The 70033-nt window shown below is 48.9% G+C and overlaps 2 protein-coding genes across 3 annotated transcripts; both read left to right on the top strand.

Annotated features, from left to right (window-relative positions):
• Positions 1-41773: 41773 nt before the first annotated feature.
• Positions 41774-64901, top strand: MECP2 (methyl-CpG binding protein 2). Of its 2 annotated transcripts, none has more exons than XM_030306415.1 (3): positions 41774-41874; positions 53480-53830; positions 55002-64901. In XM_030306415.1, the coding sequence occupies exons 1-3, from the start codon at positions 41777-41779 to the stop codon at positions 56083-56085; spliced, it is 1533 nt and encodes a 510-aa protein (XP_030162275.1). In that variant the 5' UTR covers positions 41774-41776; the 3' UTR covers positions 56086-64901. The 2 variants fall into 2 exon arrangements, with proteins under 2 accessions (XP_030162275.1, XP_035920251.1); XM_036064358.1 differs by lacking the exon at positions 41774-41874 and having other exon boundaries at positions 53809-53830; positions 55002-55056; positions 55166-64901.
• Positions 64902-67307: 2406 nt separating this feature from the next.
• Positions 67308-69521, top strand: IRAK1 (interleukin 1 receptor associated kinase 1). Its single transcript, XM_030306049.1, has 8 exons — positions 67308-67475; positions 67559-67726; positions 67848-67979; positions 68098-68201; positions 68420-68608; positions 68848-68912; positions 69104-69218; positions 69489-69521. The coding sequence occupies exons 1-8, from the start codon at positions 67340-67342 to the stop codon at positions 69519-69521; spliced, it is 942 nt and encodes a 313-aa protein (XP_030161909.1). The 5' UTR covers positions 67308-67339.
• The last annotated feature ends 512 nt before the right edge of the window (positions 69522-70033 follow it).

Below are 70033 nucleotides of genomic sequence, written 5' to 3'. Positions count from 1 at the left end.
ACCCGCATAGTTCAAACCTGAGTTATTCAGGGATCAACTGTAGTGTCTGTAGTGTTTTAAGTGCACGGGATTGGACGGGTCGGGGAAACACAGTCCTAGACTGGTGGTGAGTTCCAGGGAGCACAGCAGGACACCTGCTTGTTTTCACCACCCTCTGCTTTGGTGACGTGCGTGCAGACACAACCTGTTTTCTCCCGTAGAGCATTATTGCTGTTCCAACAGAAGGACCTTGTCCTCAATTTTTCTATACCAGCCTTCTCCAGTCAAATTGCCGTTGTCACCACTGTGCCTTTACCTTGTTTCCAGCAGGACAGATGTCTTCTTCCTTGGGCTCACTTACACAAAATTTACGCTCTTATGCCTTTATCTGTTCTCTTCTGCCTTTCTCTTGCAAGGACCTTTTTCCTTTTGAAATCTTGATTCGCATGCCGTTACTAAGTACTTGGCTCTACCATGTTTGATGGTAGGTAATGGTGTTCAGGGGAACTGAATGGGAATTTGGCAGCAGGCAGGGTATCCCCACTCCCATAGCAAAAGAGGGGTGGTCATTCTCATGAATAAAGCCTTGGCCTTTATAATTTCTTCAAGGCACACTTATGTTGGGTCTGCTGGCATATGAAGGTGTCCTCACCGTGGCTGTTTTGCAGTTACTCCAGATGTCTGAACTCTCAGGAGCGAGCCTTAGGAAGGGTTCACTTGTCTTCCTTGCCTAGGAGCTGGGGGCACCATATATGTAGACCTACAAATTACTGCTTTATTGGGTGTTTGTCTACCTGCTTTCATTTGCTGGCTCTTTTTTTCCATGAAATCGTGAGTTAATCAAAGATCTTAAAAATTTCAGAGCTGGAAGGCACCTTAGTCCAGCTCCCTCAGTTTACAAGTAAAAAACAGATTGTGGCTGTGAGAAGTTGTGGCTTTGCCAGGGCCTCCCAGCCAGGGTACCAGTTTGATTTTTATGATATAGCTGAGTAGTACTGTTACCTTGACTTCTGGATTTCAAAGCATTCTATGACTTGACTATCTAAGGGAATTGTAAGGCCTCACTGCACCTCAACAGATAATTCTAGGTGGTATCCTGGTAGTTATAGACCAGTGGTAAAGACTTAGTTGGTGTTGCCCTTCCTCTGAGTTTAATTACATGAGTAATTGCTTGTGTGAATAGTCTCGAAGTCGTATGCTCTAGGCTTTTTTAGTCTAAAGATAAAAGTGCCGCTCTTGGGCCAGTAAGGGTACCAGAGATTAGCTAATGTGGGGCGGTTTAGGTTTTAACAAGGAAATGATGGTTATATTGATGAAAAAAATGTAATGACAAAAGTCTTTTGAACATGTTCAAAAGCAAAACAGAAACTATCGAATTAATAACTTAGTTTGTTGAACATCATGATTTACTGATCTGAGAGGCTTAACAGTGATCGCTCTGAAGCACACGTGCGTATTTTGGAGGAGGGCTTTGGATCTCCCAGGGCGCTTGGTTTCTGTTGGTGCTGCTTTCTCGCTTTCTCTCTCTCTCTCTCTCTCTCTCTCTCTCTTTCTCAGGGTTAAAGCTCCTTTAAGCGATGTTACAGCAGCTCATTTCAAATTCAGCTGCTTGAAAAAAAAAAAAGGGGACACTTTGCCTCTGGATTTTGCATGTTCTTTTTGGGATGACATTTTGATGTTGCATGTTCTGTTGAACATGTGTTCTCTCCCTGAGTATTTCTGCATGACATAGCGCAAGAAATACTTACCGGGGATCACCACTAACGGTCTGCTGTATAAAAGTGTCGAAATGTCCCTCAGAGGTGACAAGGCTTGTGATAGTGTTGATTTTAACACACACGGATCTTTATTTTAGTAATGTGTGTTATGTTCTAGTAGTCGGTTTATCCTTTGTTTCTAGTAGGTAAGCTGGGAAATAGTATAGTACTTTGTCTATATGTTTATCTTCAGAATGTCCCAAATAGCCCTGGGAAAAAGGTCGTGCAGCACAATGGGGGCTTTCAACTTACGATTTTCTTTGTTTTAGGCTCCATAAAAATACAGACTCACCAGTTCCTGCTTTGATGTGACATGTGACTCCCCAGAATACATCTTGCTTCTGTAGACCAGCTCCAACAGGATTCCATGGTAGCTGGAATGTTAGGGCTCAGGTAAGTAACCTTCCTTTTTTTTTTTTTAGTATATGTCCTGGTTTGGCCATCTGTTTTTAAAAAAAAAAAAAAGGAAAAAAAAAAACAAGATGTACTACTCTTGGACAGTATAAAAGTACCCCAAAGACTAAAGATATAACTGTGCCAAACTGTGCCATATAATAAAAAAAAGTCACTTCCCTGAGCCCTGAAAGGTCAGTTTGGGTAGGGTTACTTGGTAGCCACAGCGTGATCTGGGGGCGGGCGTCAGATTAGAGCCGGAACTGGTGATCTGCAACTTCAGTTCACCTTGAAGCAGGTCAGCTGAGCTGAGAGCCCTTTGACTGAGCTCTTCACCTGCCACTGCTGCTGTTGCCTAGCGGTCTTCAGCGTGGTGCTTTGTGTGCTTTGGTCTTGGGTAAATGACTTCCTGGTCAGTGTTAGTGCTCAGTGGGAAAACATGTTCAGTTATGGGGACTGATGAGTGGTCCCCTAGAAGGACGGCCTCCTGAAAGCTGTCCCAGAGCAGCAGAGCCCATGGCTAATAAGGTGTGCACGGGAACTGAAGAGAGCACCCAGACACGGGTCTGGCTCTTGAGACTCTAGAGCAGAATGAATGTCTTTTGAAAAGCTGAGGATCTAAGCCAGACAATGTCTGACACTCAGGTGCTCTCTCAGCCACACTTTGGGCTACTTTGGTACCATTGTGTGGACTTTAATTTTGTAAAAATTAATGGTTCCTTAATTTCTCAACTGTCAGGCTCAATATCTCCAGCTTTTTTAAAATCAGTGGTCACTCCCCGTTTGATGTTTTGACACCTGGATTTCAAACATTCCATGTGGTAAGGCAGAACATACTAATTGAATTTTTCCGTTCTTTTCCTTAAGAAAAAATGTGAGTTTACACATATGCTGCCATTATGATTCCAGCTGAGACCCCCCCAGTAGCACTTTGTTGTGTCTCTCTGGTAGTTTCGGACGCCTCAGTCTAAAGCTTTATGGACATCCGTGACACAGCCTGTTTGGGGACTATGTAAAGGGCTGGGATTTGGGTGGAGGAGAATAGAAGGTGTGAAGGAGTGAAGAGCCTGGCACTGCCTGCAAGTCCCAAATTTGGTTCCACTTCTGATCCTGTGACTCAGATTGTCATTTCTCCTTGATTGCTGCGGGGTGTACTCTGGGCCCTGCTGACAGGACGTTCTTTGTGCACCACGTATTTATGCTGGTGGGAGTTGTGTGGCTGGCGCTTTGTGCATTGTCTCAGAAATTGCGTGGACTAAATGTCATATGGGCAGTGAATGGGTTTCTTCTGGTAGATGTTAGGCCTGGGGGATGGCTTATGTTTTTAATAGTCTTTTTCTCAGATTATGAATGGATTTTATAAAACAGGCAGTGGTCACTCTATCTAGTTCCTTCTAAGAAATGTAAAAAATATCTCTTAGTACTTATGAGTGGGAAAGACACAGCCACTTAAGCTGCAAGAAACTTTGAAAGGAATTCTCCAAGGATAGAACCTGTGTTTAGTAGATAAGTGTTTGATATCTTGTTATTTTCCTTCTTTTCCTTTTTTAAGAAATTATAAAAATAATGCATGCTTTTATGGAAAACAAACCATTTTAAAGCCTACCGTGTAAAAAGATGAAAGCTCCCTGTTAGCCTCCGTGCTCATTACCCAGAGTAACCACTATGAATGTAGATCCTTCTGAGTCTTCTCAGGCTCTACAAATATGCACTCTTTGTGTTTTTAACAAAATGAGGATAATATCATACATATTCCGCATCTATCCAAATCCATGTGATACGTTTCTTTCTGCCTCACTTCTGTTAAGTAGCAGTGTGATCTGGTGCTGACTTACTGTCCTGCATTGTCCTCCTGTTGGTTTTCCCACTGGTTTGCTATTAAACATACTACAGGATTGAACTTCCTTGTGTGCCACTCTTTTTGAAGAACGGCTACCTAGGCTTGGAATTGCTGATGGGTGCCACCACATTGCCTTCCAAAATGGCTGTCTCAGTTCTCATGACAGTCTGAGAAAGTACCGCTTCCTATACCCTCCCTGAATTGGATGCCCATCTTTTAAATTTGTGCTCCTTGGGTTATTACCGAGGCTGAACCTCAGTAATCATCAGCCATTTGTATTTGGTCTTTGTGAATTGCCTATTCATGTTCTGCGTTTATTCTTCCATCAGGATGTTTCTTTTTACGTTGATTTGTAAGAACTTGTATTAAGGATATTCTTTGTCGTCGTGCAGATGTTTTCCTACTTTGTCATATATCTTTTGATTCTCTGCTTGTCATGTTGCCGTATCCAATTTCTGTTATGATTTCTTCTTTTGATTTTGTACTTAGAACATCCTTTCCCACTTAAAGAACGTGTGAATATTCGTCTATATATTTTTTCTTCCTAAAAAAACGTGATGTACTGTATTGATATATACAAAAGAATCTTCTAGGTAAGTTGTCCTTTGTTTTTCATATGGTTATAAAAATGCCTGGTTTTGTATTGAGCATCGGGTAAGGATGGGATCGAGAGCCCACTTAGCCAGTCGTGTCATAGCTGCGTGGGGATTCAGTCATCTGGTCTTCACCTTTATCATATGTCGACTTCAAGTAAACAAACATCTCTTACTTTTCTCTTTCCGAAGTTTTTCTTTGTGAGACTTGATGGCAAGCCTGTCAGCAGATAATCATTTATTCGTTCACCCAACAAATATTCCAGGCAGGGGCAGCGTTGGGCCCTGCAAGTGCTGCCTTCTCCTTGACTTGGGGCAGGGCTCTAGAGGCTGCAGTGCCAGTGGCTGCGGCCGCAGCGCTCATTCCAGAAGACTCAAGAAAATAGTGGATCTTCACAAAGTAGGTTTTGGATCAACGAGGAGGAATCCAGAGGGTGTGTGCATGTGTGTGTGTTTAAAATTCTGACACAGAAGTTAGAGCTTAGGGTAGACTGAAACATAAGCATAGTTTGTTTTCTGTCTCATGTAATTGCGGGCTGATTTTTGTCTTGAATTATGATGAGGGCTTTTTGCTGTTGAAACAGTTCTATATTCGGCTATCTCGGTTGTGATGGAATAAAAGTTGTGTACTGATAAAAATGGTAATTTTCTTCTATGATTTTGAAGCATTTCTGTAATAGCTGATAAAAATAAAGTCAGGCTTTTGGTGAATATATTCTTAGGGGAAAAAGTGTAATTTTTTGCAGCTTGCATCATTTAAATCTAATAAATAACCTTAAAACTGAAGTGGAATCCTGGTTTGGAATGAGAAGTATTTTTTTACTTAGAGAAGGGATATGAACAACTTATGATTAAGGAAAAAGCTTCCTGTATGAGGCTGCTTTTTTCATGAATTTTAAAAATAAGTATATGATACAGAATGAGAAAGGTTGTATAAAAGGTTATATGGTTAAAGAGCTCCTTGCCACCCTGTCCCCAGATATCCATTTCTCTCCCTGGAGGCAGCCATCATTACCAGTTGTTTTTTTGTTAATCTCTGTGTGTGTGCATGTATGTGTGTGTGTGTGTGTGCAGTTTTTAAATTGTGCTAAAATATACGTAACAAGATTTACCATTTTAGCCATTTTTAAGTGGACACTTCTGTGACACGGAGTACATTCTTGTGCAGCCATCCCCATTATGCATCTCCAGGATCCTTTTCATCTTGCAAAACCAAAACCATCTCCATTAAACTGTAATTCCCTATTCCCCCTTCCCCAGCCCCTGGCAGCTACCCTTCTCCTTTTTGTTTCTATGAAATTGATTATTCTAGGTACCTCATATTATATTATATTTTATAATCGTGTTTATATATTTTGTGGGCATATGCACACAAACAAGGGTGTGTGTGTGTGTGTGTGTGTGTGTGTATGTTTGTGTGTGTTTACACAAACAATGAAATGCCATGCACATTTCCAAAATTTGCTCTTTTTAGTGAATGTATCTTGGAGATTGGTATCAGTTTCTATAGAGCTGTATCATTCTTTTTAAGGGTTGCTTTACTAGTATAGAAGAAATTCCTAGAGATGGGGCTTGCTTGGTCAAGGGGTATGTGCATTTTAAACTTGGAGAGATATTGCCAAGTCAAGGGTGACCTTTTAATTGCATAGTTTTAAAGAAAAGACTACATATGAGGAGATGAGCACACGAATTTATGTCTGCAGTGCTATTTGTAGAGACTAGAGAGCTGTTAATTAGGCTAGGAAGAAATAATTTTTAGCAGTTAGCACTAGAAAGCAAAACTTCGGAAGCTTCCATTTCATCAGATGTGACCTCATGTGAGCAGAGCCTGTGAGGCAGGACCCTTTACTTGACAAGGGGAACTTCAGCCAGTTCTCGTTTGTGAATATTGAAGAAAATGGAGCATTTTTATTTTGCTACTAAGTTGCAGTGGCTCCTTGGGACTCAGAGTTACAGGGTCTCCTGAAGCTGCTGGACCTTCTGTCTCATTTGTATTGTAATATGCATAAGGAATATACTGGAAGTATTCAGGACCAGAATGCTGTTGCGTCATTCTCTTTGATACTTTATAGAGCAATACTTCATTAATTTACCCTATACCAATTGAGTGTCTATTCTGTCATTTACTGTACTAGACGGTACAGACTTCCACTATCCTCAGTGATCTTCTGATCTAAAAGAAGATACAGATCGGCAAACAGACGTTATTTACAAGGGGCCAAATGCTACGATGGAGGAGTACTGACCACTGAGGGAACACATCAACGTTAGAGAGGTCCCACCTAGACTTGAAAGTGAGATTGGGGAGGAGACGTCTTTGAAAAGTGACCTCCACAACCTGAACCATAAGGCAACATTAGCTAGTCCAGGAGAAGGTGGAACATAGGAGTGGGGGAGAGACCAGCATGCACAGAGGCTCAGACAAGAGAGAACTGTTGGGCTGGGCCTGAGGAGTTTGGAGGATGGAGATGAGACAGGTGCGGCAAGCCAGGCCTAAGGGCTAGGAGCAGTTTGCAGAGTGTGCTGGTAGGAAATCAGACACACCACACCAGCTGTGCTAAGCAGGCTCTGCTTTCCTTCTAAGTCACACCCCATTCTGAGATGTTCCCACGCCCCAGAAGGCAGTGTAAGGAGCTCTGGCCATCCATCCTGTCCCCTTGCCATCCCCATGGCTCTGGAGGCCATCTGCCCTGAGCTGGCTTCCCACCCACCCATCAGGGCCCCGGGGCTCCCCCTCCAGGTCTCTTTATGGAACCTTCCTTCCCTCCACTTCTGCCCCAGGAGACCCATGAGGAGAGGGCTTCCCATTCTCCAGCACACTTCCTTCTGTGATACTCCATGCCGAGAGGAGGGCGGGAGCTTGTGTGGCATGACCGTCCACTCTGGTGCCAAACTCACTGCTTAGTTCTTCTGATTTTTATTTATTATTATTATTTTTTTTTACCAAGACTTTCATGGTGAAGAAAGCAGTGCATAATCAAGCTCACTCTGTCTTGTCAAGGGCCAGGTCCACCCTGATGAGCCACCACGGATGGCACTGCTGCGATTCCCACAAGCCTGGGCTCAGGAGGTTGGATCAGAGCCCTCTTTACCTCTTCTCTGTGTGGCTACTCCTTGGCCCTCCCTTAGGCCATCCTGACCCTCCCGTCTTTGAGGTCTTGCCTTCCTACAGTCCTCCTGGCCCTCTTCCTCCCCAGCCTCTGCACTCTGCTCAAGCGTTAGCTACTCCGGTGCTTTCCACTTGGACCTCAGAAACGTTAGCAGTTTGCCCTGTTCACATCAGCCTCCTTTATGGCGCTCCATGTGACGGCTCCCGTGAAGTCCCGGGCACGGTTGCACTTGCTTGCCCTGCCTCCCTGAGGTGGCCTGTCCTCCGCAGGTGATGGGGATGCTCTCCATGCAGGCTTTATGCTGCGTTACACGTGAGAATGTATAACGTTCAAAACTGTTTTTACAGGCTTGCGGGAGGGTGTCCTACTGGATGTAACATTCTGCAACTCGCTCTTTTCACTCGGTACTTGGCTTTTGAGTTTGGTCCGTGTTGCTCTGTACAGACCTTCATTCAACATGTCTCCTTGTGCTGTAGAAACATCTTTACAACAGAAGCCCCACCAGAGCCCAGAGGGAGAATGGAATTTAGAGAAACGGGGATTGACATCTGGTTTATGTTTACATCCTTTGGTCCTATTAACCAAGAAGATATTTTTATTTCTTTGTTTGTGAAAGCTTTCCACACAAAAAAAGGCATCCATTTTCTAGATTTATTAATAGGGCAGTCCAAAGGTTTTATTTTTAGATTTGAAAGAAAGCAAAGCAGGCTTCTGAGATACGCACGTTTCCCTTTGTTCCCATCTTTGCAGCATTCCACACTGCTGCTAAAACACAGACGTGAGCACTTTAAAGCATGAGCTGACCTCTACATGTGGATTCTTCTTGAAAATATTAAAGTATTTTGACTTCTTTGGGGCCTCTAGTGGTACTCAAGTTTTGATAGTACTTTGATAAGTTATATTTTAATTTTGTCTATACATATTCAATAATACAGTTTTAAAGTATAAATTTGTGTGTTTCTGGTTTTTGTGTTTTTGTAAACAGCAGAAGGTATCGGTCCATATTAGTGCTAATTTGCTCTAATATTTTCAGCTGTTTTTGGAATTGCACTTGGCAAAAAAACACAAACGTCTGCAGTTGTGACAGTTTGTCTTTTTGTTCCACTTAACTCCAGAATAAATAATTCTAGTGATTTTTTTTTTTCTAGGCTCGTAAGAACATAGGAATGATTAAAGTCGTCGTAATACTTAAGGAGTTAGGGAAAGTTGAAAAGTCTTTAAGTGGTCACCCTATAAAAAATGTTAATGTAGCTTGTATGCAGCTGTCTAAAATTGCTTAGCCATTCTTCTCAGTTGTTTAAGACAAAAATGTAGTATTTATTAAGCTCTTTATTTTTTAATTCCACAAGTAATTTTATCATTGTGGAAAACACATATGGAAATGACTGTGGAAATTCCACCACGCGGAGAAAACTGCCGTTACTGTTTGGTCTGTATGTTCTTAGACCAACGGTTCTGACTCATGGTTGAAAATCCACGGGTTCCATAACCTTGGATGGGAAAAATACTTCATCTTGATTTTCACTAACCTCTCACTGAAAATTCAGTTTTCCTTCAATGACAAATGTAGGCCACAGACCATGGTAGTGTTAGGAGTACCTGTGACTTTGTCACCAGTAGAGATGAAAGATGCTTTCTTACCACATTACAGTTACAGATATTTTAGAAACATCATTTGTCCTTATCATACTTCAAACTTAGGGTAGTTATTAGACCTAGGTGTTTAATGGTTTCCCAAAGAAGCACATAATACTCCAGCACCATCTCGATGTGCATAATTCATCAGTTTCTATGTATTTAATTTTATGCATTTCAAAACATTCTTCTGAGAAGGGTTGCGGAGAGTCAGAAGGGCCCGCGGCAGAAGAAGGTTAAGAACACCCAGTGTGTATGTTACGCCGTGCGACTGCAGACATCGGAACTGCCAGCCCTTGAGTAGTCAGTATGTGGGGAAAAGAGTAAAGAAAGCCCTAGAGCACAAGTGCCAGAAAGGGAGACAAAATGGCATTTAAAGCTTACTTCAAACTATTCTGTCAAATATTTTTATGAACCCATTTAGTGTTTTTGCAAAATCCGTGCAAAGTGTAATGCAACTAAAACTGTTTAAGAATGCTTAATACCACATAAATTTCTTGATAAATAATAGTCTTAAAGTTACCTTTGCTGTTGGCATTTTAAACATTTTTCTTGGGGCCCCTGCATGGCTCAGTCGGTTAAGCGTCTGACTTCGGCACTCAGGTCACGATCTCACGGTTTGTGAGTTCAAGCCCCACATCAGGCTCTGTGCTGATAGCTCAGAGCCTGGCGCCTGCTTCGGACTCTGTGTCTCCCTCTCTCTCTCTGCCCCTCCCCCACTTGCACTCTGTCTCTCCCTCAAAAATAACCATTAAAAATTAAAATTCTTCTAGAGTCTTCCTTATGCACCCTGTGCATACGTACATTCTGTTTTAAATAAATGGGATGATATTATAAATGTACTGTTGTAACTTGCCTTTTTTCCTCAGTGATGGGTTGTAGATATCTGTGTCAGTAAAAGTAGATTGATAACACCACCTTTCTCTAAGATGAAAATAACGTGATTGTATTTACTAACTATAAAAATAATATCTGTTCAATGGAAATTTTTTTTAGAAAATAAAGAGGAAAAGAAAGAATTGCCCATAAATCTGGCATCTACAGATAACATCTGGGTAATGTCTTCACGCCGTCATTTTTGATGATCACATGACATTTCATTGATGACTATGCCTCGATTTAATTTGGGGCATATCCATTGTTTATGTGTTTCCATTGCTTTGCTGGGTTCAGCTGTGTGCTGATGATTCCACTCTGTGCCTGCATATCTAGCCTCCCTCTTGAACCCCACATTGGACGGCCTCTTCAGTATTTCCACTTGAGTTCCTCATAGACATTTCAAACTTAACAAGTCCCAAACAGTTCCCTTGCTTTTTTTTCTCCCCTCAAATCTGCTTTTTCTCCTGTCTTTTCTAATTTTTTTTAATGTTTATTTTTGAGAGAGAGAGAGACAGAGCATGAGCAGGGGAGGGGCAGAGAGAGAGAGAGGGAGACCCAGAATCCGGAGCAGGATCCAGGCTCTGAGCTGTCAGCATGGAGCCCGACTTGGGGCTCAAACCCATGGACTATGAGATCATGACCTGACCCGAAGTCGGACACTTAACCCACGGAGCCACTCAGGCGCCCCTCCTCCTGTCTTTTCTATCCCAGTAAATAGCATCAGTATCCATCCAGTTACCAATGCAGAATTCCAAGAGTTGTCCTTTGCCTTCTGTTCTTTCCCTTACCAGCGACTCATGTGGGGATCCGTGTTCAAAATGGACCTCACAGCCAGCCGTGTCTCACCACCTCTAACGCTAAGGCCTCAGTCTAAGCCCCAGGTCACCTCTCAATGGATGCAGCGGGACCTTGGGTGACATTGAACAGCTTCCTCACTGACACTCATGAAACACCACACATTTCATAGGACTCTTTGTTATACTGACACTCAATTCTGAGTGACAGGACTGTTCCATATTTAGTAACTTTTTCATGTGGCTGATACAGTTCAGTTTAAATACTGGATTCCTTGCTGCTCCATGCCGAAGGATGTGCAGTTCATCAGGCTGTCCCCCAGCCATTCATCCCACGACGGAGTTAGGTGTCTCCAGTACCTCAGGCACTGTAGTAGGCAGGTGGAGACTGCTTGGTACCTTTCCTCGTGGAGCTTAAGTTTGGCAAGAGAAACAGACTTAAATAATTCACAAGTAATTATGTAATTACAGCAGGTTAAGTGCTCTGAAGGCCAAGTGGCGGTGGTGGGGGGAGGGGTGGTTACTCACCATGCTCATGAGTAATGGGGGAACAGTGAAGCCTTGGGAGGGATAAGGAAACCAGTGCTAAGGAGGCAGTGCTGAAGCCAAGACTTGAGGGGTGAACAGAAGTGGGCAGGACACAGAGTGGAGGAGGGCTTTCCCAACTGGAAAGGGCATGTGTGAAGGCCGCGAGCCTGGCAGGAGCTTAGCCCTCTAAGGCACTTACAAAGCCCTGTGTGGCTGGAGCAGAGTTGGGGCGGGGCAGGTGGCGGTGATGCAGGCAGAGAGAGGTTGACAGGCTAGGTGCAGGATTTTTTATGTTAATCTCAGAGCAATAGAAAACTACTGGAGGGTTAGGTTGTTTGGCGTTTGAGTTTTTATCAAAATACTACGGCCACTCAATAACAATATAACTCCTCAAAAGAGGTTATAGTGAAAACAACAGCCTACCCTTTCCCCTTCCTGTTCCACAATCCAGATAGGACAGCTTTTAACTGTTTCTACTTTCAGTTTCTTTAATGGTTACCTTCAAAATTAAATCATCTGCTTATCCATCTCTCTTGGTTTACCAACTTTGCAGAATTAACTCCCTGAAATGGAAGAGGATGGCTTAGCTTCCATCACCTCCCATGTTGAGACTCACACTCACATTTTCTCTCTGACTCCGGACGGTGCTTCCTCTTCTGTCAGCTTGCGGCCGTGTGGCACTTCCCCTCTGTTAAGATGAGGATACTAGCGACCCTGCTCTTCCTCCCACCTTGACCTAAAAGCTATACTTGACCTGGGCACCTGGCTGGCTCAGTCGGTGGAGCATGCAACTCTCAATCTCGGGGTTGTGAGTTTGAGCCCCATATTGGTGTAGAGATTATGTAAAAATAAAATATTTTAAAAAATAAAATAAAAAATAAAAGCTATACTTGATCATATTCATTCTTACAATTACTAACATTTGTGCTCTGCCCTCCAACTACATCCACGTGGTTGTAGGTTAATTCTAAAGTTGAATGAACACCTGTCAACACCCTTGACACCGTTACACGTACGTAAATATTGTTACCCTGAGGCCAAGTCACAAGTGCTAGGATTACATTCCCTTCTTTATAGGTCTGGAGTCACAGTCGCTAGACCACTCAAAGGAGAATGACCAAGCAAGGTAAAATGGATTCTCCTTTCTTACACTCCCATCACCTGCTTACAGTCTTTGCCAGAATTTAACGTGCTTCATGTTTGGACCTTGGCTTTCTTGTACAGATCTTTGTTTTCCCCACTGTTTCTGATGGCCATTTGCTCTTCCTTAATAGTATTTCCTGGTTTTGTAAAATCTTTCCAGCCGTGCTGTTTCTTTCCTGTAGTTCTGCATCGTCCTCTCTCCTGCCCCCCTCCCAGAGGGGGACAGAGCTCTCTGTCCCCCTCCTGCAATCTGGATGAGTACTTGCTCTCTGAGGTGGTACACAGCTGCCACCCGGGTCTTCCCTTCGCTGAGATCTTGGGTTGGAGCCACTGTTTCTCAGAAGCCATGACTTTTACATGGTTTATTCCTCATTTCCTGGATACTGGGATAGGGTGTGTGGGTAGTAAACTGTAATGGACATGGTTGTTCCTCACCACATCCATTCCCTCTTTCCCCGTTCCTAACAGGGCCCTGGTGTCATCTACCTTTCTACCTTGCTGCCGCCACCAGCAGGGATCCTTAAGACATTCCACACATTGCATTCCCTTGGCAACTGATACTGTGTTTTAATTTTTTTAGAGAGAGAGTGAGTGTGAGCCGCGGAGAGGGGTGGAAGGAGGGAGGGAGAGAGAGAGAATCAAGCAGGCCCCGTGCTCAGCATGGAGCCCAGCACGGGGCCCAATGCAGGGCTCGATCCCACGATCCCTAGAATCATGACTCAAGCCAAAACCAAGAATCGGACACTCAACCAAGTGGGCCACCTACGTGCCCCTTGGCAACTGTTACTGATCCAGGTTAGACCTGTGTTCTCAGTCCACTCAGAATGAAGGGAAGGGCTTTGATGGCATGTTCAGGGTAAACCGACCCTCACTGGGTATAAATAAGGAAGATGCTGTTGGCGGCTTTGGTGTAACCTCAGACTGAGGTGTCAAGCCTGAGGACAGCACTTCCTCACCAAGGATCTGGGGGCAGATGGACAGGAGGAGCCTGGGGCCTGCCCCCGCTCTGGGCTTCCAGTTGTAGGAGAGAATACATTTTCTTACTGTGTAAGCCAGTTGGAGTTGGCTTTTCTGTTACTTGCAGCCAAAAGCATTGTAACAGACATGTCTTCCGAGTCACTGCATGTCTGAAATGTCCTTCTTCTGCTCTTCTACTCAATTGACTGAGCATAGAATTTCAAGTTGAAAATCATTTTCCCTCCTAATTTTGAAGGCATTGCTTCCATTGTCTTCTAGCATTCAAAGTCACCAATGGAAGAAACACCTGATGTCAGTCTGATTGGGGTTCTTTTGTAGGTGTCTTTCTTTTCTTTTCTTCCCTGGAAAATTTTTAGGATTTTTTTTTCTTTTTCTTTAGTGTCTTGGAATTTCATGAGAATGTGTCTGGAGTTGTGTCTTTTTCATTCATTGTGCTGGGGTCATTCAGTCAGAATACTTTTGTCTATTGTCAACTCTTTTCTAAAAAATGTTTCATTTTTCCATTTTCTCTTTTTTATGGAGATTCCTCTTAGCTTAATTTTGGACTTCTTATATTGGTCCTCTGTCTCAATCTTCTCTCATATTTTCCTTTTGTTTTCTTTCACTCTGAATTTTGGAATGTCTCCTAGACTCTATTTCCATCCCTTCTGTTAAATTCTTTATTTCAGCCAAATCTTTTTTTCTACTTACTGTGAAGCCTGTGTGCCTACTGCCTAGATTCAACAATTGTTAACATTTTGACATATTTGCTTGGTCTGTTTAGATGTGTGCATTTTTAGGGGCACCTGGGTGGCTCAGTTGGGTAAGTGTCTGACTCTTGATTTCAGCCCAGGTCATGATCTCACGGTTCATGGGATCGAGCCCTGTGTTGGGCTCTGCGCTGGCAGTGCGGAGCCTGCTTGGGATTTTCTCCCCCTCTCTCTGCCCTTCGCCTGCTCGTGTGTAGGTGTGCTCTCATAATAAATAAACTTAAAAAAAATGTGCATTGTTATATCTTTATGCTGACCATATGAAAGGAATTCGCAGACATCATGACATTTCCTCCCTAAGTACTTCAGCATACATCTCCTAAAATTAAGGATATTTTCCAATACAACACAATGCCCTGAGCATACCTAAAAACATTAACAGTTCTCTACTGTTATCATCAGACAGCCATTCTAAATTCTGATTTCTCCCAAATGTCTCTTACAGCTGTTTGGGAAGAGGGGAGCTAGAGAGCAATTAAGATTTATTCGTTATATTTGAGTATGTTTCCTTTTTCTCTTTTGACAAGAACAGCCTCCCCACCTCCAGTCCACCTGTGACATTGGCTTTATGAAGCAACTAGCCCACTTGCTTTACAGAAGACCCACATTCTAGATGTGTCTCTTTCCCTGTTTATCTTTTATATTAATTGTAAATGAGAGGTTAGATTTTAGGGCTTACTTAGGCAAACATTTTGGGCAAGAGTATTTTGTATTAGTATCAAATCAGGAGGCACGTTCTGGTTAGTTCTCTTGTGGCTCCTGATGCTGTGTTTTACCACTTGGTTGAAGAAGCGGATGACTACCAGATCTCTCCATTGCAGATGTACAGTTTTCCTGCTGTAATTGATAAGTAATATGTGGTATGCTTTGGCACCATACAAAGATCCTGTTGCCCAGCAGTTCACCTAATGATTTAGCATTCATCGATGATCCTTGCCTCAATCGATTACTTCATTGGCAGTTACAAAATGATGGATTTTCTAGTTCTGTCCTCTCTTCTACATGTAGTATTGGCATTCTTCTGTAAAGAACTTTCCCTTACTAAGTAAGGAGGAACTATATTTCCTCCTAAAAAGATAGCATAAGCGCTAAATCTTTGCCTTTAATTACTAAATTAATTACTAGATTCCAGAGCAAGGAGTTGGTGTAATAGTCACCTCCAGGTGGTGGCAAACCCTTTGCTGTTGTGTTTTCTCTTCTCTTTTATGTCAATATGAACTCATGGATTTTTATTTATTGAATGTTTTGCAATTCAGCTACAGTCACTATCTTTTTAATAAAATTATTCCAAATTTGATCAGTGGGAGTCCCTTCATGCTGGCACCTGTGTCCTCTTGGCATACTCTCATTAATTAGTCTTTGAGTGATTCTTTGCTTTCTGGCACAAGACATTCCATGTGTGCTTTTCCTGACCCAGAACTGGTTCCAAGAGCTCTGATTCCTTTTAGTGGAAAATGGTATTTAGGAGCCAAGCTTTGGGTGCTAGATGTGCTCATTCTTACTGGGGTGACATTCTCTCTAGGTTCTCTCAATGGACAAAGCTAAAAACGCTGAAAAGATAATTTTTAGACTCATGAATACATAATGATGTCTTTGGTGGAAATTTAACATTTGAGGGTTTGTCTTTAACTTTTATTTTATCCTTATATATCAACTGAAAATGTTGACTCCTAATTAGCCTACTTACTTGCTTTATCTAGTAATATATAAAGTAGTTACAAAATTATAATACCAATATTACTACTAACCTGCAGTCTCAAGGGCTGAAGAATCACAGGACAGAGAGTTCACAGCAACCACAGCAGCTGAAAACCAAGAGCAGAAATCCCGGAAAGCAGATAGCCACAGGCAGGGGGCCCAAATTCTTCATATAACTCTGCTAAATTCCAGCGAAGGCAAAAGAAATGAACAGAGATTTCAGATGCTGCCCACCATAGGGAACACAGTTTGGAGTTTGAATTCTACTGAGTTGACTTCCTGTTAAATCCGTGTCTTTATTGCAGTATAACCGAATCCAAAGTCTGACAGTGTATCATTCACAATGTCTAGGCGTTTGAAAAAATAGGAAAATGTGACCCTTACTCAGGAGCAGGGGTAAGCAAATTATTTTCTGTACATAGTAACTATTTTAGTCTTTGCCAGCCATATAGTCTCTGTTACAGCTACACAATTCTGCTGTTGTAGTGTGAAAGCAGCCATAGACAGTATATAAATGAATAGGCCTGACTACATTCCAATAAAATTGTATTTCCAAAGATAGGCAGTGAGTCATATTGGGCCTGCAGGTCATAGTTTGCCCACCCCTGTTCAAGAGAGAGGCAATCAGGGGCACCTGGGTGGCTCAGTCAGTTAAACATCGACTTCGGTTCAGGTCATGATCTCGTGGTTTGCAAGTGCGAGCCCTGCGTCTGGCTCTGTGCTGACAGCTCAGAGCCTGGAGCCTGCTTCAGATTCTGTGTCTCCCCTGTCTCTGCCCTTCCCATGCTCATGCTCTGTCTCTCAATAATAAATAAACGTTAAAAAAGTTAAAAAAAAAAAAAGGCAATCAATGGCAACCTACCCCAAGATGACCCAAATGTTGGAATTAACAGGATTTTATTTTATTTATTTTTGAGAGAGAGAGTGAGTGCATGTGATGTGGGGAAGGACAGAGAGAGAGGGAGAGAGAGAATCCCAAGCAGGCTCCTCATTGTCAGTGCAGAGCCTGATGCAAGGCTCTATCTCAACAACCCTTGAGATCAAGATCTGAGCCAAAACCAAGAATTGGATGCTTAACCAACTGAGCACCCCCCGCCCAGGTACCCCTAGCAGAGAAGGATCTTAAAGCAACTGTTGTAAACTGTGTTCAAGAATGTAAAAGAAAATATACTTGTAATGAAAGGACAAATCAGTAACCCTAAATCCACTCATATCAATAATTACATTAAATGAAAAGTGGATTAGACATTTTAGTTAAATGGCAGAAACTGTAGGCTGGATTAAAAAGCAAGGCCCTTGGGGCGCCTGGGTGGCGCAGTCGGTTAAGCGTCCGACTTCAGCCAGGTCACGATCTCGCGGTCCGTGAGTTCGAGCCCCGCGTCGGGCTCTGGGCTGATGGCTCAGAGCCTGGAGCCTGTTTCCGATTCTGTGTCTCCCTCTCTCTCTGCCCCTCCCCCGTTCATGCTCTGTCTCTCTCTGTCCCAAAAATAAATAAACGTTAAAAAAAAAAATTAAAAAAAAAAAAAAAAAAAGCAAGGCCCAACTTTTGTTGTCTATAAGAGAAGCAGTTTTTTAAAGTTTATTTATTTATTTTGAGAGAGAGCGTGTGTGCACGTGCACATGGGAGGGGGGGAGAGAGAAAGAGAATGAATATTCTAAGCAGTCTCTGAGCTGTCAGCACAGAGCCCAATGAGGGGCTTGATCCCATGAACCATGAGATCATGCCCTGAGCCAAAATTAAGAGTTGAACACTTAACTGAGTCACCCAGGCGTCCCTGTAAGAGAAGCAGTTTTAATGCTAGACACAACTAGATTAAAATAAAAGGATGGAAAAAGGTATACCATGCAAACAAACAGTAAGCGTAGGAAAACTGGAGTAGCAATACTAATATCAAAAAAAGAGACTTTAAAACAAAGGATATTACCGGAGATAAAGAGACACACACTTCATAATGAGCAAAGGGTCGGCTCATCAGGAATACATTAACAGTCATGAATGTGTATGTGCCTAATTATAAAACTGCAAAATACATGAAGAAAAATTGGCAAAATTAAAGAGAAAAAGACAAATTTCATAATCATACTTGGCAATTTTAATACTCTTCTTTCAATAATTGTTAGAACTAGACAAGAGAATTAGGATACAGATCTGAACATTACCAGCCACATTGACCTAATTGATATTTATAGAATAACACACTCAACAACTGCAGAACACACAGTCTTTTCAAAAGTACATAATATAGTTCAACAGTGTAACATTTACTGGACCATAAACAAGTCTCAAGACATTTCAGAAGTTTGAAACATAGATTATGTTCTTTGATCAGAACAGGATTAAAATATCATAACAATAAGATCTAGAAGAAAAACCCCTACTATTTAAAAATTAATACATTTCTGAATAGAACTAGAAGTCAAAAGAAAAATTAGGAAAAGTTTCAAGCAGTAACAAATTATAATGAAAATAAAACATGTTAAGATTTATAGGATTCAGCTAAAGGAGTACTTAGAGGGAAATTTATATGAGGTATGAACAGCCAAATTAGAGGTAATTAACAAAGCCAAAAGTTGGTTCTTTGAATATATCAACAGATAATCTGCTGGCCAGACTAATCAAGAAAAAAAGAGAAGTATGTAAGTTACCTACTTCAGGCAGAAAAGGGATATTACTGAAGCCTCTTCAGACATTAAAAGGATTATAAGGGAATGTTATAAACAACTAAAGTTGGCAAATTGGATGAAATGGATAAATTCCTTGAAAAACAGGACATATCAAAACTGACATAATATGAAATAGAAAGTATTTAGTAGTCCTTCATCTAGTGAAAATATTTAATTCATTATCAGGGCACCTGGCTGGCTCAGTCAGTAGAGCATGTGACTCTTGATCTTGCGGTCGTGAGTTCAAGCCCTACATTGGGCGTGGAGCCTACTTAAAAAAAACAAAAAAAAAATTAATTCATTATTAAAACATTTTCCCAAAAAGAATATTCTGGGCCTAGATGGTTTGGTTTCACTGGTCAATTTTATCAAACATTTAAGAAATAGCACCAATCTTTTTTTTTAATTTTTTTTTTCAACGTTTATTTATTTTTGGGACAGAGAGAGACAGAGCATGAACGGGGGAGGGGCAGAGAGAGAGGGAGACACAGAATCGGAAACAGGCTCCAGGCTCCGAGCCATCAGCCCAGAGCCTGACGCGTGGCTCGAACCCACGGACCGCGAGATCGTGACCTGGCTGAAGTCGGACACTTAACCGACTGCGCCACCCAGGCGCCCCAAAATAGCACCAATCTTAACATAAACATTAGCTTTTAGAAGAGAGAGGAGGAGGAAGAAACACTCCAGCATAACCCGGATACCAAATCTTATGAAGACATTACATGACAAGAAAATTCAGACCAATATCCGTCATGAACATAATGTAAAAATCTTAATAAAATATTAGCAAATCACATCCATCAGTATATAAAAAGATAATGTGTCACAACCAGGTGAGGTTTATCCCAGGAACACAAATATGATTTAACATTCAAAACCAGTCTATAATTCACCATATTAAGAGAAAAAAGGAGAGGGATGCCTGGCTGATTCAGTCTGAAAAGCATGTGACTCTTGATCTTAGGATTGTGAGTTCAAGCCTAGTGTTGGGTATAGAGATTACTTAAATAAATAAAAACTTTCTGAAAAAGAGAATAAAGGAGAAAAATATGGTTATCTCAGTAAACATAGAAAAAACATTGACAAAATTCAGTGCCCATTCATAATAGAAACTCACCAGATTAGAAGGGAACTTCCTCATTTGATACAATGCATTTATGAAAGCTACAGATAAACTATTTAATGGTAAAATATTGAACATGTTACCCCTAAAATCAGGAAAAAGGCAAAGATCTCCATCCTTAATACTTATGTTCAATATTGTACTAGAGGTTTAGGCCAGTATAATAAGGCAAGAAAAAGATAAAAAGCATGAATGTTAACAGGAAATAAAACTTTCTTTTTTGGAGGTAATGTAGAAAATTTGAGTCTATAAAAGAAAGAAAGAAAAACCTTTACTAAAATTAAAAAGTGAATTCAACAAGGTCTCAGGACACAAGGTCAATTATACAAAAATTAATTGGAAAGTGAATTTTATAATGCAGTACCTCTAAGAATAATTTAATGAAAATGTACATGGTCTATACACTGAAACTGAAAAACTTGCTTAAAGAAATTAATCGCCTAAATAAATAGAAAGATATACTGTGTTCACAGATTGAAAGACTGATCGATCTTTGCAGTGTTAGTTCCCCCATATTGATCTGTAGATTAAACATAATTCCAGTCGGAGCGCCTGGGTGGCATAGTCAGTTAAGCATCTGACTTCGGCTCAGATCGTGATCACACGGTTCATGGTATCGAGCCCTGCGCACGGTTCATGGTATCGAGCCCTGCGTCAGGCTCTGTGCTGACAGCTCAGAGCCTGGAGCCTGCTTCAGATTCCGTGTCCCCCTCTCTCTGCCCCTCCCCCACTCGTGCTGGGTCTCTTTCTGTTTCTCAAAAATAAATAAAAACATTAAAGGTTTAAAAAATGTAATTCTGATCATAACTAAAGGCTTTTTTTGTAGAAATTGACAAGTCAATTCTAAAATGTATATGGAAATGCAAAGTACCTAGAATTTTCAGAGCAATCTTGAAAAAGAACAAAATTGGAACATTTACAGTACCTGATTTTGACTTACTATAAACCTACAGTAATCGAGACTGCTTGGTACTTGCATAGGATAAACACGTAGTTCAGTGGAATAGAATAGAAAGCCCAGAATTGACCAAAGTTCTGTGATTATTTCATTTTAACAGAGGCACCAGAGCGGTTCAATGGGACAAAGGAAAGCCTTTTCACCAGATGGTTCTGGATGATAGCAAATGACATTTATACCAGACAAAAATGAACCTTGACCCTATCCATATTAGTTTCCCGGAACTGCTGTAACAAAATACCACAAACTGGGTGGCTTACAACCCAAGGTGTCAGCAGAGCCATGCTCCCTCTGAAACCTATAGAGAAATCTTTCCTTGCCTCTTCCTAGCTTCTGGTGGTTTGCTGGCAATCTTGGATGTTCCTTGACTTGCAGCTGGATAACTGCAGTGTCTGTCTTTCTCATCACATGGTGTTTTCCTCATAATATGTGTCTTTGCATAGCTGTCTTCTAATAAGGACACCAGTTATAGTGGATTAGGGGTCCACCCTATTCCAGGACGACCTCGTCTTAAGTGATTGCATCTGCAAGGACCCTATTTCCAAATAAGGTCACATTCTTAGGTACTAGGAAACTTTAACATTAAAATTTAAAACTTTTGTTCTTTAGAGGATACCATTAAGAAAATGAAAGGACAGATCACTGAGAAAATAGTTGAGACAAGTCATAGAGAAAATAGAGAGTCATATATTTGACAAAGGACTTCTATCTAGAATATGTAAACTACAGTTAAATAATAAAAAGAGGCAAGATTTTAATAGATACCTCACAAAGGAAGGCATCTGAATGATGACCATGAGAAAGTGCTTAACAGTACCCATCGGAGAAATGCAAATTAAAACCACAATGAAACACCCCTACACACCCCCAGAATAGCCAAAATTGAAAATTGACAATACCAAATGTTGAAGGGGATATTGAGTATGACTGAATGAGAAGTGGGGCCAGGGAACTTTCTGTGGCCATAGTGATGTTTTCTATCTTAATAGAGATTTGGCTTCTACAGATGGATGTATTTGACAGAACTCATTAAATGATTTTGTCACTTTACTGGATGTAAGTTTTACTAAAAAAATGAAAATAAGTTTTCAACTCCAGTTAATGATACACATGCTAAAGTGTTTGGGTGTACTAGTGTGAGAACTTTGAAATGCATCAAAAATAAGATGGATTGATGGATAAATGGCTGATGTCAACAGCAGCAGAATCGAGGTGATGAGTATGTGGGTATTCTTTGTGCAGTTTGTTCAATTTTTCTGTATGTTTGAATATTTTCTTTATAATATGTTGGGGAAAAGTCACTTGGAATAGTTCTTTTCTGTGTGGTTATGTTATTTGATATACAGCTAGGTTTATTTGTTTTCAGTGTTGGTTGCGCTTTTCTCTGTTTCTGGAATATGTCAAGTATTTAATGGTTCAGAAGTCAAGTCTAATTTATTATGGGGATTGCTACTTTACTGAATGAACCTTGTTTAGTTATGATTGTAGAATAACAAAAAGTTAACGATTGTAATAGTGATTCTTTATGTTAAGGGTTTATATGCACACATTTTGTATACATGTAAACAACATTAAAATGCAAGTTGATGTCTGTTGAATCTAGTATAATAGACTTTAATTTTTTTAAAGCCCCGCCTGTGTAAGAAATATACACTTGTAAGTCATATTTCCATTTTATTCCCTTGGTCCCCTTTTAATTAAAAATTTTTTTAATGTTTATTTATTTTTGACACACACACACACACACACACACACACACACACACAATATCTAAAGCCAGCTTTCAGGCTCTGAGCTGTCAGCACAGAGCCCGACGCAGGGCTCAAACCTGAGAACCATGAGATCATGACCTGAGCCAAAGTCAGGACGCTTAACCAACTGATCCACCCAGGCGCCCCTAGGTGATCATTTTATTAGTTCTTTGCTCATCCTACTAATGTTTCCTTTTACGAAGATAAGCTATAGACATGTGTTCTTATTTCTTCTTCTTTCTTACACAGAAAGTTAGCACGATGGATATACTGTTTCACATTTTGTTTTCAGTTTGTTTTCATTTGGTCTGTCCTGGAGATCAATCCGTATCAGTGTAAATTCCCTCCTTTTTTATGGCAGTGTGGTGTTTTCCCTTCCTCATTCTTATGTCCCTGCTGCATGGACTCTGTTGTATAGATAAACTATGCTTTAGTCGAGCAGCTCCCTGTGGATGGACATTTGGAGCCTTTTGAGCCTTTTCCTATTGTAAACAATGCCACACTGTTGTTTTGTATTTGTAGCTAATCCGTTTTTAATCTCTGAACTCTTTTATTGTCCGTTTCTTTGTTGTTTGTGGACACTTCTGCTCTGGTTTTAGGGCTACGTTGTCTTCTAGAATTTCTCCCAGAATATTGTATTTCCTCTAGGGACAGAATTGGTCTCTCTTCCATGTCGCTGGATCTCTTCCCCTGGCCCTGGAAACCCATTCAGGTTGGGGACGAGAGGCCTGGGTAGCTGGCACGCTGCCTCTGCTCTGGTGGAGTCCCCCACTTCCTGTGGGGTCTCTCCCCCAAAGAGGATTTGGAGTAGGAGTTCTATGGAGGGCAGGTAGGGCAGGTTAACCAGCAGTTGGCTTTGCAGGGTAAGCAGATAGGAGTCACCCCCATGCCATGGACTCTCAGAGGCCAGATAGAGGCGGGCTTCACCTGGGCTGCTGCCTGCCATACCGGGAGCCTTGCCGGGAGGAAGGGAAGGTTCAAGCCACAGATTTAGAAAAGACCCTTGGTTTCTTGCCCACGGGAGAAAGGGGCACCTTGCCACTCAAAGTGTGCTCCACTGACAGGCCCCAGTATCATTAGCCTCACTGGGAGCTTTCTGGAAGTGCCCTGCCCTAACCTTCTGGATCACAGTCTGATGCTCAACAAGCCCACTAAGTGGTTCATATGTATGAGAGTTTGAGGGGCTGCTTGTCCCTGGTCTCCTCTGCTCTGAGAGCCTCTTTGGGCTTCTGACTGGCACCTGGGCTCCCATATTCTTTGTAGTACATTCTGTTCTGTTCCATTAGTCAATACATTCCTCCTACTTCCAGCATTTAGAAATTTGTGAACCATATCTGTTCAGAAGTCCCCTCCTGTTGTCATCTCTGTTGGAGGTTTCTTTCTCTTCATACATCTATACTTTGTTTCTTCAAGGTTTGAAGGGCTAGGTAACAAGTGCATGTATATAGTTGCTTATTCTCTAGGAGCGAAGGATTTTAAGCAGGGACCTAGCTGTAATATGGTGAACTTCATCAGAGGCGATGGAGACAGAAGCCAGGTTGGAGTGAGTGGGAGGTGAGGCAGTAGAGAGCAGGTATAGACAACTCTTCTTTTTTTTTTTTTAATATTTTTATTTATTTTTGAGACAGAGAGAGACAGAGCATGAGCAGGGGAGGGGCAGAGAGAGAGGGAGACACAGAATCCGAAGCAGGCTCCAGGCTCTGAGCGGTCAGCACAGAGCCCGATGCGGGGCTCGAACTCACAGACTGTGAGATCATGACCTGAGCTGAAGTCAGACGCTCAACCGACTGAGCCACCCAGGCGCCCCAATATAGACAACTCTTCTTGAGAAGTTGGGCTATGATGAGGACCATAGAAATGGGAGTGGGGTTGAGGGTGATGGGGTTGCAGAAGGTCTTTTTCAGGTGGATGGCTATGAGAGCTTGTTTGCATGAAGAGGAGGAGACAGAGCCCTGGAAGAGCAGAGTCCTTGGACGGAGAGCGGCCATTGGAGGGTGGGCTTTGGGTGGGAACTTACTCTTTGGTAAGAGTGGGGAGAGTAGAACGTGGATCCTTGGTTAAGGCTCAGGAGTCCAGTGAGACTCACTAGACTAGAGCTCACACAGTGCTGGAGGCCAGAGGTCCAAAATCCAGGTGTTGCAAGGCCTCACTCCTTCCCGAGGCTCTAGCGAAGAATCCTTCCTGCCTCTTCCAGTGGCTGGCAACTGCCTGGCAGTCCTAGACTTTCCTTGGCTTGTGGTCACGTTACTGCAGTGGTGCTTCTGTCTGCACTTGGCTTCTCACCGTAATCTGGGAGGAACTCATCTGAAGACCTTTCACTTAACCATGTCTGCAAAGACTCTTTTCCCAGATAAGGTCACGTTCACAAGGCCTAGGGGTTAAGATGTGTACGGACCTTTTTGTGGTCACCATTGAACCCACTATAGAGGCCTGTCCACCACAAGGGCAGAAGGGCCCAGGGAAGGCCAGGAGTTCCCACAGAACAGTTGTTTTCCAGTGGAATCCAGGCCCTAAGCAGAAGGACAGTGGCCATTCAGTTCTATTTTGTGTAGCATGACCCACAGTATTTTGGCTAACAGAGTTCGTGGTAGACTTAATGAGATGTTTATCTCGTCCTGAGTAGTCTTCACACAGCGCCCATGTAACTCCTGACTGACTGGCTGCCACAGTTTTGGGGAGCTATAACAGGACAACCTTGTTGTTCACTGGAAAGTTTGTGTAGTTAAAATCAAGGGTCCCTTTAAGTCTGTTCTCATACTCCTGTACCCTGTGCTATGACCAGACATGGAGATGGAATATTAAAAAATGAAAGTGCTGGAGCACCTGGGTGGCTCATTCGGTTAAGTATCTGACTTTGGCTCAGGTCATGATTTCACAGTTTGTGAGTTCGAGCCCCACATCGGGCTCTGTGCTGACAGCTCAGAGCCTGGAGCCTGCTTTGGATTCTGTGTCTCCCTCTCTCTCTCTGCCCCTCCCCTGCTCATCCTCCCTCCCTCCCTCCCTCCCTCCCTCTCTCTCTCTCTCTCTCTCTCTCTCAAAAATAAATAAACATTAAAAAATTAAAGAAAAATGAAAGTGCTGGGACGTCTGGCTGGCTCAGTTGGTAGAGCATGTGACTCTTGATCTCAGGGTCATGAGTTTAAGCCCCACGGTGGGTGTAACGCCTCCTTTTTAAAAAAAAAAAAAAGTGGAAGTGCTTACAATTGTGCTCTTCAAAATGACTTTTTTTTTTAAAGTTTCTTTTGAGAGAGAGGAAGAGAGAAAGACTGTGTGTGTGCACGGAGAAGGGGTAGAGAGAGAGGGAAAGAGAGAATCCCAAGCGGGCTCCGTGGTGACATGGGGCTCAATCTCAAACCGTGAGATCATGAGCTGAGCCGAAATCAAGAGTCTGACGCTTAACCTAGGCACCCCTATATGACCTTTTAAAGATGCACGTGCTCTGAAGGATAGCCACACCTTTTTCTTCTTTCTCAAAGTCACACAGCTTTTCCAGTAGTCACTGGTGCCAAAAAATGTAGCCCTAATCATTTCCATCATCTGCAAAAACAGAGCTCCTTCTATGTGTCCAGCCGACTGCCTCTGTACCCAGCTCCCATAAGCTTTGGTCTTTGCAGGCACTCAGACACCAGTGAAGGCTCCATCTGCTCTCTGGCCCAGGCTTCCCTCGAATCCTCACTCCTCCCCTTCCCAGTGTGAATGGCATGGGCAGTTGTCTTAATTCTCTGGCACACCACCTCCACAGGCTCACCACTTTCATGCTTTGTCATAGTCCGTCGTCGAAGCGTGAACCCTGGTGAAATGTAGTCATCGCTTGCCCCACACCTGTTCTGCCATGCAGCTGAATAGAGCCCCCTGCCTTCTCCGGCCAGCATACCTCAGATCCCCAGTCTCTCTCCCTGCCTCTCCCACCCACCCTCATCAGCTGTCTCACCATCTCGAAGCTGATACCTCATTTCCTAGTTCCTGGAGAGCAGGGAAGCGATCCAGAGAGAACATCAGCAGGCCCTGAGGCTCCTCGCCAGCACCTACCCCCACCCCATGCCCTCCTCTCCTGGGCCCTTGCTCCTGCTCCGGGCCATCTCTGCCGCCCTCTCCTGTGCCAGAGATTCTTTCCCCGATGCCGCATCCTTCCCAGCCCCCTTGAAGCTTACTGCTACCTCTCTAACTTGGACCACAGTGGCCCTTGACCCCACCATCCTTCCAGGTTTGCTTCTTTTTTACCAGCGGGACTCCACTTTTTCTCTCTACATACTCTCTTGAGCTCTCTCTAGTCGGCCCTTTCCTGACACGAATGATGGCCTTTGTGTTGTTAAATCCAGGAGCCAGTTATTACTTCTCTTTCCTGATGCCCAGTTATCCACATGACTCGGTCCCTTCCCTCCCTTGACGCTTTGCACCAATGTGTGTCTTCCCATTGGGGCCTACTCTGACCACCCTGGTTTTTTCCCAAACCACAGCTTTGGTCCCTTTCTAACAGAATAGGTGACCGACCGTATTTGTCTGTCATCCCTGCTGGGGCAGAACTCCGCAGGGCAAGATTGTCCACTGTGTTCATTAGTAGTCCTCAAGAGGTCCTTGGTGAGTGTGTGCTGGCTCTTCCCTGCACCCCACGTGATACTGGAGGGCCTCAGGCTCATACTTCTCCACCTTCACTCCTGAGCTGATCCTGTCCACCCTTGGGGTTCTCTATCCATTTGCAAACTTCTGGCTACCAAATTTATATCTCCAGGCTGACCAGGTCCCCTGAGCTCCAAACCCATGCTCCCAGTGCCACCTTAATATCTGTTCGTCTTCTAACAGGTTTCTCTGGCTGTCCCTGTTCAAGCCTGGGCTTCAACACCTGCCCCGCCCCCCCGCCCCCACGGATGCGTTCTCTTTCCCTGTTCTTTCCCTTCCCAATATACAGCAACTCCCATCTTCTTGTTCCTTAGGCCAGAAACCTGGTGCTAGTTACCCACAGTGCTTTCACATTAGGTCCTCTTCGTCCACAGGCCCTGTTCGTTCTCCCTGACGAGTTCTCCCCATCTTTGCCGGTCCCATCCTGGTCCAGGCTCCCAGCCTTCCTGCTTGCCACCTGCATCTCTGTTCAGTCCTGCAACATGCAGGCCAGAGTGTGGCCCTCTCCTGTTCAGTACCCTGCCCTGGGCTCCCCTCTCACTCAGAATTAGAGCCAAAGTTCTTATAGTGTGATCACCTCTCCTGTCAGTCATCCACTGCGGCCTCCCTGACCTCCCTGCCTGGACCCTCGGGTTATACCTCTGCCCTTCCCTGTCTTGGGGACATTCTTCCCCCAGGTATCACATGGGTCCCTTTTTGGTCTCCTTCAAGTCTGCTCAAGTGTCGCCTTCCCAGCGTGGCCTCCCTGAAGGTTGAAGCCTGCCTCTACCCCACCAGTTTTCCCTGCCTAGCCTAGCGCTTGTCACCATCTTCTGTATGCTCTTTCACCCGTTGGTTTTATTTGTGTTCTGTCTCTGTCTGTCTCTCGCACTAGCATCTAAGCCCCAGGAGGGCAGGAATTTTTTTTTTTACCTCTTTCATTGCTGTATCTCCAGTGCCGAGAATCGTGCATACTTCTCGCATGGGTGGATGAATGGATGAATTCTGTAGTGGGACCTTGCCCTAAGATTTTGTCTTCTGCTGAGAGGGACAGCATAGAATGCAGACTGCTCTACTGTTGACTCATTAGCTTCTCTGTGGCCAAGAGGAACGATTTTGTTTATGGGTTAATCAAACCTGCAGTCTGGAGTCAGAAGGTACACATAAAGGGCAGATATGTGGAGTGATTAGTTTGAGTTACTTTTGGGGGGTTTGCAGTTATCTGAAAACATGGAACAAATTGATGAAAAGTCTACAAAACACCCACACAGTTCCCCCACTTTTTAAACATACATCTTCGAGGAGTGTATAATTTAATAGCATGGTTTTCCAATGCAGCTTTGCAAAACAGGAGAAATGAAGTTTAAAGGCTGTCAGGTATCTTTGCAACCCGTGGCTTCGTATTTGTGTAACAACATTTGTGTTTTCCCAACAGATGTGCTGCTTAAAGTACCCATGAGAATGGCCTTTATGGTTTTCTGCCTGACCAGATGGGACTCAGGAACTGATTCCTGAGAAGAGGCTGACACCCCTCACCCCAGCTCCCAGGCCTCAGGAGCCTGACCACTCCCCTCCTTGGGCCCTTAGTGACCCCTACAGACATCCGGTGCAGCCCGTATAGCTAAAAGGGACAGTGGTTTTCTGGCACATTGCTCTTTCCCTAGTGGCCTTTCCCTTATGAGCTTCCGGAGCAGAGACCCCATGGGACCCCTCGGGACCCTCCCCTGTGTAGTACAGTGCCTGGCACGAGTAGCTGGCGGGGTCACTTGGAGTTTCCCAGGAGCGGTAAGGGGCAGAGTTTCCGGCTCACCACGCGGCCTCCAGGCACGTGTGTGTGTGTGTGTGTGTGTGTGTGTGTGTGTGTGTGCCTGCTACCTGGATCCGATGTCCAGGCTCCCTCAGCAGGCTTGGGTTGCTCCTTTTCCCGCTCAGTGGCTACAGTTTGGGAGAGCAGAATGATCTGGCTAATTGAACTTTCGGAGTCTCGGCAATTTGAACAATGTTTTTCTTTCCCTTCTGGGCAGGTTCTGACACCCATTACTGTGAAGGCAAGGAAAGGAATTTGGTGTTGTAGGTGGTAGTGTGTTTTGTCATTAACTGTTTTACTTTTAGGTTTTTTACATTTTTTGCAATGAAGCAGGTTTTTTTGAATAAATAATGCTGAGAGCTTATCGCATAGAAGACATATGTGTGGTCCTCGGTACATTCTGAATTATCTGGGTTTGTTTTTGTCCCTCGAATTCACTTATAAACAAATCAAAGGCTGCATTTTTAGCCAACAGAAATAGGAAGAATCTCAGAATTTGTCAGTTTTCAGTAGCTTGAATTAATAGTGATTGTGTTAACTTCAGTGAAAAAGCCATGTAATGAGTAAACCTCACATATAGCTTATTTTGAACATGTTGTCGTGGGTTTTGTTTGTTTCTAAGCACCTTGATACCTTTTTTGGTGTTTTTTGGTCCATTTTGTGGATCTTGGGTAGAAGTAGACCTTAGCTTCTACTCAAGAAAGGGATTATCTTCTCTCCTATGCCCTGCAGGCTGGAGGCAGGTTGCCCAGGGCCCCTGCAGTGGCTCCATAAGTATCTGGGATCCCTCAGTCTCTTTCCTCCATCGCCCTAACCAAGTGACTTCTGTCCTCAGGGCTGCCCGTGCTCACAGCGGGGCAGCTGCGGTTCTAGCCGTTGCACCCCCCTCTCCAGGCGGGAAGGAAGAGGCATAGAGGAAGGGCGGAAGAGCGGCTGCTGGCTCACCCTCCGGGCCCGCTCAGTAACTTCCGTCTCTAGCTCCACATCTCTCATTTTGCACTGAGGGACAGGCGGTGCCTAGAACAGCAGTGGTTTCTTTCTCACTCACAGGCCCAGGTCAGCTGCCAGCTAGGGTTCAGATCCGTTCCCGGGCCTGTCGTTCCAGGACCCGGGAGGGAGAAACAACTGCCGGGGACAGTCTCTTCTTAAGCAGACATCATCCCCAAAAGGATCGAGGAGGGACACAGAAGCCATTTAAAGTGTCTTCCTCCTCAGGCTCATCAGTGGAAGCCTGACCTGTGAGCAAGTGCAGGGAGGTGTGCTCTGCCCGCAGTTCATGGGGCAAGAGCAGGCATGAAGAATAGGACAGGCAGTGCACTCTGCCACTGTCTCGTGGGCCAGTGTGTCATCCCAGCTCTGCTGGGAAGCTGGAAAATGTCTTTTCCGAGCACAGGGTCCTGTGAGGATGGCTGACGGCGAACCTGGGTGTGGACGGGTGGCTGGCAGCGCCTACTACAGGGGACGAGTGTTCCCTCTCCTTGCTCCCTGGAAGCTAGGGGATGGTCGTGAGATGTAGGCTTGGCCAAACCCATACTGTCCTCAGGCACCTCAACTCTTGAGGGACAGTGAGAAGTCATGGTGGTGGCACATGTATCAGGAAGTCAGCAGTAGGGGCTGATCCAGTGACGAGGTGATGATGGTGGTGGTGCCCAGGGTTGGGTGTCCACCCGGACGACCCCGGTGGTATAACTGTGGCTGTGTTTTCAGTTGAGCAGTTGCTTTTCTGGGCTTGGTTCTCTAGTCTTTTCTCCATTTCCAGATCTGCCGAAGAATTCCTTTGTGATTGAAGTTAACTAGCGTTAGTTTCTGTTGCTTGCAGCACAGGACCTTGATGTAATACATGGGGTCTAGGGAAGGTAAAAACATGCTACTTTCACAATTTTATCTTAAGTATAGTAGACAAGCATAGGTTCTTGAGCCATGTCACCTTAGGATTAAATCCCAGCTCTCACCTACTACCTGTCCGGTCACTTCTCCCTCCTTGAGCCTGTGTTGCCCTTGACAACATTGCTTTGCTGTGTTGCCGAACATTCAGTGAGATGGTCAAGTGATGATTGTGAAAGTATTGGGGAAACCGTCCTGGTCTGAGCTGTTTGGTTGACTATATGTTGTCTGGGTAATGGCCTAGTAACTTAAGAGTACTGACAGCAGGTCAGAGGGCCCTTCTGGAAAGCAGGTGAGGAAGGATAGGAAGCACCACTGGTGCCTGCTTTGAATGACCCTGGCCTCCTTCAGAGCACAGTGCTTGACAAACAGAGGCTATTTGGTGAATGAGTGCACGCATGCCTGTATGTTTGGGTGCAATTTTATGGGATTTGGGTGAGTCTGAAGTGTTGGAATAGTTCAGTTGCAGATCACCACCATCCAGTGAATCATTCTAGGCTTAACGCTTCCAGCTGGACACTGGGAACAATGATCTTGGGCTATTCCACAGTTGCTTGTTGTGAGTGCACTTGGGGAGAATTTTAAATTTCCTTTCCAGTCTAGACTTGAATGCAGCAGCTCTTACTGCAAACTTACAACTAGTCAACCGCTAACAAACAAAGAGCGTGAACAGGAAATTTATAAAAGAAGAGGCACAGGGGGCTTCTGGGTGGCTCAGTGGGCTAAGTGTCTTGAGTCCTGATTTCAGCTCAGGTCATGATCTCACAGGTCGTGGGTTCGAGCCACGCGTCGGGCTTTGCACTGACAGTGCGGAGCCTGCTTGGGACTCTCTCTCTCTCTCCCTCTCTCTCTCATGCTCTCTGTCTCTCTCAAAATAAATAAACTTAAAAAAAGAAGTACAGCTGTCCAGTGAAGATAGCAAAAGAATTCTACCTCAATGATAATCAGAGACACAAGTGAAAACAAAGATGCCATTTTTACCTACCAAATTTGTAAAGGTGAGAAGGAGCGAGAACACCTAGTGCCAGCTAATACTGGGGGTTTGCTCCTGCCACACAGCTCACTCCCCATCAGCCTGCACACCCAGCCAGGCAAGGCCTTTCCTTGTCTACAGGCGTGTTTGGATCCACTGTTGAGTGGGTGACCTATTCACATTGTTCATAACTCACGAACTGCACACTCTAGGGTGACCCTTGGTCTGTGAGTGTTCCTGCTGCCACCCTGGCCCCTCTGCAGGGAACAGCCGCTTCCAGGATCTGATAGAGTTCCTGTGAGGTGTTCTGTGCACGTACACACAATTTGAAACCTAATTTTATTTTCCCTGTACCTGCTTGAGTCAGTGTGGCTAAGGTGTATTTTTGTCCATTTTTTTCTGTTGCTAAGTTTACTAGCATGAAGTTGTGCCTAACTTTTATAAACTTCTGTAGCATCTGTATTTATGTCCCCTTTTTTGTTCTAGTATTGTTTACTTGTTCCTCCTCTGTTTTCCTTGTCTTGTGGAATTTTGTTGGTTTTATTACTTTTTCAAAGAGCAAACTTGGGGCATTTTTGTCCTGTATTGCTGTGTGTGTCTACAGTTCATTACGTTCTGCTTTTATCTCTGTATATCTTCTACCTTCTTGGAGGACATTCTCTGGTTTTCTTTTTCTTGCTTCTCAAATTATAGACTTAACCCATTGATTTCCTTCTTTGCAAATATAAACACTTAAAGCTGACCTGCAAACTATTTCACATGTATGCATCAAGTTTTGATGTGTACTATCATCACTTAAAGTCAGCTGAAAGGGTTTTTTAATTCCCTTATGATCCTTTATTTGACTCCCCCAAATTATTTTTAAAAAATTTTAGGGGTGCCTGGGTGGCTCAGTCACTTCGGCTCTGGTCATGATCTTGCAGTCAGTGAGTTCAAGCCCCGCGTCGGGCTCTGTGCTGACATCTTGGAGCCTGGAGCCTGGAGCCTGCTTCGGATTCTGTATCTCCCTCTCTGTCCGTCCCCTGCTCGTGTGCGCACGCACTCTCCCTGTCTCTCTCAAAAATAAACAGACGTTAAAATTTTTAAATAAAAAAAATTTTTAACGTGCATTTGAGAGAGCGAGCGAGCACACACAAGCAGGGGAGGGGCAGAGAGAGGAAGGGACGGAGAATCCCAAGCAGTTTCCATACTGTCAGCGCAGAGCCAGATGCAGCAGCTCGGTCTCATGAACCTGTGAGATCATGACCTGAGCTGAAATCAAGAGTTGGACGCCTAAGTAACTGAGCCGCCCAGGTGCCCCCGGAAAAACTATTCAGAAATGTGGGTTTTTTTTCTTTTTTTCATTTCCAAGCATGTGGTTTTATGGATTGTTTTCTAGTTGCCGTTGTAAACATCCAAGTTTCTAGCTAAACTGCACCGTGGTCTGAGAACGTTGTCTGTGGTATCTGCCCTTGCAGTTTGCTGACAAGTACGTGGCTGCCTGAGCAGAACGTCGGGCTCTCAGGTGGCAGTGCGGGGGCCCCTGTGAGCTCACCTCCCCAGTCTCGTTCACTGGGTTATGAAAGTATCCTCTCTTCTTACTGTCATTTTGTCTGCTTGATTTGCCCACCGCGGGGAGACGTGTCTCAGTCTTCTGTGCTGGCAGACACATCAGTGTCTTCATAAGCTTTGTTGATTTGGGCTCTATTATTTATTTTGAGGGAAATGGTTCTGTCTTCTGGGTGAATTGAACCCTTTGACATTATCAAGTGACTGTCTTTATAATTAAGAGTGCTTCTGGATTGAATGTGACTTCATCTGGTGGTAGTAGCACAGCATCACCTGTGTTTTCCGTCAGCACTACCACTTTTCATTTTCTTCACTTCTGTGTCTTTGTGGGTTAGATGTAGCACTTTAAAAAAATTTTTTTTTTAATCTTTATTTACTTTTGAGAGAGAGACAGAGTGTGAGCAGGGGAGGAGCAGGGAGAGAGGGAGACACAGACTCCAAAGCAGGCTCCAGGCTCCGAGCTGTCAGCACAGAGCCCAACGTGGGGCTCGAACTCACGAGCCGTGAGATCATGACCTGAGCCGAAGTCGGACGCCCAACCGACTGAGCCACCCAGGTGCCCCAGATATAGCTCTTGAAAGATGGCAGATAGCTGGATTTTTATAAAATCTGTTTCATTAGTTAACATCTATTTAATTAGTAATGTAGTTTTGTTTATGCCATTTTGTACATTCCGATTTTTCCACATTTTCTGTTCTTTATTTTTTTCTTTCTTGCCTTCTCTTGGACTGAGGCTTTTTTTTTTTTATTGTGGTAAGATACATATAATCTTTACTATCTTAACCATTTTTTAAAAATATTAATTTATTTGGAGGAGAGCGCAAGTGGGGGTGGGAAGCAGAGAGAGGGGGAGAGAGGACCCGAAGCGGGCTCTGCACTCACTGACAGGCTGACAGCAGTAAACCCAATGTTAGGCTCGAACTTACAAACCGCGAGATCATGACCTGAGCCGAAGTCAGCTCAACCGACTGAGCCACCCAGGCTCCCCCTGTCTTAATCATTTTTAAGCGTACAATTCAGTGGCATTAAATACATTCGCATTGTTGTACTAACATCTCTCAGTTTGAGTTTTAATTGGTGTCACACAGTATACATAGTGCCATACACTGTCTTTTCATTTTCCATTTAACAATAGAAAATATCTCCATTGTTATGGACTAAAGTGTTTGTCCCCCTCCCCCTAGGATTCATATGTTCCCTCCCTAACTCCTAATGTGATAGTATTTGAAGACCTGGGGGGGGGGCCTTTTAGGGGGTAATTAGGGTTAGAAGAGGACGTGAGGGCTGGGCCCCATGATGGAATTAATAGCTCACTCCTGCCCTTCTACCATATGAATACGCAGCGAGGGCTGTAGCTCCTTATTTTGTCCCCAGAGCTAAGACTTTTCGCTAGGAGTTTGGTTTTTGCATTCCCAGATTTATAAACCTAAACCTAAAGGTGGCACATGAAACACTAGAACCCAAAACTGAGCTCAGCTAAACTCAAGTACCCCAGAATTTTTGTCCACCAAGTAAGAGTTTCATGGATGACAACACAGTGGTTTCCTCAGTACACTTCAATTTGACAGTTGGTCCTGGGAGCGCAGAGAAATCAAGGTCAGAGCATGTCTGGAAAACGATCATAGGTTGAACAAGGTATTTCTAATGAGTGAGTAGCTCTGTGAGCTCCAGGAAGCTCTGATCTTCCAGTCGGGGGTCCCATGGCCCCTAGAGATGGTGTCACACATGTCAAGTTAGCTGGGCAGGCCCTTTTCCACCCAAATGCTGCCCCTTCCCCGGCCCCGCTTCAGGAGCCTCCCACTGCCCACCGGGCAGTCCACAGGTAAGTCTCTGGGTTTCAGCTGACATCCCATTAGGTGGCGACAGAGGGCACTTAAAAAGAAGTTGGAAGGAAATAAAACTCGTTTTGCTTCATGTGAGAAAAGGCACGTGGGGTTATGTGCACATTAGTCAGATTTTACCCAAGGCATTTGAAGTTTTTTTGCCCTTTTTCTCCCTCCTTTTCTCCTCAACCCACTGCCTGCCCTACCACCTCCCCCAAAGTAAAGTGGATAGATCTGAAGACCAGACAGCCAAACCCCATGTCCTCTGGTCTCTGTCACAGTTGATAGCAGCAGCAGGCATGCAAACTGGGACCCGGCCCCACCCTTTGCTGTCCACATCTGGGGAGCCAGCCCACCCTTGCCCGTTCCTTTATTTCTGCCACCTCTGTCTTCTACATCCCGTCCTCTACCAACCTGGTGTAAGCCCTCGTCTCCCAGGACTCCTGCGGTAACTTGCCAACTCTCCTCCACGACGTCCCCAGAGTCAGCTCTCACTCCCCTGCTTTAAACCCAAGAACAGCACCACTGTCTTCAAATGGCATTGGGGCCCCTGACACGACCCCTGCCTCTTTCTGTCCTCTTCTGTTGCTGTTCTTTTTCTCATACATGTACCCCTCAGCTGCCTGCCCTCATACTCCTGGCTATGTCCATGGTTCCCTTGCCACATTTACCCTTCTTGCTTATTTTTAAAGCTTATTTATTTATTTTGAGACAGAGAGAGCAGGGGAGGGGCAGAGGGAGAATCCCAAGCAGGCACCACACTGTCAGCACAGAGCCCGACGCGGGCTCGATCTCACGGACTGTGAGCCAAAATCAAGAGTCTGACGCTCGACCCACTGAGCCACCCAGGCGCCCCGCCCACTTACTCTTGAAGACTCAGTTCAGGTGTCTCTTCCTGAAGAGAGCCCTTACTAAGCCCCCAGGCCTTATTTGGGTTACATCCTTCTCTTGCAGTCCTGGCTCCCTGCCAGTACCTCATGCAGAGAGAACATTGGGGTCGCATGGGTCACACAGCCCATAGACCCCAGGGAGAAGGAGAAGCTATGTCCTCTGTATTCAGGATCCATGCTCGTAAAAAGCAGGCTGTGACACTCATGCCACTCCGCTTTGCAAGCTCACACACTCCCTGTCGCAGGCTTGTTCGCTGCCCCAGACGGTCCCCCTCTGCCGAGGATTTGGTGCCAGGCCCACAGTCTTTGTTCCTGTGTCCCAGTCCTTTCCATTCCAGAGGTGACTTAAGTGTGCATATAAGATGGCCCTTAACCTCCTCTGTTGCAGTGACTTCTGCCACCCACTGCCATCATCACAGCCTGGACTTTGTCATCACTGGAAACTGCTCTACCCACAGAGCTCTAATAGCTCCGCTGGTGACACAGACTTCCTGTGCTCCTAGCTCACCGATTCCACTCTCCCCGGGACCCTGTCAGTTTTCTCTCTCATGACTCATGCCCATCGCCATACAAACATGTTGTAGAATCTCCCATCTTCACTGTGCACTCCCTCCTCAGCTCCCACGCAGTTTTCTGTTAGCCCTTTGGCCAAGCTCTTCAAGACTTGACTCCTCGCCTTCCCCCTCCTCACTTGCCACTCTGCTCAGCCCAGTCCGTGGAAGTTTTCCTTCCCCCACAGTCCACGGAGCAGTCTTGTTAGCCCCCCGTGGATGTCCCCCCCCCCCGTGGGAGGCCATGTTGCCACGGCCAGTGGCGAGTCTTCCTCTTGACGTGGTTGTTCCCTCTTGGAAACCCCTCCTTCCTTGTGTGTCTCTTTGGAGACCCCACCCTTTCTGGTGCAGCATCACTGGCTTAGTTTTATTTTTTAGATACCTCATTTCACATCTGAGCCCCCTTCTTTGTTTGGGGGAACTCTCCCTCCACCTTATGAATTTGATGGGAGGCCAGGTGACCTGACTGTAGTCACTAAAATGCCAGATGCTTTCCTTTTTAGTTTCCCTTTCAGCCAGGGCAGCAGTCGGCAGACTATATCCCAAGGTCAAATCTGGCCCACTGCCTGGTTTTATAAATAAAGTTTTATTGCATCCCAGCCCCACCCTTCCTTTCTGCATTGTCTGTAGCTGCTCTCCCAGTATACCAGGCAAGTTGAATGTTTGTGACAGAGATCATGTGGTCTGCGAAACAAAGTATTTACTGTCTGGTTCTTTACAGAGAGAATGGCCTGAGCTATGCACAAGCGTATGGGTGTGTGCCCCGTATGCTGGTCAGACCCGTCCTCAGTGGGGATCAGGGCCAGGAGAGGAGCCTTTGCTCAGCGTCTGGGCTGCAGAAAGGATGAGTTCCTGGGCCACGCGTTGGCCGTGGTGCCGGTGGTCAGCGCTGCCCCCTGCAGGGTGGCAGAGGCAGCGCTAGCTGCCCTGCACCTGCCTTGACAGCAGTGAGATTTGGAATGTTGTTCCTGGCCAGCTAGACTCAAACCTCTGCCTCCAGCCTTCTAAGGATAGTCTGGCCACCGGGGAGCCTTTTCTCTTTAATTTTTGTTATTGTGGTAAAATACACATAACAAAACTTACCATTTGAATCATCTTTAAGCGTACAGTTCTGTGGTATTAAGTACATTCTTGTCATGGAAACATCACCACCTTCTATCTTCCAGTAGCCTATTGATCAAGTCCTTGTCTGCATGAGTCAGCCAGAGTTGGTCTCTGTCTCTTGCCACCAATAATCTGGGCAGATACACCTAACCGTGCTTCCTCTGCCTTGGTTCTCTTCCTCTACTTCCTTTGCTGACTCCTTCTCATCACAACTACAGATAGTGGGGAGAGGGTTGTCCACATTTGGCATCCAAGGTGCCCCAACCTGCCTCTTCAGACCTCTGTGTTGAGCACCCCCAGATATTTGTCTCTAGCCCAGACCTCTCCCGCAAACTGCGGACTCACATGTCCAGCTGCCCTTTAGATCTTTAGAAGGTGAAATGCCTCAGTGTTGAAAACATCAAATTTGGAGGTCAGAACCCTTGATCTGTGCTCCCCCTGCCCCCAGCACACACACGCCCTCTACTGCCAGTGCCTACACCCTGCATTGGCCCCTTTGCAGCGCAGAGGTCACTGCAGGGAGTGTGGTCCGCAGGCGGCCTCCAACTCCTTTGGGCTCTGCTGGGCTCCAGCTGCAGAATCCTCCTTGCCGAGGTCATGTCGCCGCTTTCAGGGCAGCACTGAGGTGACTGAGGTGGGGTTACGACGTCCCACCCCGCCATCTCTATCCAAGGTGCTCAGGCACTTTGTTGGGCCTGTGGTACACTTCAGCTTCTTCCTCTTCCCAGGTCCACTTCCTGCCCCCTTTTTTCACAGATGTCCATCCCTAGTAAACATTTACTACCCCAACTGTGAGCTCACCATGCAACATCTTGTGTCTCACTGTCCCTTCACCCCTCTTAACACTCTCTATCTTCCACATCGTTAGAATGATTTTTTAAAACTTTATTTGGTCATGTCACTCCTCTGGGGGCCTCTTATCTCTCAGAATGAAATCCAGGATCCATTGCCTGGAAGCAAAGCCAGCTTCCTGGGCATGTAGCCTCTATAATGTCTGGGGCCTAGAATCAGGCTTGGTTTATTTATATATTTTATTTATTAAAAAAAAATTTAACGTTTATTTATTTTTGAGAGACAGAGCATGAGCAGGACAGGGAGACACAGAATCTGAAGCAGGCTCCAGGCCCCGAGCTGTCAGCACAGAGCCCGATGCGGGGCTCGAACTCGCAGACTGAGATCATGACCTGAGCCGAAGTCGGACGTTCAGCCAACTGAGCCCCCCAGGCGCCCCTAACCGGGCTTGGTTTAATGTCTTACTGTAGCCATCTCAAAATTCTCCATTTTTTATTTTTTTTAACGTTTGTTTATTTTTAAGAGAGAGAAAGTTTGAACAGGGGAGGGGCTGAGGGAGAGGGAGACCCAGAATCCAAAGCAGGCTCCAGGCTCTGAGCTGTCAGCGCAGGGCCCAACACTGGTCTCGAACTCACGGACAGCAAGATCATGAGCTGAGCCAAAGTCGGATGCTCAACTGAGTGAGCCACCCAGGCGCCCCCTCGTCCATTTTTGAACAAGAGGTCCTGAGTTTCCATTTTGCACTAGGCCCTACAAATTACATGGGCCAGCCTGCCTCATTTTTAGTTCATTTTCTCCTCCTTGTTCACTTGGCTCCAGCCCACTGCTCTTGCTTTTCCTAGAACATGCCAGATTGTTCCTAGGTCAGGGCCTTGGCTCTTTCTGCTCCTTATATCTGGGCCCCACTTTATATGACCCACTCCCTCATCCCTCACTTCCTTCAGGTCTGGGTTCAGACTCCTCTCAGAGAGGCCTCCCCCAGGGATCAGGCCCCTGCCCATCTCCCTGACCTCACCTCTGACCTCTGCTCGGTGTGTGTTGCACACGCATGGACACAGCACAGATGACCGTGCTAGGATTTGAGCTCATTGCAGGCTGGCCCCAAGCCTGTGCTCCCACCACTGCACTGAGCTGCCTTGGGACCATATAGATGGTTAGAGCTCCTGGTCTGCTGATGTCTGCTCCTTGGAAGTCGTTTGCTTTTTCTTTTTCCCTCAGGATACCAGAAACATTCTTTCTTTGTTTGTTTCTTTTTTAATGTTTATTTAATTTGTTTTTTAAATTTACATGTAAGTTAGTTAGCATAGAGTGCAACAATGATTTCAGGAGTAGATTCCTTAATGCCCCTTACCCATTTAGCCCACAGCCCCTCAGGCAACCCTCTGTTTATTCTCCATATTTAAGAGTCTCTTATGTTTTGTCCCCCTCCCTGCTTTGATATTATTTTTGCTTCCCTTCCGTTATGTTCATCTGTTTTGTACCTTAAAGTCCTCCTGTGAGTGAAGTCATATGATATTTGTCTTTCTCCGACTGTCTCATTTCACTTAGCGTAGTACCCTCCAGTTCCATCCATGTAGTTGCGAATAGCAAAGCAAGATTTCATTCTTTTTGATGGCCAAGTAATACTCCATTGTATATATATACCACATCTTCTTTATCCATTCACCCATAGATGGACATTTGGGCTAAGCATTCTTTCTTTTATCCTTGAAGTTGAGGAGGTTGAGCAGAGTGTGTCTCACTGAAGTGTTCCTTATCACATTTTCCTGGGAACACATTGTGTTCTTTCAAGATGCAAATGTAGCTCATCTTTGTTTCAGGTCTGTTCTCTTACATTTTTGGTAGCTTCTTCTGTTCCATTTTTTGGGTTCCCTACTATAGGGACACAAATTATCCTTATGTTGGATTGTCTTTGTCTCTCTTCCAATGCTGTTAGCTTTGCTGTAATTGCTTTAGCTCTTGTTTTTTCCATCTGCATTCACTGTTTGGCTGATTTGATTTTCAGCTATATATGTTCTGTTTCTGGCTGTTTGTGAATGTATTTATTAGCTCTGAAATGGTGTGTTTTAGTCTGAAGTTTGTCTAGGTTGCGAATTTGTCCCTTTCATCTTACTGTGTTTTATCATCTCATCTTTGCCTTCTTATTGAGAACATGTTCTTACAAAGTTGTGAGGAATTTCCTTCTCTTCCTTGCAGTGTGTTCTCTTCTTGGTGGGAGACTTGGCCTTTCCTGAGCCATCTCCCTCCCTATTCCTTTTTTTCCCCCCTCTTTTGGCCATAATATGTTTGCAGAGTTACCATGCCGTTTCCAGATATTCTGTTTGCTTTGGTACAGTGGGGGAGTTCCTGGCTTTTTCTTCCTGGTCTCTTGGCATCCTTTCTCACCGCTTTCTCTTCTGGGCTCTCATGGGCCCAATATTGTGTGGTCAGCAAGAAGTTGCACACTGGGAGAGCCGTGCCCTGGGGTAGTCGTTAGCAGTATTCTGGATTCTTCTCTCTTTCCTAAGAATTGTGTTAAATGTCTTATAGCAGGGCACCTGGGTGGCTCAGTCGATTAAGCGTACAACTCTTAGTTTCAGCTCAGGTCATGATCTCACAGTTGTGAGATTGAGCCCTGTGTTGGGCTCTGTGCTGACAGCGTGGAACCTGCTTGGGATTTTCTCTCTGCCTCTCTCTGCCCCCTTTCCCCCCACCTCGCCCGTGCAGGTGCACTCTCTGTCCCTGTTTCTCAAAATGGATAAATTTTTTAAAAATGTCTTATACCAAGGTTCATTCCAACTGCTTGAGGGACATCTATACCGTTCCTGTAGGGATGCACGAAGGGTACACCCCAGGCTCTGGGCAGTTCCCTGGGTCTGTGTTCTACTCTAGAGCAGTCGAGCCCCCACCCACCCACTTTGCTGGGTACCTCCCAGCAGGAGGTTCTGTAGTCCCTGGGTCTAAAAGGAAAAGTGACAGACTTCCACCCAGTTGCTTCTCTCCAGCTTATTGGCTAAGGTCTCTGGGTATTTTTGGCTCCCCAGCATGGCTTCTGGGGGCAGGGCAGGAACTCCAGTAGGCTGCTGAGCAGGTTTTATGTCCCTTTCCTTTGTTTGACAGAGTCTTCCCCTCACACGTCTTCCCACCTTTGTTTGTTTCTAGGTTTTATTAGAGATTGGGAGGGAGCAAGTCCGTGGGAGGTTGTAACCAGCCATTTGAAGCTAATTCTCTAACCCATGTGGAATTGATCCTGTTGTATGGTATGTGATGCAGTGGAAGTGGAAGTGGTCATAGGAAGCAAGTCACAGCCCTGTCCCCCATACTTGCTCTGGCTGTTCACACGTGCTCATTCCAGGTAAATGCCAGCTCCGAGAAGGGAGTTCCAGTGGGCTCTGGGCTGCAAGAACAGTATTCAATCTTCCCGTTGTATTTTCTCCCTGGTTAGTGTTTAGACACAGGGAAGTGACTGAATGTGCTGATTTTTTTCTTGTCACCAGGTGTGTTACTTTTTTAGCCAGTCCCCAGAGTTATCTATGGGGTGGAGGCTTTAGTCCCTGCTGCTTGCCCACTGCTTCCCCATGACTTTGAACCCCTGTCATCCAAAGCCAGGGTCGGTGTAGGGCGGGGGCCCAGGCTGCTGCTGGGGAGGTTGCTGGGACAGGTGGAACCTCCATCCGTACCTGTGTGTCTCTTTCTGGGTGTTCCAGCAGTGCGGGCTCCCTGGGGCACTGCAGCCCTTCTCTGCTCTCCCCCTTCTCAGCAGTTCCCCGGGGAAACACCCCAGCCTATTAACTGGCCTTTCCGTGGAGGGCACTAGTGGTATTTCAGGCCCTTCCATTTGCCACCAGCAAACTGCCCTCAGGCCAGCCTGGCTCCGAGGTCCTGTTGTTGTGACCTTGAAGATTTCCTAGGGCTGTTGGGGAGTCCTGTGTGCAGACCTCGCTGACGGGTCCCTCCTGCACTCCCGTATCTGAGCAGGGTAGAGCAGTGCGACCAGTACCGGACTCACACGGAGCCCGATGGCGCCGTATCTACAACAGTCTCTCGGAGTACCTCAGCCGTCGCTGGCACCCTTATTTGCCAGCACCGATAGAGATTTCCCTTCTTTTTTCTATTTTGTTGGCCGTTTCAGTGGGCTCAGACGTCATCACTGGGAAAAAGAAGCTTGTCGGGCGTGCAGATAGGAGGTGACCTACACTATAGGGGGAGGCACAGTAAGGAAAACAAAGTGAGCTGGCTCTTCTGCAGAGTTCTCTCATCCGTTACTGGAGATCTCCTTTCTGCCCCTTTTTTCCCCCAAACACATATTGCTTCTGTTGAAAATTTATTTTGGCAGATATTCTGTTCTTCAACAAAAGCAGCCAACGTTCTGGTAAAAGTCTGTAAAACTTAAAGTATACAAAGGTAAGAAGAAAACGGCACCAACAGAAAAGTGGGGGAAGAGGTAGCTGTGGGAATGTACTGCCGGGGACCAAAAAGGCAAATATGTGAATGCACGTGGAAACTGGCTGCTGGGATGTTGAAGACTGGATATTTGTCGGGGCGCCTGCATGGCTCAGGCGGTTGAGCGTCGGACTTCGGCTCAGGTCCTGATCTCGCGGTTCGTGGGTTCGAGCCCCGCGTCGATCTCTGTGCTGACGGCTCGGAGCCTGGAGCCCGCTGGGGATTCTGTGTCTCCCTCTCTCTCTCTGCCCCTCCCCTGCTCCTGCTCTGTCAATCTCTCTCTCAAAAATAAATAAATGGTAAAAAAAAAAAAATGTTTTCTAAAAGACTGGATATTTGTCATGAGGACACTGGAGGCCCAGGGTCCGGGCACTCGCGCAGAGGATCACCACGAGCACCCTGCGGCATGTAGGAGCAAAGGCACCGGGGAACGTGATGGAAGAGAAGTTGCTGGCTGTGGAAGGTAGAGAATGGAGAGCAAGGTCAAACAACATGGGCTTTCCAGGGGAAGAGACGAAATAGCAGAAACATCAGGAATGAGGATTGGGTTTTTGGTTTCCTCCCATTCGCCTCTCCTCTGGCCAGCTCCCCGCACAGTTGCCTTCATGGAGACAGACGCGGCTGAAGCCACCCTGCTTGGGTTGCCGTCATGACCCACAACCTCACCAGCTCTACCATCTTGGACCCTCCCCCCTGCCTCCAGCAGCCTCACATCCTCGGGTCACAGTGTTGCCATTTCATCCATATTCTGGAGTTCTTCCCCTCCCTTCTGGGGTCTCCCCTTTCACAACACTCCTCACAACTGCCGATTTCAGTACTGTCTGCTTTAGAAGATGGTCAGCACCAGCAGAAAGAGAAGCGGGTGCCGGTAGAAAGCTTGTCTCTTTGCTGTAGCGCCCCCGGCCCTGGCACAGCTTATCTGCCGTACCTCGAAGGTGCTTGAAGGATGTCAGCTACTGAATGAGTGAGTCGGCGAGATGAAATGTTGCTTCGCGCCACTCCCAGCGGCCTCGCTGTGATCACTTCTGTTTAAAGCTTGCCCCTACCCGCTAAGCATTCCAGAGTGGAAGCGGTTTCTGCTGCCCTCCGTTACTTCTGTCTAGTTCCAGACCATTTTCATCAACTCCAAAGGAAACCCTGTGGACAGCAGCCCGGCAGTTCCTCAGAAGGTTAAACATAGAATTCGCATAGGACCCAGTATTTCCACTCTAGGTACAGACCCGAGAGAATTGAAAACACATACCCATGCAGAAACTCGTACACAGATGTGATAGCATCTAAAAGGGGGAAACAACCTGGGTGTTCATCAGCAGACGTACGGGATAAAAAAGTGTGGTGTTCTCATACAATGGAATGTTGGCCGTAAGAGGGGATTAAGTTCTGATACACACTACGGCGTGAATGAACCTAGAAAACATGCTGAGTGGAAGGAGGCAGTCATAAAAGGCCATATGTATGTTTCCATGTATATGAAATGTCCAGAACAGGTAAAATCCATAGAGACAGAAAAATTAGTAGTTGCCGAGTGCCGGAAGTAAGGGGGCCTGGGGGAATGACTGCTTAATGGGTGTGGGGTTTCCCCGAGGGGTGATGAGATGATCCGGAACTAGATAGTTGGTGATGGCTGCACAACGCTGTGAATGTACTAAGTGCCGCTAATGGTAAATTTTATGTGTGTTTTACCAAAAAAAAAAAAAAAAAAAAAAAAAAAAAAAGATGGATCAAACGCCCTCAATATTTAGCCAACAACCTTCAACTCGGCTAAATGCCTAGTCATTAAACTTTTTTTTCTTTTTATGTCATTAAGCTTCTTGAACTAAATTCTTTCCAGCTGTCATGGTTACCATGTCCTGGGCTTCAGAGATGGCATTCAGGTCAGCTTGGTCCAGTCTACTGGCATGTATCACCCTTGGTTTCACGCTGGCCTCTTTTCCTCAGACAGACGGCACGGCCACTTGCCTGGGCTCCTCCTGCGGCCAGCCAGCCAGGGTTGCTTGGAGACAGCTGCGGGCTCTGAGTCCTGCTGGGGCATCATAAAACCTACCTTTATGATTTAGGGCAATAGACAAAGTCAGCTGTCATTTTAGCGGGATGTTACAAAAATCGGGATCTAATTCACATACCGTGAAATTTACCCTTTAACGTGTACAGTTCAGTGGCATTTAGTACGTTCACGGTGTTGTGCGACCATCACTTCTACCTGGTCCCAGAACATTTTTATCACCCCTAAAGAACTCTGTACTCGAGAAGTCCCTCCCTGTTACCCACTACTCCCAGCCCCTGGTAATGACTAATCTACTTTCTGTCTCTGTGGATTTGCCTGTTCTAAACATTTCCTATGCATGGAATCGTATAGTATTCGTCTTTTCGTGGCTGGCTTATTTCACTCAGCACAGGGTCCCCAAGGTTCATCCATGTTGTAGCCTGGGTCAGAATGTCCTTCTTTTTTAAGGCCGAACAACATTCCAGTGTATGGATAGACCACATTTTGCTGGTCCACTCGTCCGTCAGCAGACACAGGCGTTGCTTCTACCTTTTGGCTGCTGTGAATACAGGTGTATAAATACCTCTTCGGGTCTCTGTTTTCAGTTCCCTTGGGTCTACACCTAGAGCGGACTTGCTGGGTCATGTGGGAACTCCATGTTGGACCTTTTCAGGAGCTGCCGCCTGCCTGTTCTCCACAGCAGCAGTGTTGGTGGGGCCCTGCTTGTCTTTGCCCACGTGTGACGGCCTCGTGCTGTGAAGAGGAGAGCTAGTGTGTGGCACCAGGGGCCATCACTTGGGGAAGATTCTCCCTTTGACTGTCAAGAGCTGTATTTTATTTAGTTTTTGAAAACATAGGCGGTTTCTCTTGCATCTTCTGAAAACTGGGGTATTAAAAAAATACACTGAATTCAGAGCCACTGAACTTCAGGTTCTACGGCTGTAGCCTTTGAGCGGAACCCCATTTGCTCTTTTGCTCCCCGGACACCACTGAGACTCTCTTCCAGTGCCAGTTTGATTTCTCTCAGATCTCTAAAGGGGCTGAAGCTGGCATCTCAGAGTGCTGCTGCCTTTATTGATTCATGCAGAGAAGCCGCCTCGATTCTGAGATTCTGCGGCTCAGACCGAGGGTAGGAAGGATTGGAAGCACCGAGTGAATGACGCTGCAGGGTGGAAGCAGCCCCTGCCAGAAGGCCGTTTCTGTCTCCTCTGCTCCCTGGCCTTTCGCCTGAGGAAGTAGCCACCACCTTGCCCTCATGGGTCGCGGCCCCACTGTGATACTTGGGCTCCTTCTGCAACTCAGGGGAATGGGTGACTAGAAATGAAAGGTGCTGAGAAATGCTATATCCTGACATTGGCCCCCATGCGAACATGACTGAGATTGGACCGGGATATTGCTGTGCCTCTGGAAGGTTCCCTGGAGCTCACTTTGGAGGGAGCTGGATGCCAATTCAGGTGAAAAGCGCCTTTCAGCCGCTGCTTTCACCTGGCTTTGTAGCCTTTTTCTTTTGTAATCCGAAAGCCTTGGGGACTGAGTAGTCCTTCCTCAGTCTCAGTTGTTGGGCCAGCCGCACCTGCCAACCGTTGGTTGCCTGCACCCCTGTAATGTACAGGAGCCTGGGGCCAAACGAGTGCCGGGTGCAGCTTCCCAGAGCGGTCTTCCGCAGGGTTACTGTAGGTTCCTTCCGTTATCAAAGTACAGGCAGTGCTCTCCATCGAACCCCTTGGGATACAGTGATTTGGCTCGAAAACAAGATTCCTGCAACTCTGATTTTCCTTCACCAGATCAAAGAAAAGATTGGATCTAATGTTTGCGTTCTAGCAGCACAATTACTAGATAATGTTTTATTACTCAAGAGCTTTTCATGCTTCGTAGATACTTAAGGTTAGTGAAGGCCTTTCTGTTCCAATGTGATATGTGCATTTCTTGGAAAAAAATCCCGTGTTCTACAAATGACACAATAAAAAGAGTTGTTATGGGGAAAAATACGTGGGGTACACCACGCCGAACCTATGTGATTTGGTAACCAGGGCTTGCTAACAACACCAGAGATGATTCTGGCTAAAATTTTCATTGAAACACAGAACACCAGGGCACACCGAGTTCCCTGCTGGCATTTGCGCCCAGCATTGCCGTCAGCCGACCCTTTTCACCGTGACCCCCAGATTTGTGCTGCTTTGCACATGAGACACAGATTCTACCGCACAGTTCTTTTGACATTTAAAGTAGGGTCCTAGGCAGGGCTGCCTTCAGCAAGGATTTTTTTTTTAAAAACACCGGAAAATATCTTGACACCTTCCCTTCATTCACGCTCACAGCTTCACCATATAGAGCATAACACTGTGGAAAACATCGTGGGCCTTTGAGCCACTAAACAAAGGCACTTCCACAGGGATTCCAGCTGTCCCTCTTAATGTATTCGTGTAATGTGAAGGTGTTCCCTTTCATTGTTAGAAAGCTTGCCCGAAACTGCTTCAGAATATTGCTGTCAACCAGCACAGCTTCGGTGACACGGATGTCTTCCGCACACCCCTTTTCAACCGTGCTGCCATGTCAGTACCATGCGTTTCCCTGAGTCACGGCCGCTGCATCACACTCCTAAGAGCATCCGGTGCACTTTGACCCTCAGGAGTTTGGCGCCGTGCTAACATGGGACCATCTTCATGTTCCCCACATGCCCCATTACTACCCATTTAGTGCCTTCGAGCCAGGGGCCGGTACCGGATCGCTTGTTGCCTCGTGCTGTCTGTCCTCTTTAATTGGGAGCTGCTCCCGAACTTTTTCTTCCAGGCCGCAGACGGTTTTGAAGGGTCCAGTTCCACAGTTGGGTGGAATGCCCCCCTCTCTTTGGACTCTTCCAGTTGTTTCCTTATGACCTTAGTTACCTCTTCTTGCAGGATGGGACAGTGTTGATGGTCCTCCTGCATGGCACTTCTGCCATGGCCAGTGGTGCTCAGTTTGATCACCTGTTAAGGGGGGCGCCTGCCAGATTTCTCCGTACAACAGGATCCCCTACCTTCCTTCCCTTACTCTTTAAACCGTATATTCCTTGCTTTTTCACCAGCTTGCAAGTGCAGGTAAAACTTTTTAAAGTGTCTTCTCCAGTGTCTTCTAGAAGACGTTCGGTCTAGCATTTTACGTAGTTTGCACAGGAGGAGCATCTACAGACCTGATGCTGTTCCTTGGAAGCCTAGAGCCCATCCTCCCAGTGTAGCCATCCTCCATACTGCTGCCCCCGTGACCCCACCCTCCCCATCACCATAGACTGTCACTGCCTGTGCTCCCAGGCCCTCACTGACTGCCCCAGCCTCGTCCCCTGCCAGCTCCAACCCGCCAGCACTCAGCAGGCTACAGTAGTACCCAAACTCATCATTTATTCGCTTACTCAGAGCGTGCCTGCTTGGTTGTTAAGCTAGCCCGTGCTCGTCAAAGCTGTTAGTCAAAGGGATACAGCCATCAAAAGAAGCATAGGTAGTACAGCGTCTGGGTTGTGGTGGCCACTTGGCACTCCTATGCCTGGCCCTGTGCATCGAGTGGAGAGATGACGGTTAAGAAGGCACACGCTGTCTAGGGGGCATTGACCTACATAGTGGTGTATTCCAAGTACACTGGGGTGCGTAGGGCGTTCTTGCTCATGGGATTGGGGGGTGGGGCAGGAGTAGGGACGGCTTCTCAGAAGTGCCATCTTAACCCAGAAGAAGATGAGAAAGGGGCCAGTCCAGAGACATTGCTTACACAGGATAGGTGTCGTTAGTCGCTCCTCCTCCTAGGGATGGGGCTGTTGATATCGCTGGCCTGTCCTGAGCCCTTCTTGCCAGCTGGTGGAGCTCCATCAGCCCCGAAACCCAGCTCAGGCCTTCCTCCTCCGGGGAATCCCCATCTCTGGGCTTCCCCTGTGCCTGGAGCCGGGAAGGCTGCCACTGTTTTTTTGTTACTTCGTTGTCCCCCTGATTAAACAGGGCTCTTGAAGACCAAAGAATGATGTTAATTCTGCTCTGACGTCCCACCCCCTGGCAGAGTCCGGCTCAAGGCAAGGGTGGTTGATGAACACACATCAACTCAACTGTGACCTCAGATGAGTTGTCTTGTGTGGTTGGACTTCCTTTGCATCTGTAACCCTGAAGAGTTGGGTGGGTGGCTTTTCTGAGGGTACTCTCAACTCCAGAATATATGAACTTGGGAACTAGGTGCTCGCTCCGTTCTCATCTCAAGATTCTGTGTGTGCATGCATATATAAGTGGTCTGATTCAAGGGATGATAAAGAGGGCCGTTTGGTGTCTGAAAAAGTATGTGTTTCAGCAAACTCCATAAACCCCTGGTGGGGAGGCCTTAGGGAGTTGGGGCACCCTAGGACTGAGCAGGTGGATTACACCTGTTTTGCATTTTTACCTCCAGTCCACGCCCAGTGGAATGGCCTCCAGGCTTCTTTGTGGGCTTTTGTCATTTGTTTTTGTAGAGAAGTAGCAGTCAAAATAAAGTAGCCAACACCTGTGTGCACCTCAGTGCACAGAATTGAAAATCACCATATTGTCATAGCTGCTTCACAGAATTTTAACTTAAAAGGACTAAAATATGGACACCTGGGTGGCCTATTCGATTAAGTGTCCAAGTTCGGCTCAGGTCATGATTTCACGGTTTGTGAGTTCGAGCCCTGCTTCGGGTTCTCTGCTGCCAGCACGGATCCTGCTTCAGATCCTGTGTCTCCCTCACTCTCTGCCCCTCCCCTGCTTGCAGGCGCACACACACTCGCTCTCTCGCTCACTCTCTCAAAAATAAACATTTTTTAAAAATAAAAGAACCAAAATATCACAGAGTTAAAGGCCCTTTTATTCCTCAGCTTTGGTGCTATTAAAAGTTCGTTTATGGGGCACCTCGGTGGCTCAGTCAGTTAAGCGTCCAACTCTTGATCTCGACTCAGGTCTTGATCTCAGGGTCATGAGTTCAAGCCCTGCATTGGGGTCCACGCTGGGCGTGAAACTTACTTTAAAAAAAAAAGTTTGTTTATTATGCACTTAGATAGGGTTTAAAGGTAAATTTTATGTTATAACTGTTTTATCACAATAAAAAGCTTTTTTTAAAAAACCCGAACAGTTCACTTGGGCCCGAGTCAGAGTCTGGGCACAGCTTGGTCTCCCCTCTGTGACTAGTATCAAAGAGCTACGTTCTCCTCTCCTTGAACCTCTGTCAAGGTGGCTATAACCAGCCCCTGTTCCTGGCCCAGGATTCCCTGTCCTCAGTCAGTGGCACCACCATCCTCCTAGGCATTGGCCATGATCCTCAGTTCATCCCCTCCCCTCACCCACACCAGCCTGCCTGTCAGCTCTGTCGTTCCACCCCTCATCACATCCCAGACCCTCCGCTGTCTGCACCCTGGGCCACAAGGAGACCACTGCAAGAGCAGGCTTCTCAGGGCGCCTGGGGGGTTCAGATGGTTGAGCGGCCAACTTCGGCTCAGGTCATGATCACGTAGTTCATGGGCTCGAGCGCCATGTCGGGCTCTGCTGACATCTCAGAGCCTAGAATGTGCTTCGGATTCTGCGTCTCCCTCTCTCTGCCCCTCCCCTGCTCGTGCTCTGTCTCTCAAAAATAAACAAACATTTAAAAAGACAGGCTTCTCACGGGTCTTCCCTGCTTTCCTCTCTGGCCTCCCCACAGTCTGCTCTGATCGAAAAGTAGAGTGATCCTTTGAAGATAAGAGCCCTCGTCCCACCCCCCACCCAAGGCGCCCCAGTAGCAACCTGACAAAGCCCTCCACATCTCTCTTGAGGCCTCTCTGCTGCCCAGAACCTTCTGGCACATAGCCATATGGCTTGCCCCCTTGCCTCCTGTAGGCTTTTCTCTCTTTTGTCCCTCATTGTGTTCCAGTCAGTGTGTTCTTTTGGATACTCCCCTTGCCACAGTGTCATCTAGTGCAAGGAGCCCTTCCAGCCAGCCCCTGTGTCCTTTGACTTTCCCTTTCTCCTTCTAAGCACTCCCCTGCCTTTCCACCCCCACAGGCCACCTCAGAACCACAACCACCCACTTCTCCCAGGGGCTGGCCTGGTTCCCTCCATGGACACAGGGTGCATTCCCTGCCCCTGACGTGTCATACTCGGTCTTAGGTATATCCCACCAAGGATGTGCAGAGCACTGTGGTCAGAGATATTTGAAATAAATCTTTTCTCTGCGGTATGTTGTCAGTTTGATACACAGTTCATTTGTTTGTGTTTGTATTCAATATAGTATGGTTTTGTCACCTCTTATTTTCATTTTCATTTTGGTTATGATGTAAGCTCGTACGTGATTCCAAGACGTCTTACCTTGTGCCTGTACCTTCCCTCATTCGCACCCACCCAGGACTAGGAAGCGCTTCTTACCTCGTTGATCACGTGAAAGGCGAAAGGTGGCCTATGATCCATCGATCTGTAGGCGATCTGCAGGGGCTCCACCCTCTCCAGCTGCATGGCTGTCCACGCTGTGGCCATGGTGTTGCCCATTCCTCACATCCTTGCTGGCAGCCGTCTTGAGTTGTCTGCAGTATCGGGCCACGAAAAATAATGCCGTTACAAATAACCTCCTACACCTATTGTGTTTTGCATTTCTGGGAGTGTCTCTTGAGGATAGAGTTCTAGAAGGGATTGCCATTGATGGCATCGACACCCTTGATTGTATCTAAGAGGAGTTCCTGGGACATGTGGTTTGTACTTGACCTTACAGTGGTTAAACTATTTGGGGAATATAAGTGAGCATTCTGAAGAAGCCAGACCTTTCCCACGGGTGCAGTGTTGTTCTCTGACTCCAGGACTGTCCAGCTTCCAGGGAGCAGCCCTGGCCTTCAGCAGCGCCCCTGTAGACTGTGTGAAAGTGACTGTTGCAGTCCATCCACCACTCTGATGCTGACAAGCTCCCTTTCTCCCCTATGTGATGGTGGGCTGCAGGCCACGCCCAGCTTCCCAGGATCCTTCTTCATTTCCTGCTGGGAAGCTAAGACTGTGAAAATGGAAAACTAAGCTCTGTGCTGTAACAGGCTAGGGACCCTCACTTTTCAGCAAGAAAAAGTCTCCTACGGGCCTTGGACTGAATCAGGGTGACCGTGAGAGCCAGGCTCAGAGCCCTGAACTGCTAGAGGAGGACCCAGGATGGGGAGAATCTCAGGGGTGAGCCTGTCTCCCTACCCCTGACTTGAGCTGTTCAAAAAAGGCATGTCCTAATGGTGCCAAGTCCTGATACTAACATGCCTTTGGCAACTTACCCACATCATTTGAATCAGGTTTGCATTGCACACCACAGTGCCTTCATTGGAGTCTCCCCTGTGTGAACAAGGGGGAAGTTGCTTGGGGCAGACCGGCCGTGAGGCAGTGACCAGTGCTGACACAAGCCATATGGGACCGGACAGCTCTAGGGCTAAGATACTGAGGACAGGAATAGTCTGATTCTTTTCTAGAATGAATTGCTGAGAGACCAGCAGACAGCCGATCCCGAGCCCACAATTCCTCCCAAGCCTCCCCGGCCCCGGGTCATGTTCCAGCCCTCTAAGCCCTGCCTGAGAACATCGTGGCCAGGCTCTGATTCCAGGGCCCAGGGCCTCGTGGTGATCATTTCTGACACACACAAGGAAGGGACCCTGCCAGGTGGAGCCAAAGTATGGGGAAGGAGCTCTGCCAGTTGAGGAGGAGCGGGGAGGGTGCTCCTCTGTGCCTTGGTCTTTGCCCCTCCGTTCCGGTGGTCGTTGGGTGGTCGTTGGTCGAGGCGGTCCTGTGTTATAAGGGAATGTCAACCGTTTGCGATTGCCCGAGTTGGCCAGTCTTTATATAGTGCCTCTGGGGTGTTGGTACCTATTGTTGAGATGGGGAAACTGAGGTATGGGATGTTGAGGTCACTTGCTCAGGTCCATGTTTAGAAATCGCCAAGTCAGGATTTGAGCTCAGCTTGGCTGGCTCCAAACCTGCGTGTTCTTACCACAGCACTGTGCTGTGTGCCACCTCCCCGGGGGGTAGCGCTAGGCTGTGTCACCATCAGCGAGTCGTCCTGTGCCCCACAATTGCTTTTGGTCAAGCACGCATGGGAGAAAATCTAAAATACAGAGGCCGTAGTAACACCCAAGCCAGGCCTTCATGAAGAGTAGCCCTGCCCACGTTTTGGGTGGGCAGCTCCCTCTCCAGCAGCCAAGGGCCTCTTGTTAGCCAGCAAGCCCAGAGGCCCCTGGGCACGGCTTGTAAAGTGGCCTCTTCCAAGGCAGTGTACTAAGAAGCCACATGGTGTTTCTATCCAGAAGAATGCCACCTGTACAAGCTGTTTACTGTCCTGCATGCTAGGGGTGGGCGTGGGGCAGAAGGCCTCACAGTGGTCACAGCAGGGGGGCAAAGCCCAAAGCCCCCAAAGACCTCCTGAAGGGAAAAGGCGTCAAGATCCGATGAGCTTCGGCTGGCGGGGAGCGGCCCTGTCTCTCAGAGCCCCACCCGCGCCGGCGTGCTCCAGGCCTGCCGATGCTGACGTTTTCTACAGACTGCTGTTGTGTTCCCTGTGATGCTTACATACTTATTTAACACTTCAGGGAAGAAAAGTCAGAAGACCAGGATCTCCAGGGCCTCAAGGACAAACCTCTGAAGTTCAAAAAGGTGAAGAAGGATAAGAAAGAAGACAAAGAGGGCAAGCATGAGCCCCTGCAGCCACCCGCCCACCACTCTGCTGAACCAGCAGAGGCAGGCAAAGCGGAGACCTCAGAAGGGTCAGGCACAGCCCCAGCCGTCCCGGAAGCTTCTGCCTCCCCTAAACAGCGGCGCTCCATCATTCGTGACCGGGGACCCATGTATGACGATCCCACTCTGCCTGAAGGCTGGACCCGAAAGCTGAAGCAAAGGAAATCTGGCCGCTCCGCTGGGAAGTATGATGTGTATTTGATCAAGTAAGTAAGGGCAACTCGTGTCGTCTGCAGAGCAGGGAAGGCTGGGTAGGCAGGAGGCGGGGGGCAGGTGCTAAGAAACTAATGGGGATCCCTTAAGAGCGGCAGCTCTTCATTGCTTGTCGATCAGGAAAATGTGTGTGCATCACCCTATCTTGGGTCCGGGGAGGGGGGACTTCCCTAATGAACACCACTTGCGGGCCCAACCAGGTAGGTTTGGAATGACCGTGTGCAGAGATCACTGCCCTGAGTGAGCCATGCACAGGGTAGCAGGGCGTGACTTTACCCCACCAGCCCTTGGGTCTTGTCTGAAGATGGCATAGCAGTAGGGCCTGCCCAGGGCCACAGCGAGGGTTGGAGTTGACGGGGCTCGGTCCACTCTGTGGATCACGTTGGGAAAGGTGAGCTCTCTGACAGGGCTTCCGGGGAGAGACACAAGTGAGCACCATGTGCCTTTCCAGCTGTCCTTTGTGCATTTGTCCAGCTTCGGGCTGGTCGTTGGGCATTTTCTATTGAAACAGAGTAACTTCCAAGCCAGAGCTTCAGAGGAAGACTGAATGAGTAGTGCATTTCAGTTCTGGCCCTTAGACGATCCAGAAAAAGTTAACAGACTTTGAAGGACATTTGCAGACAACCTCGTTTGATTCCAACAACTCTGAGAAGGGTGAGCAAAGCGTTATCCTATTGACAGATGAGGAAACTGATCCCAGAGAGGCTAAGCGGCATGTCCAGGTTCAGACAGAGGAGTGCTCTACTTACTGACTGGACCCAGGCACCAGCCAGCAGGGTGGGCCCCAGCCTGGTGGCTCAAGAGGGTCCCTAGGCCTGGCCCCTTTGGGGGGCGGCCAGAGGAGGGGCCTTGGTGGCAGACGGATCGTCAGGGGCATCCAGGCAAGAGCCAGAGAGCAGCCAGCACTGAGCTGTTCTGTCATTGGAGCACGCCCTAAAGGGGCCCACCACCACCCAGCGCGACCTGACTGTGGCCGCGCCCCTCTGTTTTAGCCCGTTTGGCTCTCCTCTAATGTGACTGGCCTCTCGCTCAATAGCACCATCAGGCAGGTCGTAGCTGCAGAGCATCCTGTCGGAGAGTTCACCACATTCTGCTCTGCCCCATATCTGACATTCCTGTGGAAGCTTCTAATCATTCTTTGTGTCTCTCCATTTGTTCCCACAGTCCCCAGGGAAAAGCCTTTCGCTCTAAAGTGGAGTTGATTGCGTACTTCGAAAAGGTAGGCGACACCTCCCTGGACCCTAATGATTTTGACTTCACGGTAACTGGGAGAGGGAGCCCCTCCCGGCGAGAGCAGAAACCACCTAAGAAGCCCAAATCTCCCAAAGCTCCAGGAACTGGCAGAGGTCGGGGACGCCCCAAAGGGAGCGGCACTGCGAGACCCAAGGCAGCAGCATCAGAGGGTGTGCAGGTGAAAAGGGTCCTGGAGAAAAGTCCCGGGAAGCTGCTGGTCAAGATGCCTTTTCAAGCTTCGCCGGGGAGCAAGGCCGAAGGGGGTGGGGCCACCACGTCAGCCCAGGTCATGGTTATCAAACGCCCCGGCAGGAAGCGAAAAGCCGAGGCCGACCCCCAGGCCATCCCCAAGAAGCGGGGCCGAAAGCCAGGTAGTGTGGTGGCGGCCGCCGCTGCGGAGGCCAAAAAGAAAGCAGTGAAGGAGTCTTCTATCCGGTCCGTGCAGGAGACCGTGCTCCCCATCAAGAAGCGCAAGACCCGGGAGACCGTCAGCATCGAGGTGAAGGAGGTGGTGAAGCCCCTGCTGGTGTCCACCCTCGGCGAGAAGAGCGGAAAGGGACTGAAGACCTGCAAAAGCCCCGGGCGGAAAAGCAAGGAGAGCAGCCCCAAGGGGCGCGGCGGCAGCGCCTCCTCGCCTCCCAAGAAGGAGCACCACCACCACCACCACCACTCGGAGCCCCCGAAGGCGCCTGCGCCGCTGCTTCCGCCCCCGCCCCCGCCCCCGCCCGAGCCCCAGAGCTCCGAGGACCCCGCCAGCCCCCCTGAGCCCCAGGACTTGAGCAGCGGCGTCTGCAAAGAGGAGAAGATGCCGAGAGGAGGCTCGCTGGAGAGCGACGGCTGCCCCAAGGAGCCAGCTAAGACTCAGCCCGCGGTCGCGACCGCTGCCACGGCCGCAGAAAAGTACAAACACCGAGGGGAGGGAGAGCGCAAAGACATTGTCTCGTCCTCCATGCCGAGGCCAAACAGAGAGGAGCCTGTGGACAGCCGGACGCCCGTGACCGAGAGAGTTAGCTGACTTTACACAGAGCGGATTGCAAAGCAAACCAACAAGAATAAAGGCAGCTGTTGTCTCTTCTCCTTATGGGTAGGGCTCTGACAAAGCTTCCCGATTAACTGAAATAAAAAATATTTTTTTTTCTTTCAGTAAACTTAGAGTTTCGTGGCTTCAGGGTGGGAGTAGTTGGAGCATTGGGATGTTTTTCTTACCGACAAGCACAGTCAGGTTGAAGACCTAACCAGGGCCAGAAGTAGCTTTGCACTTTTCTAAACTAGGCTCCTTCAACAAGGCTTGCTGCAGATACTACTGACCAGACAAGCTGTTGACCAGGCTTCTTAGGGTGTGCCTGCACCTCCCCTCCCACCCGGACCTCCCCCCTGTGTGGTCATTAGGGACAGTGAGTGCTTGAGAGGACACGCCCGTTTTTCGGTGCCGGTGCCGTTGGTGCCCCAGTCTGCCCTCTCCTCTCCCCCTCCCCTGCCCCACCCCTATACCCCAGTTCCCCACCCACGTTGGGACAAGGAGGTGTGAGGCAGGAGAGACAGTTGGATTCTTTAGAGAAAAAGACAGAGATGGCCAGTGGCTACAGCCTGTGTGATCTCACCCATGGTGGCACAAATCTGGCCCCACGCCAGCCCCAATCCAAAACCGACTAGGACATTTCACAGAACAGGGAAGTAAGCACCTGTTCGCTCCAGTTCCGCCATGGCTAGGAGGGAGTCAGTCCTTGAGCTGCTGGGTGTAGATTGGCCTGAGCCGCAGGAGAGAGGACGGCCGGGGGGGCCGTCCTCCAGTGGGTGGCGCTAGAGAGAGGCCGTGGAAGCCGCAGGACAGGGCGCGGGCAGGCTGGCCCCGACTCCTCCGGGTGGCAGAGAGCAGTGGGGCCGATGGAATTCCTAGTCGTTCAGAGCAGTCTGTGACTGGTAGACAGAGGCCTAGTGGACAGGTTGGGGGGCCAGGGGAAAGGAGGGGAAAATGTTCTTCCAAAACTTTCCAATTCTACTCCTTTAGGGACAGCTTAGAACTATTTGCACTATTGAGTCTTCATGTTCCCACTTCAAAACAAACATGCTCTGAGAGCAAACTGGCTTGAATTGGTGACACTTTGTCCCTCAAGCCACCAGACGTGACGGTGTTTAGAACTACCTGGATCTGTATATACCTGCGCTTGTTTTAAAGTGGGCTCAGCACATAGGGTTCCCACGAAGCTCCGAAACTCTAAGTGTTTGCTGCAATTTTATAAGGACTTCCTGATTGGTTTCTTTTCTGTCCTTCCATTTCTGCCTTCTCTCATTCACCCTTTCATTTCTTCCCTCCTCGTTCATCCCTTCTGCGCCAGGTACCCACAGTCTCCAACTTTACCTGAGTTGATGCTGGTCAGCTCAGTCCCCCAGATCTCATCCTGCCCTTGGCCTTCCCACTGCCAGCCCCAGCCCCAGCCCCAGCCCCAGCCGCACCCTGTTCTGAGCCCTGAAGAAGCCCTGGGCTCTGCCGAGTCCACCTGGCCCTAGCACCTTGGCTTCTCTGAAGGGCAAGAGAGCAGCATGATCTTGCTCTCGTAGGGAGCTCCCTTCCCTGGTCAGACCCTGCATTCTGGGCCTTCTGAACCTTCTACTTGAGAGAAACAGGCAGGAGAAGTTGGGCCGATTTGGATTTGGGAGCTGAGGGTAGCACAGAGGCCCCCTTGGCCTGCCAGAGTCATTGAGTAACCCAGCCCTGACCTTGGCCTCCTCCAGGCCCAGCTAGCACAGTGCAGTGCAACAAGGCAGCAGGTGGGAAGGAATGTAGGTGCCCCAGATCTGGGCCGGGACCAGCGCCTAGCCCCCTGGCCCCTCCGCTCCTCCTCTGAGTTAACCACGAGTTCTCTTCTGATGGAAAATGTGTGGCTTTTGCTTGCCGGAGACTGGGTGGGGCCAGCCCACCCCAGGTTTCCACCTCTGTGCCAGGGCTATGGTGTGGGGGCTTAGAGGCTTGGCTTTGCTGTGGGTGTTCCTTGATCAGTCTCCATTTAGGACCCCATCCCCTCATTCTCTGTTCAGGAAGTCCTTATCTAGCTGCATATCTTCATCATATTGGTATATCCTTTTCTGTGTTTACAGAGATGTCTCTTATATCTAAATCTGTCCAACTGAGAAGTACCTTATCAAAGTAGCAAATGAGACAGCAGTCTTATGCTTCCAGAAACACCCACAAGCACGTCCCATGCGAGCTGCTGCCATGAACTGTCAAGTGCGTGTTGTCTCGTGTATTTCAGTTATTGTCCCCTGGCTTCCTTACTGCGGTGTAACCATGAAGGAGTGAAACATCCTAAAAACCGTCTAGCACTTCCTTGCCAGTCCTTAGTGATCAGGAACCATAGTTGACAGTTCCAATCAGTAGCTTAAGAAAAAAACGCGTTTGTCTCTTCCGGAATGGTTAGAAGCAAGGGAGTTTGCCCCCATTCTGTTTGCAGAATCATAGTTGGCCTTCGTAGTGTTTCTGTACCCATTGCCCTATGCTGCAAAAGCAAGTCCCACAACCAGACCCGCTCTGCTGTCGAGCCTCTGGGCTTCACTTCTGACTCCTCCCCAGGAAGGGAAGGGGGGGTGGTTGGAGGAGGAGGCGAGTCCTTCAGGACCCCTCTCCCTTCAAGGACAAAAGGCTCCTGACCCCGAAGTAGCCTCGCACTCCCGGCACCCACAAAGGATGCCTATCCACGCGAGTACAGCGTCCGGCCAGTTTGTCGTGGAGACGCCGTCCGTTCTGGTCGGTTGGGTTTTTATGCATTACACTTAGTCCAGTGGAATGTGACTCCTGGAACCAGTGTCAAGACAAGAGCTGGCCTCCCCATCAGCTCAGTACCATCTGGTCCTGGGAAGACGAGCGTGGGGCCCACCATGCCCCCCCCTTTCACCCAGGACCGTTCAGGGGCTGCCTGGGTGTTGGTGGTTGAGGGCACAGCGTTTCAAGTGTCATTTTCCTTCTGCCCGGCCTGACCTGCAGCCCCTCACTCCCCGGCTGCTTCTCCTTACAGTTCCAAAGCCACAGGCAGCACCTGGGGCTCTGTAGGGTTTTCTCTCCTTCTCCCCTTTCCTCCACATTCCCTCTTCTGCACCTAATAAAAGCACCACGAGTAAGTCACCATTAAGCAGGTCGCCGTGGTGGTTTGTCGCCCTGGCAGGCAGGGGCCCTGCAGCTCCCATGCCACCCCTGTCCTGGGTCAGGTTGATAGGAGGTTGGAGGGAAAGCCAGGCCATGGGATTCTCACCAGCTGTGTCCAGCCCAGTTTGGGGGTGTGACCTCAATTTTGTGTGTACTCGGCCACCCCGAAGATTGGGGGCATCTTTTAGGGACTGTGTGAAGAGTACAGAAATTAACCAACAGCTTTTAGATACCTGTCTGTGGGGCTAGGTCACAGAGTCCCTTTCAGTCACCCCAGCCCTCGTTCTAGTTGTTAGTTACTACCTCCTCTCCCAACAGAATGCCATAGGCCCTCGAGCTCCTCCCACAATGCCTAGCCCAGCTCTGCCCTGCCCACTGGTGGGCCTGCCCTAACCAGTGGAATTGCTGGCCTTGACACTGTAGTGAAGCAGGGCACTGAGCCACAGCCAGGCTCTAAGACAGCTCCCTTCTGCCGCTGCTGTATTCCCACATCAGAAGGCACAGGACACACCTAGAAATGCCCCGTTCCCCAAGTCCGTCAGTGCCAAACTACCCAAGGACCCCAGCCCCTCAACTTCCTGGAGGGTACAAGCCGTGGTGGTGGCCCGGGGACCCTGGCCACAGCCAGCACCTGGCTTCTACTCCTGAGACCCCGTGCAGGTGTGGAAAACAGTCTTCAAGGGCACCCTTCCTGGCTCGAGGCCACCAGTGGTGGCACTAGGACCCGGAGGAGCCCCAACAAACCTGCTCCTCTGCCCAGCTTTTCACTGCTGTGACGGGGGTGTGAAAGAGGGTACTAGTCCGAAACAAACTGCCATGTTTAGAGGGAAAGGGGTTTCTCTAGCTGACAGGACCTCTGCATCTAAGTAACTTTTAATAAAGCAGCCGAAGCGCAGGAAGGAGCAAAAGGTATGAACTGAATTCACCAGGTGGGGCCGACTGGATCTTGCAGGGCCCAGGTAGAGCCCGGCAGCCGAACTCCGTGCCCCCTTTCCAGAGCATTCCCACCCAGCTCTCGGGGCTGATGGAGCCAGGGAAGGTCACAGGTGCCGGTTCTTGGAGAAGCCTTTTGCGCACCCTTTCCTAGCCAGTGTCACCCCGAATCGTTTCCTGATCGGAGTTTCACACACAGATTCTAGGACTGATGGGCCAGACCTCAGGAAGCGAGCTATGTCTAGAGCCCTGCGGGCCTTTGCCTAGCCAGTTCCCGGAGTCCTGGCTCGTGGGGGTGGGGGTGGGGGCAAGCAATGGCAGCGTCGCCCCGCCTGTGGTAGAAGCCCTGCTCCTGTGCCCCTGCGGCCCCACCGTGTCGCGTTCCTGATCTTACTCTGTTCTCTGTAAGGGCCCCCCCTTTGCTCTCTTCATCAGTAAACTCGTCCACTCTGGAGGGGTTTGTTGAGTCTCCATTTTTGCGTCTTTCTCTTTCAGCTACTGTTATCGATCTTTAGAAAAGGCATAGTCTAATTGTTATCAATCGCTAGGATACTGCCTCCCCCAGGGTCTGAAGTTACATATTAACTGGTAAAAAAAAAAAAAAAAAAAAAAGTGAACACTGAAACCTGTTCTTGACAATTCAGAAGGAAAACCTAGAAAACATTTGGCAGAAAACCACATTTCAGTGTTGCTGAATGAATAAGACCAAGCTTTTGCAGAAATGCTGATCTAAAACAACTTGGAGCTTGGCCTGACATGTGGTGAGTGCTGCAGGAAAAGGGGAATCCAGCCTGAAGCTGCTGGGTCTGAGGCTCGGGGCCATCCTGTCCTGTGGGGCCGCCCGCCTGGTCCCAGACCTGTAGGAGCCCAGCGCTTGGTGTGGGAAGCAGAGTTTCACCAGTGACTCCAGAGGCCTGCGACGTCCTCACCACCGAGCACCACCTGTTCTTTGCTCCTTTCTCATCTCGACAGGGCCCTCCCCAAGTGCTGGTTTTTCAGGAAAAAGGGAGTTCTAGGGTCCTAGGGCCCAGGCAACTAGGAAGGTGAGGGTGAGGTGTCCCTTTCAGCCTTGACCTGTGCCCTGAGGACGTTCCCCCGCTCTGCTCTCCCTGGGGCCCAGGGCCTAGGTGAAGCGGTGCTCCCTTCTGCGGTCGGAGGGGAAGACAGTGGCCTGAGCACCCACTGTGGTGCGTGTCCCCCTCGCCCCTCACCAGCGAGAGCCCCTGGGCCGGAGGGACGGCAGGTGTAAGAACAGGTGCCGGGCGGAACCGAGACCCTCCGGAAGGGAAGTCCGGCCTTGGAGTTTGAGAGCATCCGGGAAACCTGCAAATTGCCTTTGCTCCCCAGCCCCCTTCCGGCTCCCCTTTTCTCAGGTCCTCAGCAGCGAGAGACAATGAGATGAAAAGGCCAAGAGGTTTGGCTCCTGCCCACTGGTAGTCCCTCTCCCTCAGTGTTTGTGTGTCCAGTGACAGAGCTGTTCCTCCTGGTGACCCTGATTATATCCAGTACCTTATAGACTATACGCATAGGCCTGCTCGGTCTCTATCCTGGGCTTTTGTTTTGCTTTTTAGCTTCGCTTTTAGTTTTTCTGTCCCTTTTATTTAATGCACCAACTAGACACACAGAGCAGTTGAATTTTTATATATATATCTGTATATTGCACAATTATAAACTCATTTTGCTTGTGGCTCCACACACACACAAAAAGACCTGTTAAAATTATACCTGTTGCTTAATTACAATATTTCTGATAACCATAGCATAGGACAAGGGAAAATAAAAAACAAAAAACAAAAAAAACAAAAAAACAAAAAAAAAACACAAAAAACTACAAATCTGTCTGCTGGTCACTTCTTCCGTCCAAGCAGATCCGTGGTCTTTCCTCGCTTCTTTTAAGGGCTTCCCTGTGCCAAGCTAAGGAGGCTCCAGGCAGCGTCCGGGTTTTGCACTGTTTCTCCCATGCTCGTGAGAAAGGTCCCAGGATGCTGGTGCGAGTCAGTTCACCTCAGCGGGTGGGCGCGAGAGCGCTTCCTTGCCCTGGCAAAGTCTGGAATGTAGTTGGCACCACCTGGCCCCCTTTGCCGTCTGGGTGGGGCAGCTGGAGTCCACGGGGAGGGGGGTGGCCTGACCCCCCGCCCCCGCCCCTCCCGGTGACGCAGTCAGAGTGATGGCGTCTGGAGGGCCGGCTCAACAGACCTCCCCACCAGTAGGGCTTCCGCTTTGCCGAGACTGGAGGGGAGCTGGGGGGCCTGTCACCTCTCTGAATGTGTGAGCTGCACCAGGTAGAGCACCAGGGACCCCAGAACCACATACGAGAGTCCACCGGGTCCCCTCTAGGAGGTGGCAAAGACTCCAGAAACATCCCTTTCTCTTCTCCCCCGTCCTACGAGTAACCGCATTTGCTTTTGTAATTCTTAACGAGCAATATCCGCTAGAGTTTAGCCGTAACACTTCTTTTTGATCGTTTTTTTTAAGTAAGTAAAAAACACCAAAAAAAAAACCAAAAACAAAAACAAAAACAAAAAAACAAAACCCAGAAACTTGTTCTTCCAAAGCAGAGAGCATTATAATCACCAGGGCCAAAAGCTTCCCTCCCTGCATCAGTACTTCTTCTGAGGCCTGAACCAAAAGAGAAACGCTCATAAGCCCTTTGGGTGGCCAGGCTAGCCGTGGGCCCCTCGGAGGCCCCGGGCCGGGGCAGCCTGTGGGCCCAGCGTGGGGCCGGCTCCAGCCTGCGGTCAGTATTAGCGGTGGGTCACAGCGTCCTTCCCACCCAGCCTGGGGTGGGGGCAGACAAGGCGAGGGGGCCGTTGCCGCCGGTGTTTGCCGCTAACAGGTGGGTGTCCACATGTGTCCACTGAAAGCACATGCTTTCCGACTGAAATCAGCGCCCGAGTTAGCCTCACACGGTGACCTCTCGCCCGCCTGGACGGAGCAGGGCCCACCCAGTCGAGTGTTTCTGGGGAGCTGGACGGTGGAGTGCAAAAGGCTTGCAGAACTTGAAGCCTGCTCCTTCCCTTGCTACCAAGGCCTCCTTTTCCGTTTGATTTGTCACTGCTTCAATCAATAACGGCCGCTCCAGAGTCAGTAGTTGATGAATATATGACCAAATATCACCAGGACTGTTACTCAATGTGTGCCGAGCCCTTTCCTCGCGCTGGGCTCCCGTGTACCCGGACACTGTAACGTGTGCTGTGTTTGCTCTCCTCCCCTCCTCCTTCACCCTCCCATTGTTCTGGGGTTTTTCCGTTTGGGTTTGGTTTGGTTTTTCTTTCTCCTTTTGTGTTCCAAACATGAGGTTCTCTCTACTGGTCCTCTTAACTGTGGTGTTGAGGCTTATATTTGTGTAATTTTTGGTGGGTGAAAGGAAATTTGCTAAGTAAATCTCTTCTGTGTTTGAACTGAAGTCTGTATTGTAACCATGTTTAAAGTAATTGTTCCAGAGACAAATGCTTCTAGACACCTTTTCTTTACAAACAAAAGGATTTGGAGGGAGGGGATGGTGACCAAGATGAGGGGGGCTGTCCTTTTTCCCCAGGAGGGGAGTTCCGAAGAGATGACCCCTGCCCAGATCAGCCAGAAGCCACCCAAGGAAGTTAAGCCTAAACCAACGGACCAAATAGCTGATGTGTTGCCATTTTCAAAGAGCAAAACCAGGTTTCGTTCCACCCAGTGGATTCTGTTGCCTTTTTTCCCCCTGAGATTATTAGCATCATCATTACTTTCAAGGACAGACAAGGTTGGTGTCCCTTTGAAGGGAGACAGGAGGGGTGTGGGCAGAGCCGACCTCGCATCAGCGGGAGGAGGATAGGGCCGGCCGAGCAGCACAGCTCAGACAAAAGGTGGTCACCTCCCTGGGGACCTCCACTGTGGCCACAGAGTCAAGTGTGTGTTCGCAGGGCAGATGGCCACTCTCCACCCGATGCGGCTCTTCCTGGACGGGCCAGGTGGTGGGCATTACCATTTGGGACACCTCCATCACATCCCACCCTGTCCCAAAGTCCACAACACTTCATGTGACCTGTAGATTCTTCACCATCCGGGGTGATCTGATGATGGGGGAGGGGTGCACTCTCTTTGCTGTCATCTGATCCCCAGCAAAATTTGGGCATGACAAATTCATGCTTCCCTTTCCTTGGCAAAACCAGATCCTTCTGAAAAAAGCCGTTACCCACACCATTGTTCTGGGCTCATGGAACAGGGACAGATGTGTGCTCCCTTAGCACGCAGCCCCCCCCCCCCACCAAAGGCAAGGACAATGCTGACTGTCAAGACTATTTGCACATGGGAAGAACCAGGCAGGGTGGCTGCCCCCTCCTGATTCGCAGTGACACCGGTCGCCCTAGACAGAGGAGCTCCAGCCGGAAACCCGGCCGAGGGTGGGAGAGAGGTGTGTGCGGGCCGGGGAGCAGCCCAGGACAGACTTGGTTAGAGATGTCTCCAAAAGCCCTCCATCACATTCACCTTTGGTTTTTGTGTTTTGGGACAATTACTTTAGAAAATAAGTAGGTTGTTTTAAAAACAAAAAATACTGATTGCTTTTTTGTAGTGTTCAAAAAAAGGTTCTTTGTGTATAGCCAAATGACTGAAAGCACTGATATATTTAAAAACAAAAGGCAATTTATTAAGGAAATTTGTACCATTTCAGTAAACCTGTCTGAATGTACCTGTATACGTTTCAAAAACACCCCCCCCCACTGAATCCCTGTAACCTATTTATTATATAAAGAGTTTGCCTTATAAATTTACATAAAAATGTCCGTTTGTGTCTTTTGTTGTAAAATCAAGTGATTTTTTCATGAGGTTCTTTTACTATTTGAAAAGATGGGCAGCACGCAGTTTTATTTTATTTTTGTAAGTTTTTTAATACGTGTGAAAGCAAAGAATACTCAGCATGCCTTTCTAAGTGACGCGTTTGCACCTTTTGTTGGGAAGTACTGTATCCTGTGCTGTTAGCATTCTCGATAAATCTCTCTGTGAAAGTGACTCAAGGTCTGGGCTTTCATTATCAGACAGCTCACAGGATAGCATGGTGGTGTCTCCTGATTCCATCTGGCTGCCCCCGAACACGACAGCCAGCCGCTGTCAGGACGGCCTTGGGAGGAAAGAGCAGTCCCCTCCATACACCACCTCCCCCTGGCTTCCGAGGCTATGCCTTCCAGGCACACTGCTCCTGCGTGTGACAGGGAGCCCTGGGGTGGCAGGCCGGGAAGGGCCCGGTGCGGGGGCGGCCCGCCGTGCCCCAGGTCCAGAGGCCAGCCAGCGGGCCGCAGGCCTTCTGCACAGAAGCACAACTTTCCCGCTCCTGGGGGCCGTGGCGGGGGCGCCTTCTCTGTCCAGGTGCTTTGGGAAACACCCAGCCATCCCCCGGCTGCGGCTCCTCCTGTGCCTGCCGCCCAGGACCCTCCCGAGGCCTCTGCTGACCTGGCCCCCTGCCCACAGGGGGCGCTGTCATCACCGTGGGTGTGCAGACCTTTTGCAAAGCCCGCATTCAGGAGCTGCGCGCCCTGCCGCAGCTGTTCTCAGCAGGCTGTTGCCGGGCTGGAGGGAACGACGGCTCAGAGCCCGGCTTCACATGCAAATGTGGACACAGCTGCTAAGAGGTGCACTCCAATATCCTGGCCTTGAATGTTAAAACAAAGGGTTGAAATGCGACCTGTGTATACTGAGCGTTTCTCGCGTGCCGGGCCCGTCCTGGGAGCCCCTGTACAGCAGTGAGCAAGGAGGAGCGCGTTGCTCTTCCCTTAGAGCTCAGTGTGTGCGTGCAGGAGGCTTTCCCGCACCAGAGTCGGTTGTCTTTGTAAAGGCTGTCCCATGAGAAGCCACTGGGGCTCAGGGTGTGGCTGGCAATGGCTGTGGCTTCTGGGAAGAGCCTCCCATTGGAGGCCCATGTCGGGAGGACCGCCTGGAGAGGAGCCCACTACCGGTCGGGACTGGGGGCGGGGGCTCAGGGAAGGACACCTGTTGCCTTGCAAGCACGCATCCAACTGGAGAAACAAAAGAGGAAGGCACCGCTGCTGCTTGCTGGGGTCTTCCCCCATCTAGTGAGGGAGGCAAACAAGTGCAGAGGCTCCAAAAGGATGCCCCAGGGGCAGCAGGCAGCTCTGCCCAGAGGGAGCTAGGGGCCGAAGGTCCCCCAGGTAGCAGGGAGCAGTGAGAGCAATGGGCCTATGGGGAAGAAGCGGACTCCCGAGACGTTCAGGGAAATGAGCGGAGGATAGTGGCTGCTGGAATGGAGGAGCGCCAGAGAATCCAAAGAAGTCCATGGCTGCAGACCACTGTGGGAAGGGGCAAGAGACACTAACGTGGTGAAGACCTCAAGGAGGCTGGGAGCCGAGCTTGGTGCCGGGGAGTCTGGAGTCTGCGGTCCTAGCAGGGGGGAACGCCAAGTGAGCCAGAAGCATGGCCACCAGAGGGAGGAGGGATGGCGGAAGCTGAAGGCCTGTTTTTAAGAGGTGTAAATACGTTTTATGGGCTAGTGGGAAGAGGCCAGCAAAGAAGGAAGACTTGCAAACACCGCAAAGAGCTAACAGTTGCTGGAGCAGGTTCCTCAAGGAGCGGAAAAGATAGGATGCAGGGCAGAGGAGGTGGGCAACAATGCCCTGAGCTGGGTAGCCTGCCCTGAAAGCTTCCAGACGCTTCTCCCTGCGCCCGGCCTTCCGGCCAGCTGCCGGGACTCGGCGGGGGTCCTCTGTGTGGCCCGTATCTGACCTCGCCCTGCCTGGATCTCTGACGACTCTGCACTGCCTCCCACATGAAGCCAGAAGTTCCTGCGGGGACCTCCCGGTGACTCTCCCAAGGCCCGGCTGTAGCCCGGTCTGGCGTGTCCCGGGCCGTGCCTCGCCCTTTGTCCCACGGCTCGGAACCGCGCTCCTCCATCCCTCGGGGCCCCATTCAGGCGGCCCCTCCTCCGGGAAGCCCGCCTGGCCGCCTCACAGGGCGAAGGGGCGCGGCCTCCACGGGGAGACTCTACGCGCGGCGCCCCCGTCTGGCCGAGGGTCGCGGCGGCGGCGGCGGCGGCGGGCAAGATGGCGGCGGGCCCGGACCCCGCCCCTTCCGCCCCGCCGGGCGCCGCACGAGGCCGCCTTAAAGGGGAAGTGAGTCAGTGTCCGCGGACCCGGCCGGCCAAGGCCCGCGCCCGCCGCGGCCCCGAGAGGCCCCAGGAGGCCCTGGCGCGGCGGCGGCGGCGGCGGCGGCCATGGCCGGTGGGCCGGGCCCGGGGGACCCCGCGGCCCCCGGCGCCCAGCACTTCTTGTACGAGGTGCCGCCCTGGGTCATGTGCCGCTTCTACAAAGTGATGGACGCCCTGGAGCCCGCCGACTGGTGCCAGTTCGGTGGGTGGCGGCGGGCTGAGAGAGGCTGGGGCGGGAGGCGCGCGGGCCCCGGGCGCCCGGGCCTGACGCCTCCCGCCCCGCAGCCGCCCTGATCGTGCGCGACCAGACCGAGCTGCGGCTGTGCGAGCGCTCCGGGCAGCGCACGGCCAGTGTCCTGTGGCCCTGGATCAACCGCAACGCCCGCGTGGCCGACCTCGTGCGCATCCTCACGCACCTGCAGCTGCTCCGCGCGCGGGATATCATCACGGCCTGTGAGCGAGCGGCCCCGGGGACCCCGGGATGCCGGGCTGACCCAGGACCTCCCACGGGACTCCTCCCTCCTCCCCCTCCCCCGCCTGGGCCTAACCGCCCTTTTCTTCCCTGGCATCCCAGGGCACCCTCCTGCCCCCCTTCTGCCCCCCGGCACCAGCACCCCGAGGCCCAGCAGCCCCCCTGCACCCTCTGAGGCCGAGGCCCTCCGCCCCCGGAAGTTGCAGACGTCAGCCTCCACACTCCCCTCCCCAGGTAAGAGGGGCCCGGTGTGGGGCTTGATGGTCTTTTGGAAAGGTCCGCCTTGACCATGGCCACTGTCGTAGACCATGCCGCTGGTCTCTCCCTGCCTCTCACTGGTGTCTTTATGAAGTTTTTCCAGGCTCCCAAACCCATTCTGGGGCTGAGCTGGGTCCTGTCCCAAGCCCTGCTGCCCTCCAGCCACCACCACCATATCCAGACCCTTCCTCTACCAAGGTAGGTGGGGCCTGCCGACAGAGAAAGAGTCAAGACGAGGAGCAAAAAAGGTAGCCTTTGGTACACTTGTGAACCCCAGCCAGCCAGGAGGGCCGGCCAGGAGGGCCGGCCAGGAGGCAGCTGGGGTAGCAAGAGCTTGTGAGTTTCAGGCGCAGGGGAGGGTTTGGGGCACAGAGGAAGACAGAGGACTTCACCTGATCCAGGGTATCTTCCCACAGCCTAACCGGGAGAGCCCAGTGTCCCTCCTGCAGGGGGCCCACCCCTCTCCGTTCTGCTGGCCCCTCACTGAGATTTCCCAAGGCACCCACAACTTCTCAGAGGAGCTGAAGATCGGGGAGGGCGGCTTCGGGTGTGTGTACCGGGCCGTGATGAGGAACACGCTGTATGCTGTGAAGAGGCTGAAGGAGGTGGGTGTAGCACCCCCGCAAAGGCCCTTGGCCGGTCGTCAGCAGACCCTCGCTTCTCTGGGCCTTCCCCGGGACACGCTGCCCCGTGTACCTCCTTCAGCCCTCTGATTCCCCAGTTCAAGGTCCCCAGCCCCTCGGTTGTTCTGGGCCCGGGTCAGGTGGCAGGGAGAGTGGCCGTCAAGCCTTGGCGGCAAAGGCTTCACGCTGCCTCCCGCCCTCGTTTTCCTTGGGGGCCGCAGGGGGCAGACCTGGAGTGGACCACAGTGAGGCAGAGCTTCCTGACCGAAGTGGAGCAGCTGTCTCGGTGAGCCTGGGGCGTCCCTCCCGGGTGGCGGCAGAGAGAGAGCCGCGTCGGGGCCCCATCGGCCTCCAGGACCGCGGACCGCGGTGCCTGGCTCCCTCGAGCCCCCGGGGACTGCCCACCCCCACGACAGCCAGCTGGAGAGCGTGGTGGAGGCTGGAGGCCAGAGCACTCAGGTCCCACTTTTGAAGCAGGTTTCGTCACCCAAACATCGTGGACTTTGCCGGCTACTGCGCCGAGAGTGGCTTCTACTGCCTCGTCTATGGCTTCCTGCCCAGTGGCTCCCTGGAAGACCGCCTCCACTTCCAGGTAGGCCTACTTGGCCGCACACACTTCCCCGGCCCCACGGTGCTGTCGGCACCTGGGCGCTCAGGCTCCGTGAGTGGGTCCCACCGGCAGGCAGGTTCGGGTCCGGGGTTCGGCCCGAGGTGGGTCGCCATATTCCCCGGCACCCTTTCCCGGGGCCTCCCTCTGGCTGCTCCCGCGCGCTGGGAAGTCTGGGTCACGATGCCTCTAAACGGGGGGTTACTGGGGCACCTGGGTGCCTCAGCGGGTTAAGCGTCTGACTCTTGATTTCAGCTCAGGTCACGACCTCACGGTTCGTGGGTTTGAGCCCCGGAGGCAGGCTCCGCACTGACAACATGGAACCTGCTTGGGCTTCTCTCCCCCTCTCTCTGCCCCTCCTGTGCTCCTGCTCTCTAAATAAATAAATAAAGTTAAAGATAAAGAAATAAATAGTTAAGAATCGATCAATCAAATCAAATCAAAGGAGGGTTGCTGACTCAGTGGCCGGAGTCAAGCTTCTCCCTTTTGCAAGCAGAGTAGCTGAGGGGTCTTGTCAGCATTGCCCCTGGAGAAAGGGGGCGGCGGACCGCACCGTCCGGACCCACGACTGAGCCCCCTCTCGTGACGTGCCCACAAGATCCAGGGGCTCACGGCGCTCGGGGACTTCAGCTCTGGAGATCAGCCCGCTGTGCTGGGGGAGGTGGAGAGAACGCCTCCCTCCCCCCGACATCCCACTCACCCCAGGAGGAAGGGCGCACCCCAGCCATCCTCCCCTCCTTGGAAGAGCTTAGCCTCGACCTTCTTGTGAAGGAGCTCATGGACTTTTGGCTCGTGGTTTT

Source organism: Lynx canadensis, chromosome X (genome assembly GCF_007474595.2).
Source record: "Lynx canadensis isolate LIC74 chromosome X, mLynCan4.pri.v2, whole genome shotgun sequence".
Classification (NCBI taxonomy): Eukaryota; Metazoa; Chordata; class Mammalia; order Carnivora; family Felidae; genus Lynx; species Lynx canadensis.
The sequence above is the reverse complement of the archived record's forward strand: the minus strand, read 5'-3'. Positions and strand labels throughout refer to the sequence as shown.

Bases quoted from the DNA above. Each gene is read 5' to 3' on its own strand.
- MECP2 (XM_030306415.1), top strand. From the start codon at position 41,777: ATGGTATGTGATGCAGTGGAAGTGGAAGTGGTCATAGGAAGCAAGTCA. The intron at 41,875-53,479 runs GTAAATGCCAGC...TTAACACTTCAG, and splicing joins TTCACACGTGCTCATTCCAG to GGAAGAAAAGTCAGAAGACC. The intron at 53,831-55,001 runs GTAAGTAAGGGC...TTGTTCCCACAG, and splicing joins TATGATGTGTATTTGATCAA to TCCCCAGGGAAAAGCCTTTC.
- IRAK1 (XM_030306049.1), top strand. From the start codon at position 67,340: ATGGCCGGTGGGCCGGGCCCGGGGGACCCCGCGGCCCCCGGCGCCCAG. The intron at 67,476-67,558 runs GTGGGTGGCGGC...CCCGCCCCGCAG, and splicing joins CGCCGACTGGTGCCAGTTCG to CCGCCCTGATCGTGCGCGAC. The intron at 69,219-69,488 runs GTAGGCCTACTT...TCTTGATTTCAG, and splicing joins AAGACCGCCTCCACTTCCAG to CTCAGGTCACGACCTCACGG.